Below are 65133 nucleotides of genomic sequence, written 5' to 3'. Positions count from 1 at the left end.
TCCCTCCTTGTATATTGCATGTTTCCTAGGTCAGAGAGGGTCCCAGAAAACAATTGGACAAGGCTCGCAACAAAGTGTAGTAGGAAGCTGGCAGCCTCTTATCAAAAACGGTTATGCCAACCTTGTTTGGATCAGATCCTGGCAGAAGAATCCCCTAACCATCCCACTAGCATAAGGGGTATACTGCGTACAGAGGTTAAGAGCTCCCTTCAATCCCTCAGAAAGAATCATGATCGTCCTAGCACCTCGTCCGGCAAGACACGGCAAGTCCTAGGCATTTCTAATTCTTTTAGTGAAGAGGAAAGGTTTGAGGAGGAAGGGGTACTAGGCTCCTCTGAGTTTTTCTCTGACGAGGATGGGGGAGGGAAGAACTTATTCCCAGCAAATGACGTGGACCAACTCCTTAAAGCAGTCTGGGCCACTATGAATATCGATGACCCCAAGGAACCCCGGTCTGTTCAGGACATTATGTTTGAGGGCCTGGGTCCTAGGAAACAGAGGACTTTTCCTGTTCACGGGATTATATCCAGCCTCATTAAGAGGGAATGGAAGCACCCTGACAGGAAATTAGGCATTCCCAAGATTTTAAAGAGAAAATATCCCTTTGAGGAGGGATTAAGTAAAGACTGGGATAGTTTTCCCAGACTGGATGCCCCGGTAGCGAAGATATCCAGAAAAAATGCCTTGCCATTTGAGGATCTTGGTTCTCTCCCCGATCCTATGGATAGGAAGGTAGACTATTACCTAAAAAGAACCTGGGAAGCCTCTGCGGGGGCCTTTAAGCCGGGTATTGCAGCTACATGTGTAGCCAGGTCTCTCTCAAAATCTGGATAGCTCAGTTAGAGCTTCATCTCAGGGACAAGACTCCTAGAGAACAGATACTGGCTTCCCTCTCGGTTTTGTCTAAGGCCACAGATTTTTGGGCTGATGCCTCAGTGGGCTCGGGCCGTCTGGCAGCCGGATCCACCGCCTTATACAACTCATTCAGAAGAGAAATACGGCTGAAACCATGGAAGGGAGATGCAGGCTCCAAAGGGAAACTTTGTTCTAACCCTTGTTCAGGAGATTTTTTGTTTGCCCGCCCCCCCCCCCCCCCCCCCCCAGGATGATCTCCAGGTAAAAGCATCCGATAGGAGGAAGGGGTTTCCTACCCAGGGCAAACCAGACTCCTTTCGTCCCAGGAAATTTAATATAAAACCCATTTGCAAAGGACAGGATTTTTGATCCTCTAAATTCCTAAAAGGAACAAGGGTTTCTTGTTTAGGCCTCAGAGCGATCCCAAGAGTAAAGATCACCAGCAATGACGCCAGAGGGAGTGGGGTAGGGGGTCGCTTATCCCTTTTCTTTCGAGAATGGGAAAGGATGTACTTCAACAAATGGGTTCTAGACTACATAAAAACTGGGTACAAGCTAGAATTCATGTCACCTCCTCCAGACAGATTCCTCCACACAAAGAGGCAAAAGGATTCAGAGAAACAATGGGCTCTAGAGTCAGAGGTTATTTGTTCTGGTACCAGTCCGGAGACCAGAGAAAGGGAAGGGCTACTATTCTCCCCTTTTTCTGGTAAAGAAACAGGAGGGCCGATTCCGGGTCATAATAAATTTAAAGCAGCTAAACTCCTTCCTGATTTACAAAAAAATTTGGATGGAGAGTATCCCCTCTACAGTAAATCGTCTATTCAGGGATTGTATGATGGCATCAATAGATCTGGAGGATGCTTATTACCATGTCCCCGTTTGCATCACTCATCAGAAGTATCTGAGGGTGGCACTAGTTTTGAACGACTCCCTAATCCACCTCCAATACAGGGCGCTCCCGTTTGGCATCTCTCAGGCACCGAGAGTCTTTACCAAACTTATATCAGAAATTACATCATTTATACGAACAAAGGACATTCTGATCATTCCCTACCTAGGCGACTTTCTGATAGTGGCAGACACCGCCCAGACTTTGACACTCCATCTATGGTCAGTACAATCGACTTTGATAGATCTGGGTTGGAATATAAACATAAACAAATCAAACTTAACCCCATCCAAAAGATGCATTTTTTTGGGGATCCTTCTAGACTCCTCCAGACAGATGTCCTTTCTCCCTCAGGGAAAAATCCAGCCTTTGATAGAAAGAGTCTCAGTCCTCTTTTTGGATCATTTAACTTCTTTCAGAAGGGCTATGTCGGTCCTAGGCCTTTTGACCTCCTGTATCCCGGCCATAATGTGGGCTCAGTTCAGGTCCAGACCTCCGCAGAGGGACATATTAGAAAAGTGGGACAAAAGCAAGCGCTCACTAGATCACTCCCTGCTCCTTTCCTCAGTAGCCAGACTCTCGCTCAGGTGGTGGATGAAAGTAGAGAACCTCAGGAAGGGTGTTTCATGGGAAATGTCCCCAACCCTGAACATTACAACAGATGCCAGTCCTTGGGGGAGGGGAGCCCATGGCGACTCCTTCTGCCTTCAGGGTCAGTGGGATCCTCAAACCTCTATAAGATCTTCCAATTACAGGGAGCTGGAGGCAGTACTTCAGACAATAAAAAGCACAATTCCTATACTTTGGGGAAGAAGGGTTAAGGTTCTTTCAGACAACACGACTACAGTAGCATACATAAACCATCAAGGAGGTACACGATCAGGCCTTCTGATGACGTTCGCTACAGAGATCTTTTCCCTAGCCGAGCTACATCTATCGTCCCTTTCAGCTGTCCATCTAAGGGGAAGGGACAATCGGGTAGCAGACTTCATGAGCAGAAGACAGTTGCTGCAGTCGGAGTGGTCCCTGAATCAGGACGTCTTCTAAATTATTGTGGCCAGGTGGGGGAATTCTTCCATAGAGCTGTACGCTACCATTGAGAGCAAGAAAGCGCCCAGATTCTTTTCCCTAGATCCCCGAGAAGATACAGTAGCAGTACATGCTCCCTCTCAGAGTTGGAGCCTGGAACAGGGTTATGCCTCTTCCCCCCCCCCCCCCCCCCTCTGTCTACTTCTGAGAGTTTTTAAAAAGATCAGAGAAGACAGAGCCTCGGTAATCCTGATTGCTCCATTTTGGCCAAAGAGGCCGTGGTTCACCTGGCTGAGGAGGTTGACCGTAACCCAACCATGGATCCTTCCAGACAGACTAGATCTCCTGTCCCAGGGCCCAGTAGTTCATCCAGAGATCTCCAGGCTGCATCTTACAGCATGGAGACTGAGAGGGTAATCCTCAGGAAAAGAGGTATCTCTGAGACGGTCATCTCTACTTTACTGTCAAGTAGGAAACGGGTTACCTCTAAAATATATTTATGGGTCTGGAAAGCTTTTCTTACCTTTACAGGAATTGATATAGATCCATTAGCAGATCCAGATATTCCCCTGATTTTAGACTTTCTCCAGGCAGGGCTAAACTAAAACCTCAAGCCCGGTACATTAAAGGTACAGATTTTTGCCCTAAGCTCCTTCTATGATTCCAGGTTAGCAGAACACTCCTTGATTAGAAGGTTCCTGATAGCGGCCTCGGGGATAAGACCCCAAATAAGGTCTTCAGTCCCACCTTCGGACTTAAACTTAGTCCTTACTGCTTTGATGGGTTCATCCTTTGGACTCCCTGTCCATTACGTTTCTCACTCTAAAGATTACGTTTTTACTAGCGGTTACCACTGCCCGTAGAGTAAGTGAAATTCAGGCCCTCTCTGCTTTTCCTCCTTACACTTTAGTATTGGACGATAAAGTAATTATGAAGACCTTACCAGGTTTTTTTGCCAAAGGTAATTTCCCCTTTTCATCCGGACCAAGAGATTATTCTTCCCTCCTTTTGTGACTCCCCAAAAAATCCAAGGGAACAGGAATTTAATTGTTTAGACGTAAGGAGATGCTTAGTACACGTCGTTAATCGACACATACAGAGATGAAAAAAAAATGGCAGCCCCCATAGAGAAAAGTAAGAAAAAAATAAAAAGTACTACACAAGAACAGAAATAAATAAAATTTATTTTAATACCATACTAAAAGCAATATTATATTAAAAAATAATATTTTGTGACACCTTCCCTTTAACCCCTTAAAGGGAATGTGTTGCCAGAAAAACATGTTGTTTTTTTTTTTAATTAAACATTTAGTGTGTGGGTGATTAAACATTGTTCAAATTTTTTTTTTTTTCCACGAGTCAGGAAATATTATAAATTAATTCTAATTTATAATATTTCCCATTTCTGGTCACTAGATGGAGCTATTCCCAAAATTGCAGCATTGCAAAATTGGGTAAAAAGCCCTCGCTCTAGTGAGCTCTCAGCATCCCCCCCTCCTTTATCCTGGCTAGTGCCGGGATAAACGAGGGGTTTGAACGGTGTAACCTCCTACACTGTGTGTCGCCATTTTTTGAGCTAACACACAGTGTAGTAGGTTTACATACAGTAGTAAACACACACAAACACGAACATACATTGAAATCTCTTACCTGCTCCTGCCGCCGCGGCTCCCTCCGGCCCGTCCGCTCCGTCTGCTGCCGCTGGTCCAAGTGCACAAGTCCGGAAGCCGCGACCGGAAGTAGTAATATTACTGTCCGGCCTCGACTTCCGGTCCACAGGAAAATGGCGCCGGACGGCGCCAATTTCAAATTGGACTGTGTGGGAGCGGCGCATGCGCAGTTCCCACACAGACGCCGTACACACAAGTGAATGGGACGGGAGCCGTTCGCAGTCCCTATGGGACTGTGGCTGCCGTATTCCATGTCTGTATGTGTCGTTAATCGACACATACAGAAATGGAACAAAAAATGGCAGCCCCCATAGGGAAGAAAAAGTGTAAAAATAAGAAAAAGTAAAACACAAACACACAAATAAATATAAACGTTTTTAATAAAGCACTAACATCTTTAACATATAAAAAAATAATTTGTGATGACACTGTTCCTTTAAGGACGCAGCCTTGTTTTGGCCTTAAGGCTCAGAGCCCATTTTTCAAATCTGACATATTTCACTTTATGTGGTAATAACGTGGGAATGCTTAAACCTACCCAAGGGATTCTGAGATTGTTTTCTCGTGACACATTGGGCTTCATGTTCGTGGTAAAATTTGGTCGATATATTCAGTGTTTATTGGTGAAAAATTGCAAAATTTAGAGAAAATTTTGAAAAAATTGCATTTTTCAGAATTTAAATGCATCTGCTTGTAAAACAGACGGTTATACCACCCACACTAGTCACTAGTTCACATTTCCCATATAGACAAAAGAGAAACAGAGTCTTTAGCCAGTATTATCAGAAGTATCAATACAAAACTTTATTTAAATGTACAAAATGACAAACATTTAAAAGAATATATCAATTAGAAAAAACTCCAATAAAATGACATAGAGACAGAGCATCCCCTTCTTTTTACTTTTTCCTTTTTCTAATTCTTTCCCTTTGTTAGATGAGCAATGTGTTTCTTGATTTCCACTTTTGTCAGGTACTAATTATAACTGCCTTTTTAAAATGTAATATAATGTATCAGATGCAAAACACCTGTATTCCCTGGTTGGTTTGATTACACTGAACCGCGAGAATCATAGATCTTGCAATACTGAATGGGTCGTGGTATTCTTCAATTCACTTACTTTATTGCGTTCTGCTCCGCCCAATCGGGTGCGCGCTCCTGACGTCCGCGGCCGGGACTGGGTGAGGCCACGCCCGTACCTCCAATAGTGCGGTGCGCATGTCCGGATCTTCTGGTACGCGACCAGAGACCGGATATGCGCCGCAGCGCTGGAGGACGGAAGTGGGGCACGCCACACTTCCGGTTTCGCCGTCGGATGCGCGCCATACACTTTTGAGTGGAATAGAAGGTAATGGAACACACCTGGATAGACAGGGTATATAGGGTGCCTTCTGGTCAGACACACTACACCCCCTTGAGGAAGCGGACATTCGCGAAACGCGCGTCGGGGCGCACACAGTGACGATCGGGACTTAGCCTAGAACACTTATGGGTAAGATCATCAGAGTTATTTTTTTATATTAGGGCCTGGTTTAGACCCGTTATTCACATCTCCTAATGCTTGTCTTTAGGAATACTTATTCCTTTCTAACAGTGTTAAAGTAGGAGATGAGTTATTATCATGTTATGAGACACTAGTGATGGTCTTGCCATAAAACCTATACTTTATAGAGGCTTTCCACATCCATCTTGGCTTTCCTGCTCTGTCTCTATGTCATTTTATTGGAGTTTTTTCTAATTGATATATTCTTTTAAATGTTTGTCATTTTGTACATTTAAATAAAGTTTTGTATTGATACTTCTGATAATACTGGCTAAAGACTCTGTTTCTCTTTTGTCTATATGTATATTATAGAGTTGCCTTATTAATATATGTGGGAGGATGTTCTCTGGAACATAACCTAGCCCAATAACACTGTTTGCTCTTGGAGACCATTAGTTATAACACATTTCCCATATGTCTACTTTAGATTGGCATCGTTTTTTGAACATTCTTTTATTTTTCTTGGACGTTACAAGGCTTAGAACATAAACAGCAATTTCTCATATTTTTAAGAAAATGTCAAATGCCTTTTATTTAAGGTACCTGTTCAGTTCTGAAGTGGCTTTGAGCGGCCTATGTATTAGAAAACCCTGATAAAACACCCCATTTTAAAAACTAGACCCCTCAAAGTATTCAAAACAGCATTTAGAAAGTTTTTTAACCCTTCAGGCATTTCACAGGAATTAAAGCAAAGTGGAGGTGAACTTTGCAAATTTCTTTTTTCTTGCGGAATTTCAATTTTATTCATTTTTTTTTCTGTAACACAGAAGGTTTTACCAGAGAAACACTACTAAATATGTATTGTCCAGATTCTGCAGTTTTTAGAAATGTCCCACATGTGGCCCTACTGCGCTCGTGGACTAAAACACAAGCCCTAGAAGCAAAGAAGCACCTATTGCATTTTGAGTCCTCTTTTTTATTAGAATATATTTTAGGCAGCATGCCAGGTTTGAAGAGGTGTTGAGGTGCCAAAACAGTAGGAATCCCCCAATAGTGACCTCATTTTGGAAACTACACCCCTCAAGGAATTCATTTATGGTTGTTGTTACCATTTTGACCGCACAGTTTTTTCACAGCACGCATTTGAATTGGGCTGTGAAATGAAAAAAATGTCATTTTTCCCAATAAAATGTCATTTGTGATCAAAATTTCTTATTTTCACAGGGAACAAAATACCCCATTTGGTTGCCCAATTTGTCCTTAGTGTGGCAATACCCCATTTGTGGTGATAAACTGCCGTTTGGGCCCATGGGAGGGCTCAGAAGGAAAGGAGCGCTATATGTTTGTTGGAGTCCAGATTTTGCTGGATTGGTTTTCGGGTGCCATGTCGCATTTGCAGAGCCTCAGGGGTATCAAAGCAATGGAAACCCACCAAAAGTGACCCCATTTTGGAAACTACACCCCTCAAGGAATTCATTCATGGTTGTTGTTAGCATTTTGAGCACACAGTTTTTTCACAGCGCCTATTTCAATTGGGCTGTGACATTAAAAAAATGACATTTTTTCCAATAAGATGTAATTTTTTATCAAAATTTCTTATTTTCACAGGGAACAAAATGCTCAATTTTGTTGCCCAATTTCTCCTGAGTGCAGCAATACCCCATTTGTGCCAATAAACTGCCGTTTGGGCCCATGGGAGGCCTCAGAAGGGAAGGAGCGCTGTGTGTTCTTTGGAGTCCAGATTTTGCTGGATTGGTTTTCGGCTGCCATGTCGCATTTGCAGAGCCCCAGAGGTATCAAAGCAATGGAAACCCACCAGAAGTGACCCCATTTTGGAAACTACACCCCTCAAGGAATTCATTTATGGGTAATGTGACCATTTAGACCCCATAGTTTCTTCACAGAACTAATTTGAATTGGGCTGGGAATTTAAAAAAATATATTTTTTTTCCAATAATATGTCATTTTAGCTCAAAAATTCTTATTTTCACAAGAAATAAAATACTCCATTTTGTTGCCCAATTTGTCCTGAGTGCGGCAATACCCCATTTGTGGTGATAAACTGCCATTTGGGCCCATGTGAGGGCTCAGAAGGAAAGGAGCGCTGTGTGTTCTTTGGAGCCCAGATTTTGCTGGATTGGTTTTCGGGTGCCATGTCGCATTTGCAGAGCCCCAGAGCTATCAAAGCAATAGAAACCAATCACAAATGACCCCATTTTGGAAACTACACCCCTCAAGGAATTCATTTATGGGTGTTGTGACTATTTTGACCCCATAGTTTTTTCACAGAACTAATTTGAATTGGGCTGGGAATGAAAACAAAATTATTTTTTTCAAATAATATGTAGTTTTGGCTGAAAATTTCTTATTTTCACAAGAAACAAAATACCCCATTCTGTTGCGCAATTTGTTCTGAGGGCCGCAATACCCCATTTGTTGTGATAAACTGCCGTTTGGGCCCATGGGAGGACTCAGAAGGAAAGGACCACCATTTGGCCTACTGGGGATTTTCTAGTGCGAAGTCATGTATGCAGAAGCATCTGAGGTACCAGTACAGTTGAAACCCGCAAGAAGTGACCCCGTTTTAAAAACTACACCCTTAAGGCATTCATCTAGAGGTGTAGTGAGCATTTTGACCGGAGACCTACACCCCATAAACTGTAATGTTGGTTCTCCCGGGTATGGCAATACCCTACATGTGGCTGTTATCAGCTGCCTGGGCACACAGCAGGGCTCAGAGGGGAAAGACGAGGGGGGATAAGCTGTGCGGAGTGCATCAGGGTAAGTAAAATTGGAGTAAATTATAAACCAAGGGATGTATGATCAATTTTAAAACACTCTTTCATACAGAGCTCTGGTTATTCGGGACACGTGTCACATTGATATATTGTGTCATCCCTTATCGCCCTCTTATAGCAGACTTTGCACCTCTTTTGACTTTTTCCCTTCTTGCCAGTTTGGCGAACTTCCCCTGGAAAGTGTTGCCGCCCTGGTACGATGCGTGTGGCCCCGCTTCCAGAAGTACTGGGTGCCCCCCCTTCTTGGTCCCTAAAGATTAGGTTATTGATAATCACCTCTTGAAATTCCAGGAAAGTTCCCGTCTGGCCTGCACATCGACGTAGCACGTACGCATTGTACAAAGCCATCTGTATGATGTGCATGGCCAGCTTCTTATACCACACCGCATGGCGCTGTAGGGCTTCAGGACTTGATCTTACAAGTCCATCCCTCCCATGTACCTATTGTAGTCCAGGATGCAGTCTGGTTTGGGGGTGGCCTTTCCTTCATACATCCTAAACCTGTAGGTATACCCTGATGCACTCTCGCAGCTTATACATCTTCACGCCATACCTTGCCCTCTTACCCGGCAGGTACTCGCGGAATTGAAGCCTCCCTTTAAAATGTACCAGGGACTCATCAATAGAAATACACTTCTCGGGGTGTATGCTGGGGAAAACCGGGCACTGGAACGGTCTAATAGGGGTCTCCGTTTATACAAACGGTCAAAACTGGGGTCATCTCGGGGTGGGCACGGCTCATTATCAGTATAATGTAAGAAGCGAAGTATTGCCTCATTTATTTATTTTTTTAGGTTCCAGTTCAGTTCTGAAGTTGCTTTGAGGGGCCCATATATTAGAAACCCCTATCAAATACCCCATTTTAGAAACTAGACCCCTCAAAGTATTCACAACAGCATTTAGAAAGTTTTTGAACCCTTTAGGTGTTTCACAAAAATTTAGAGCAAAGTAGAGGTGAAATTTAAAAAAAAATTTTTGTCAGAAAATCCTCTTTATACCATTTTTTTTATAACACAAAAGGATTTATCAGTGAAACGCAAATTAATACGTATTGCCCAGATTCTGCCGTTTTTAGAAATATCCCACATGTGGCCCTAGTGCGGTAATGGACTGAAGCACCGGCCTCCGAAGCAAAGGAGCACCTAGTGGATTTTGAGGCCTCTTTTTTATTAGGCACCATGTCCGGTTTGAAGAGGTCTTGTGGTGCCAAAACATTGGGAACCCCCCAAAAGTGACCCCAATTTGGAAACTAGACCCCTTGAGGAATCCATTGTAGTTTTCTTGGGGTGCATGCGGCTTTTTGATCAGTTTTTATTCTATTTTTAGGTGGCGTGGTGACTAAAAAACAGCAATTCTACTATTGTTTTTTTATTCATTTTTTTTTACAGCGTTCACCGTGCGCTATAAATAAAATATTCACTTTATTCTGCGGGGCGATACGATTACGGCGATACCAGATGTTTATAGTTTTTTTTTAATGTCTTATGGCGTTTGCACAATAAAATACGTTTTGTAAACAATCATTCACTTTTTGTGTTACCTTATTCTAAGAGCCATAACGTTTTTATTTTTCAATCAATCAAGCCGTGCGAGGACTTATTTTTTGCGTAACGAACTGTAGTTTCGATCAGTACCATTTTTAGGTTCATGCGACTTTTTGATCTCTTTTTATTCCATTTTTTGAGAGGTGAAGTGACCAAAGAATTGTGATTGTGGTACGGTTTATTATTATTTTCTTTTACGGCGTTCATCGTGCGGGATAAATAATGAAATAGTTTTGTAGTTCAGGCCGTTATGGACGCGGCGATACCAATTATGTATAGTTTATTTGTTTGTTTATATATTTTTATTAATAATAAAGAACTGATAAGGGAAAAGGGGGGATTTTTACTTTTATTACTTTTAAATCTTTTATTTTCTTATTTTTACACATCTTTTTTTAACTTTTTTTTTACTGTATTACTTTGTCCCACTAGGGGACTTGAGGGCAGGAGGCCCTGATCGCGATTCTAATACACTGCACTACATGCGTAGTGCAGTGTATTAGAACTGTCAGCTACTCACTGACAGCAAGCATAGTGGGTCCTGACGTTGTCAGGACCCACTAGGCTTCCGTCTATGGCATAGCCGGACGCCATTGTTTGGTGTCCGGTTGCCATAGTCACCATCGCCGGCCGCTATCGCGTAGCAGGCCGGCGATGGCAGCTTAACCCCTAAAAAGCAGCGATCTCTATAGAACGCGGCTTTTAAGGGGTTAATCAGCGGGGACACAGCGATCTGTCCCCGCTGTAGGAGCTGTGACAGCTGCTGAACAAGACAGCAGCTGTCACATCTCGTGTATGTGTCAGGAGGACGGCCGAAACGGCCGTTACTCCCGTGACGTACTATTACGTCATGGAGCGCGAACGATACAGCTGCCATGACGTAATAGTACGTCAAGGAGCGGGAAGGGGTTAAAGAGACTCTGTCACCACATTATAAGTGCCCTATCTCCTACATAAGGAGATTGGCGCTATAATGTAGGTGACAGCAGTGCTTTTTATTTTTAAAAAAACAATCTATTTTTACCACTTTATTAGCGATTTTAGATTTATGCTAAGGAGTTGCTTAATGCCCAAGTGGGCGTATTTTTACTTTGGTCAACGTCATACACTCCCCTGTACAACGCCCACTTGGTCCAATCAGCGTCATGCACTCCTCTCCATTCATTTACTCAGCGCATAGGGATTCTGCTAGATCCTCATGTGCTGTCTTATACTAACACATTAACAATACTGAAGTGTTTAGACAGTGAATAGACATTCCACGGGATGTCTATTCACAATCCCTGCACTTCGTTACTGTTTCTATGATAGTTACAGCAGAGGAAGCGTGATCTCGTTGTAACCAGTCATTTACAGCGAGATCACGCTTCCTCTGCTGTAACTACCACAGACAGAGTAACGAAGTGCAGAGATTGTGAATAGACCTCCCGTGATCAAAACGTTGCATGTACACCAAAATGGTATTATTAAAAACTACAGCTTATCCCGCAAAAAAAATAAGCCCTCATACCACTTAATCGATGGAAAAATAATAAAGTTATGGCTCTCTGAATTTGGCGACACAAAATAAATTTTCTTTTTTACACTTAAGTTTTTACTTGTAAGGGTATGTTCACACGGCCTATTTACGGACGTAATTCGGGCGTTTTTGCCCCGAATTACGTCTGAAAATAGCGCCTCAATAGCGCTGACAAACATCTGCCCATTGAAAGCAATGGGCAGACGTTTGTCTGTTCACACGAGGCGTATATTTACGCGCCGCTGTCAAATGACGGCGCGTAAATAGACGCCCGCGTCAAAGAAGTGACCTGTCACTTCTTTGGCCGTAATTGGAGCCGCTATTCATTGACTCCAATGAATAGCAGCGCTAATTACGGCCGTAATTGACGCGGCGTTCAAGCGCCTGCACATGCCGGTACGGCTGAAATTACGGGGATGTTTTCAGGCTGAAACATCCCCGTAATTTCAGCCGTTACGGACCCCCGCCGTGTGAACATACCCAAAAAGTAGTAAAATATAGAAAAAATTATATTTATTTGGTATCGCCATAATCGTATTGACCCACAGAATAAAGTTAACATGTTGTTTTAATTGCACAGTGAATTCCGTAAAAACGGCGTGCAAAAAATCATGGAGGAATCTCTGTTTATCTCATTTTCTATCCCAGAAATATTTTTTTTCCCGTTTCCTAGTACATTATATGGCAAAATAAATGGTGCTACGAAAAACTACAACTCGTCCCGCAAAAATCAAGCCCTCATAGGACTATATCGACGGAATAATAAAGAAGTTATGGCTTTTGGAAGGTGAGGAAAAAACAAAAATGAAAATCTGAAAAAGGGCTGTGGCGGGAAGGGGTTAAAACTGGATGTTGGGAATTAATCTGATTGTCTGGGGTAGCGCATTCCAGAGGACTGGTGCAACCAGTGCAGTGACTGCACAGGGTAGAGGTTGGTCAGAAAGATGAGCCTGGCTGCTGCATTCAGGATAGATCGGAGAGGGGAGAATCTAGTGTGGGGATAACCGATAAGTAATGAATTACTGTGGTCAAAACTAGAGTGAATCAGAACGACAATGAGATTTTTGGCTGTTTCCACAGTAAGTAAAGGGCGGATTCTGGAAGAGTCTGCAAATGGTTCAGTGATTTATGAAAGTGACATTTGCGCTGAACCGTGGGATGAGATGGTTTAACTCCCGACCGCCCACTATCTTTTGACGTCTACAGAGACGTCTTTTGGCGTCGCTGCTGATGAGCGCTCATCCTCTAAAACATTCGGACCCCAGCTGTTTAACCCTTTGATTGCCGCGGTCCGTGACCGCAGCATGATCAAAGGGAATTCCCCTTGGGATTCCCCGTGGGATTCCGGTGATGCGATCAATCACCAGGGAATCCCTCTGAAGTCAGCCCTGGGGACCTACAAAGGACCCCAGGGCTGTCTGTTCCGTTTGCCTGCTGTTCAGGCGCACTATGTGCTTCACGATCAGCAGCCTGTGTCATAGTGACTCAGTGTAATGTATTAGCATACAAAGTATGCTAATACATTACAAGTAAAAAATAAAGTTATCCCTTGATGGGATTAAAAAAAAAAAGTAACAAAAAAATAAATAAATTAAAAAAAGTCCCAAAAAAAAGTCATTATTTTTCATAAAATACATTTTATTGCCCCAAAACGAAATAAAAACAAAAAACCTTCAAAAAATACGGTATGTTAATTTTTATACATATGCTAATTTGGCTCTAACAGCCAAATAGGAGGTTACGTGTTTTTTATTTCAGTCTGGGCGGTGTAAAGACAACTGTATGTACAATGCTGTCAAATCAACGTCTACAGGTCTCCTCTTCACAGCCCATAATGATCTCCGCTTCAATCGCAGGTCCTTCACCACAGTGATTCAGCGGGACTCCAAGAAGATGGTCCCTACATTGCTTCCAGCCATGATGAACAACTCTCATCCACAGCAGTAAGCTGCATTCATTTTCAGACATCCTGATATTTAGTTTGAAACTAGGAGCAGGTTGCAGACTTCTCGTGTAGTCGTCCCTCCCAGTAATACATGCTGGGATGTGACTTATGTGAATTTAGGATGCTGCTGCCTTCAATAGCTCTCTTGTACTAGCACAGGTTTTTACCATGGGCACCTGATCCGTCACTGTTGAAATCAACGGTGATGGAAAAGGAATCCCCTGGTTTCCGTTTGTCTGTTCAGGGCCCCGTTCTGACGGAAAGCTCAGACGAAACGTCAGAACGGGATCCCAATGCAGATGTGAACGAAGCCTCTGTGATCCGTCTTTCCTAAAGACTCAGTGGGTGCTTTCCTCGCTCTATGTTTTGATACAGCTTGCTCCGCTGTCTACAACCTCGCCCCCACCCGTGGCTCCCGTGTTCAACTCAAAAAACTTCTGCAAATCTGTGTGTGTGATCCTAGCTAAAGGCTGAATCACACACAGTTTTTTGATGCAGTATTTCACTCAGTTTTTTTGAGCCGAACACAGAAGTGGACACAAAAAATTAAGATACATCAGTCTTTTATTTATATTTTTTCTTCCTTTTGGATCCACTTCTGACTTTGGCTCAAAAAACTGAGCCACAAACTGCATCAAAATTTTATGTGTATTCCTGGCCTAAAAAGTTTTTTGTTTAGATATCTGGTTACATCGTAAAAAAATATTGATTACTTACCGGTAATCTGTTTTTCAAGAACCTATGACCGCACCCCTGGAGAGACGTCCCATCCGCTGGACAGGAAACCTGAGGATATAAAAAGGGACACACCTCTCCACACACCCAGTCTTTAGAAAGAACTCAGGATGAGAAATAGTTTAGTTTATATTGTTGTGGGTTTTTTTTAACCACTAGTGAAATTCCCTCACACCTTTTATATATACAATATTTACAAAATAAATCCATTAATTTAGGTTAGCGATCTACCTTATGAGGGCTCATTTGCCACAAACCATAGGGAGGGTAACAGCGGGGTGCGGTCATAGGTTCTTGAAAAACCGATTACCAGTAGTAATCAATCTTTTACACTTTCACCTATGACAACACCCCTGGAGATGTAAAATAGAAATCAGTTTTTTTTTAGGGTAGGACCACAGCTTGTAGCACCTTTCTACCAAAGGCCAAGTCAGAGGCTGTATACAGTTGTAATCGGTAGTGCTTGAAAAAGGTGTGAGGAGAACTCCATGTGGCAGCCTTACATATCTGGTCTAGAGATGCTCCTGCTCTCTCTGCACACGAAGTGGACACAGCCCTGGTGGAGTGAGCACTGAAAACCTCTGGGGGCTTGAGCTTCTGATTTATGTAGGCTAATTGTATGGCCTGCTTAATCCACCTCGCTATAGTGGCTTTACTGGCTAACGAACCCTTGTTATGACCCTGAAACTGCACAGTCACATTTTCTGAGGATCTTAGATCCTGGGTAATCTTTAGGTACTGGACTAGGCATCTACTTCCGTCTAGGCAGTTAAACTGTTGTTCCCTACTGAGTGCACAACATTGGAAGCCGCATTTATAGAGGATCCCACCCCGATAAACCAGCAGTCTTGGCTACAGAAAGGCAGGGAATATGTCCATCTCCTCCATGAAAAAACTAAACGTCGCATATTCTTTTCCAATCAAATACTTTGAGCTAGGGGCGTGGCTTAGCGGCATATGTGAAAGGACGCAGGAACCGGAGCTCCCGCTGCCGATATCCTGAAAACCATCCTGGGACTCCATTATCCTACCGGAGACATACCTGTGGTGAGAGGGGAGAAGGAGGGGATCCTGCAGGCACGATTCTGGATCCATCGGAGGCTGTGATGACCCGGTCCAGGAAATCCAAGGCGGCAGAGGACGGTGAGCTGGGGCCGCAAGATGGCGCCGACATGTGCTCGTATGCAGAGAGCAGGGATGTGAGAGGGGCGCCGGCATCCAGGTTGGAGCGCTTTGCCAGGAAGGCACCTATGAAAGCTGATGCGGGTGGAGGGAAGGAGCAGGCTGGCCGCTCAGGGTCGAGATATGAGCCGTTGCGAGCACAGATGGAGTCAGAGGAGGAGGAAAATGGAGAAGACGCTTCAGGCGGTTCAGGAGGATCGGATAGAGGCACGCAGAGCCTGGACAAACCTGGCCCCACGCTGGCAGATGTCTTCTCGGCGGTAAGCCTGAGTAATACCACGCTTGCTAAGCTTACCTGCCAGGTGGGGGGGATTAAGGAGGATCTATCTATCATACGCCATGATTTGCAGAAGGTGTCAGAGCGCACAACAGCGGTGGAGGGTCGAGTCAGCGACTTAGAGGATAGAATGCTGCCCATGAGAAGGGATGTAAATGCGGTGGCGGTGGATGTTACGTATCTTCTATCTAAAACTGACGACCTGGAGAATCGTTTAAGACGAAATAATGTGGGGATGGTGGGAATACCTGAAAAAGTGGAAGGGTCCAATCCGGACTCCTTCTTTGAAAAGTGGCTATTGGAGGTGTTTGGCAAAGAGTCGCTGACCCCACTGTTTGCGGTGGAAAGAGCTCATAGAGTGCCCACGCGTCCTGGCCCACCTGGACGGCCACCGCGGCCTGTTCTGGTAAAGCTGCTTCATTATAAAGATAGAGTTCTAATTCTTCGACAGGCCTGGGAACGGCAAGACATACGGGTGAACGGTGTGAAAGTGTCATTTTATCCGGATTTCTCTGCAGAAGTTCAGAAACGGAGGATGCAATTTCTGGACATTAAAAGGCGGCTGAGGAACCATCGGGTTCAGTACTCCATGCTGTATCCTGCTAAGTTTCGGGTGGCGGCGTTGGGATCCGTGCAATTCTTTGAGAATCCGAAAGATGCACTAAGATGGCTGGACAGTCATGAAGATCGCTTACGGCAGGATCGAGAGGAAGCGGCGGCGTGATCAACAGGTGGATGGCTGAAGTGGGGACTCTGCTATGGAAGGAGGAAGATGAGTCGCACAAGGGAATAAGGCATTGTTTTCTGCATTTATATGTTGGTCTATAGTTGGGCTGAAGTCTCTATGTCATTGATGGCGGGAGGAGAGGAAAGTGCTGTCAGTTCAAGGGCAGAATTGGATATAGGAGTCATAAAAATGCTACTTGTTTATTGAGGAGGAGGTGGCGGGAGGTTCTTGGTTCTTAAGGTTAAATTGTGGAAAAAGGATGTGTTTCTACAAAGTGAATGGGAAGCTGTATGGTCATAGTGGTGAAGTTTTCTTCGCCAGCCCGGGCCCTCTTGGGAGGGTACATTTATGGAAAGTTGGGTGGGATAGGGTGGTGGGAGGGGGAGGGGAGATGTTTTGGAGGGAAAGGGAGTTTGAAACGCAGTACGCTCTGATTGCCACTGGGTGTAACGAAAATAGCCACTGTCAAATGCAAGAAATGTCCAGATGGGGGGTAGGGTAAATCTTTTGTCCTGGAACGTGAGAGGTATGGGGGAGGTAGCTAAAAGGCGAGCTATATTTGACTACCTGAAAGGGCAGGCTGCTGGGGTGATGGGCTTGCAGGAAACTCATCTTACTACTGATACTTTGCAACAGGCGCATAGGGTTTGGATCCGGCACAGCTTCCATTCCTTTCATTCTACATACTCGAGGGGGGTTAGCCTCCTGGTTCATAGGGATGTACCGTTTCGCTGTTTAGATTCCTTTAAAGATAGGGAAGGTAGATATGTCGGGGTGCATTGTAAATTTTTAACTGGGAATGTATAATTGTGGTGCTGTATGTGCCTCCCCCGTACTCTGTGGTTCCGATAAGGGAGGTGTTGGAGAAACTGGCTGGATGGCCTATGATACCGACTATATTGATGGGAGACTTCAACAACATAATGGATAAAGGGTGGGATAAATTTCCAAAAGGGGGGGGGTGGGAGATGTCTGTCTGACGAGGTTTGGTAAATACATGACGGAAGTTGGGCTCACGGATATTTGGCGGGCAAAGTGGCCATCTACTACGCAATACTCGTGTGTATCATCTACGTATGGATCATTGTCCCGAATAGACCTAATATTTAATAATGGAATGGGGATGGAATGTGTGGAAGGGGTGGAATATCTACCACGATCGCTGTCTGATCACTCCCCGATGTTATTAATGAGTTCGCAGATGGGGGGGGGGGGTTGAGAATGCACTGGAGGCTAAACCCGTTCTGGATACGCTTGGTGGGAGAGGAGACAATAAATACGAGCCTGCGGGAATACTTCGAGTTTAATAAGGGCACAGTCCCTACAGATATTCTATGGGATGCTATGAAGGCGAATATAAGGGGGGTGTATATATGGGAGATCACGCTCATAAAAACTAAGACACGACAAGTGGGTCAACATCTGACAGACAGGGTGACAACAACAGAGGAGAGTCACATTACTAATAACACTGCGGAAACGTTAGCCCAATGGAAGGTTGCTCAAAAATTGCTTCGGGAACATCAGCTGGAACAAGCAGCTAATAAAAGATTGTTTTTGCAACAAAAATACTATGAGGAGGGTGAAATGACGGGCAGACTGTTAGCAAATATCGCACGGCCGATGCGGGAGAGTGTGTTCATTCACCAGTTGCAGGCAGCAAATGGCACTTTGGTTGGAGAAACAGGGGATATATTAGGTGTGTTGACATCATTTTATACGGAACTATATCGCACTAAGGTGGACTATCCGGAGCATCTTCTGTCAGAATATCTGAAAACACCGAAAAAGGCCATACTTACAAATGGACACAGCCAGGTCAGAAACGCTGATGAAGGCGAGTGAGCAGGTGCTTTAAATAATAATAGCCACTCCCACTAGTCTTGAGGGGAGTGGTATGTGGTGCATGGGATGTGTAGTAAGAAATAATAAATGAATAGTGTATGTGCAAGTGTAATAATGTAAGTGAAATATAGGGGGCAGTAATGAGTAAAGTGCCTAAAAAATAAATGAATAATGGGATGCAAGTGTGAAACATGGAGGGATAGTGTGTAAGTCATGAGGCGCAACGTGACTAGCCAGGTAGAAGCCTATTTGTGACGCCTTGATAATTCATAGAGCGGGCTACCCTGCTTGCTAGGCCAAACAACAACACACCATGCTCTCCCAGCATCAAAGACCTGGCTGTGTCCAAAAGAAGCGAATATAAGTAATAATGAAAAATACCTGGGGTATTAGTGATCATTTTGGCTAAAAGGACGCAAGCGTTTCTGACCTGGCTGTGTCCATTTGTAAGTATGGCCTTTTTCGGTGTTTTTGCATAAATGTCCTTGTTTTTATCTGTTTTGTCTGTCAGAATATCTGGCAGAAATGACATGGGTTACTTTCGGGGAGGAAGAGAGGGAGGGGTTGGAGGAGTCAATTACTTTAGAGGAAATACAGGAAGCGGTGAGTTCTATGGCGAATGAAAAGGCCCCAGGGATGGATGGTATACCCACTGAATTGTATAAAACATATGGAGAGACGGTTCTGCCAGAGTTACTGGAGGTGTTCCAGGATAGTTTCGCCAGAGGGCGCTTACCGCAGACTATGTACGAAGCCGTTATAGTCGTAATTCCCAAAGATGGGAAGGACCGGAAGCAACCTGATTCTTACAGACCGATATCTCTGTTGACCGCGGACATTAAAATTTTTGCAAAAGTACTGGCTAATAGGTTGTCGCGAGTGGTGACTAAAGTTGTGGGGATGGATCAGTCGGGATTCATGCCATCGCGCTCTACAGCAGTTAACTTACGTAGACTTTTCTTGAATTTGCAGACAGATGCTCCGGATGCACGGTGTAGAGCAGTGCTGTCTTTGGACGCCGCCAAGGCGTTTGATAGTGTGGAATGGGGTTACTTGTGGGCTATATTGGAGCGGATCGGCTTTGGAAGGAACTTTATAAAATGGGTACAATTACTATATAAGGAACCGGTAGCTAGGATCAGAGCTAATGGAAGGATGTCGGACTCTTTTAGGCTGGAGAGGGGGACGCGACAGGAATGCCCACTTTCCCCGCTACTATTTGCGCTGGCAGTTGAACCCCTAGCGAATATGGTAAGACAACATCCGGGGTTAGAAGGGTTTCGTTGTGGGGAGCTGGAGGAGCGCATAGCACTATATGCGGATGATAGCTTGTTCTTCCTGGGGGAGATAGATTATTCATTGCCAGTGATAATGAAGGTATTGGAACGGTTTGGCAGATTTTCAGGGTTAAAAATTAATTGGAACAAGTCGGTGTTGCTGCCACTCCAGCCAGTAGATACGCCATTGATGATTGGAGGAATTGAGGTACCGTGTGTACGGAAGTTTAAGTATCTGGGAATTACGGTATCGGCAAGGGTGCAGAACTTTATTGAGTTGAATGTGATACCATTATTGAATAAATTAACAGATAAGACCAAAGTATGGCTTGGGCTACCACTGTCAGCGCTGGGACGAGCAAATCTCATCAAAATGATTCTGATGCCCCAGGTTCTTTATGTTGTGCATAATGCCCCAGTGTGGTTGCCTAAATATTGGTTCAGGAGAATACATAATTTGTTTAGGGACTTAGTGTGGAAAAGGGGGATCCCCAGGATTAAAATGGAAAAGCTACAACTAACAGCGGAACAGGGAGGGTTAGCTATTCCAAATGCATGGATATATTATCTAGCGGCTCAAATACAACACTTTAAAGGCTGGAAGAATAGGGAGGAGTGGAATTCTAGTGGGAAACTGGTGTACTATTTGGGCCAGAGAACGGATGTACTAGAGGCCATGGAGTCTCATAAATTAAGGAGGGAGGCGAGAGGGAAACCGACTTTGCTATTACTACATAGAGTTTGGTGGGAAAGTAAGAAAATATTGGGGGTTACAGGATGCTCCAATTATATGCCCTTATGGGATAATCCATATCTATGGGAATTTAATATTTTGGAAGGATTTCAGGATTGGGAACAAGCAGGGATCAGATATGTGCACCAGTTGTATGAAGAAGGTACTCTTAAGCTCTTTGCACAATAACTGGAGGAGTTTGGACTCCCACATCGGCTGTTCTACCAATATCTTCAGTTAAGGCATGCGGCGCAGGCTCAAGAGAGGCTGGTGGACTTGAGTTGTTCCACTATGGGAGGGATGGAACAGGTGTTGGGGGCAAAAGACACTAAAGGGATTATTTCGGTGCTATATAGTACGCTACTCTCCAAATTCCTAGGAGATCCGCTGGTGGAGATCAGACGTAAATGCGAAGAGGATGTAGGGACTATAGCAGATGAAGAATGGGAGGAAATACTTGGATCGTCCAAAATACTCTCTATTAGTGTAGCGCACAGGAGGTCACAACTCTTTCTATTACATAGGGTGTATAGGACGCCTAAGGTGCTATGGCAAATGTGAATTAGATCAACAAAGGAGTGTCCCAGGTGTTTGTTTGATGGGGCGGACATAAAACATATGTTTTGGAGCTGTCAGCTGCTAAATGTCTATTGGAAAGAAGTTAAAGGAATGGTATCTAGAGTATATGGTAGAGATTTCCCACTGGAACCTAAGATCTTTTTATTGGGCTGTATGGGGGAGGAAGGAGGGGATGGAGTGGAATTACTGGCTATTAAAAAGGTCCTGTATCACGCTAGGAAACTAATTGCAAAATATTGGCTGCAGGCGGATCCCCCGGAGGTGTCTGAGCTGCTTGGATATGTGAGCCACACAGTATCACTGGAACATCGAATATATCTGAAAAGAGGGGCAATTCATAAGCATGAGAAGCAATGGGGTAAATGGGTGAACACCTATGGTAATGCGGTACACTAGATGAGATTTGGAGGTGGGCTGACACACTTAAATTGTCAAGGTATGGTGGGATCTCTGTTTGATATGCAGAAAGGATGGAGGAGGTGGAGTGGCTTGACGAATCAGGAGACAGAGGAGGTACTGCGAGGGGGGGGGGGGAAGTTAGGTTGACAGGGGTAGGGACGGGGACGCATGTGAAGATACAACCAAAGATGATGGATACATATTATAATGTAACTGCAGGGATTTTGCATTAATCACGAGATGTTATGTTGTTAGTTTTTTTTTTTTCCTGTTATTTATTGTCGGAAATGCAAAAGCTGTATAACGAATGTTGTATTCTCAATAAAAACTTGTTTGATTTTAAAAAAAAAATACTTTGAGCTAGGCAACCAATCCAGTAGTCTGTTAGCGCATCTTGTCCATAGTAATTCCGCCTCGCCAGCCATATTACGCATTCACTCTGTAACAGGTGACGTAGTACACGACAATGAGCAAATTCTGGCACGTTTTTCTGAATTCTACAAAGAACTCTACGACTCTAAATTACAGGTGTCTCCACAGAATATCAAGGATTACTTGTTGGGACTGGACATTCCGCAGCTAACGGAGTCTCAGAGTTTATGATGCTCCTATTGCTCTGCCTGAATTAACAGACGCTCTGTCCTCTATGGCAAGGGCAAATCTTCTGGCCCTGATGGAATTCCCCAAATATCAGGACCAACTCCTACCACAGTTGCTCAAAGTTTTGAATGCATCTTTTGAAAAAAGGATACTGCCGGCTTCGTTCTACGATGCTACTCTAATTGTACTCCTGAAACCAGATAAATCACCATTGGATTGTGGGTCCTATAGGCCCATCTCTCTACTCAACACAGATTACAAATTGCTGACTAAAGTACTGGCGCTCAGATTGAACTCAGTCATTTCTGATATTATTCACCCTAATCAATCCGGATTCATTCATGGGAGGAGTACGTCTGATAATTTGCGGAGAGTCCAGACGGTGGCGCAGATAGGCGAACGTAACAATAATGACTGGGCCTTGGCCTCATTGGATGCCGCTAAGGCCTTCGACTCTATAGAATGGCCTTACTTGGCTAGTGTTCTTTCCAGCTTTGGCTTTGGCCCTGCATTTGTGTCATGGATACAGATCATATACAAACATCTAAAAGCTAACTGCGCTGAACGGCCTAACATCTACTTCCTTTGATCTTGGACTGGGAACGAGACAAGGTTGCCCCCTGTCACCCCTGCTCTTTGCTATGGCAATGGAACCACTGGCAATACTCATCAGATCGGACTCTGAGGTGCAGGGGGTCTCGCATACGACGGGTGAGGACCGTATTGCTCTGTATGCAGATGACATTATGCTATTTCTTTCGCAGATACAGTCCTCCCTCACGAGAATGATGCATCTTATTAACACTTTTGGAGATTACTCAGGACTTCGCATAAATTGGTCAAAGTCGACCATCTTGTTTTTACAGCCTTGGGATTCACAACCTGTGGGCTCCACGAGCGAAGGTCTTGCTGTAGTTGACCATTTTAAGTACTTGGGAATACATATCAGGCTGGCTTCACACGACCTATTTTCAGACGTAAACTAGGCATATTTTGCCTCGTTTTACGTCTGAAAATAGGGCTACAATACGTCGGCAAACATCTGTCCATTCATTTGAATGGGTTTGCCGACGTACTGTGCAGACGACCTGTAATTTACGCGTCGTCGTTTGACAGCTGTCAAACGACGACGCGTAAATTGACTGCCTCAGCAAAGAAGTGCAGGGCACTTCTTTGCAACGTAATTTGAGCCGTTCTTCATTGAACTCAATGAAGAGCAGCTCAAGATTAACGAGCGTCACAGACTCCTCGCAAAATACGAGGAGGAGCTTTTACGGCTGAAACGAGGCAGCTGTTTTCTCCTGAAAACAGTCTGTCATTTCAGCCGTAAAAGCCTCTCATCGTGTGCACATACCCTCACCAGAAAGGCGGCACTTTCTCTACAACTCAATGTTTATCCTCTATTGACCGTCTTCAGAGAAAAGTTTAAGATATGGGCAGCCCTTCCATTGTCGGTCATGGGACGAAGACCGAAGGAGATGACTGGTATTGCTCTCCCAGACATTTATCTCTACTATTTGGCTGGCCAACTCAAATATCTTGGTGCCTGACCTCAAGCCAGTCGCCCACCGGGCCTTGAGGGCATGTTACTGGACTATTCTGTGCATTGCTCCTTGTGGCTGGTGTTGTTTCATCAGGGAGTGCCTGGGACTTCTTTACTGCCTGTCTGTCGAGTGGCAAGGGGAGTTTGGAAAGTGGCTATGGCTATTTCAAGTTCCTCTGACATTCCCGCGGAAACTCCTCTGTGGCATAATATCGTCTTGGACACCTTAGTTACATACCCGGATGCCACATACTGGATTAATGTGGGCATAACAGTGCTTGGGGACGTGTATGAAAATAATATCTTCTTGTCTTTTGAACAAATGCATGAAAAATTTCAACTTCCACGACAGCACTTCTTCAGATACCTACAGTTGCGTCATCTCCTTGCTACACAGTTTCCGGGACTCCGTCAGCCCATCTCCTCCTATCCTCTCATTGGGGTAGTCCGGTCAGAGGGCCCCAGTGGTCTGATCTATGCTCACCTACTTGAACAGAAGGCTAATGCGGCTCCGCTGCCAATTGTTTCCAGGTGGTCTCAGCTAATTCCATCTCTGACAGAAGAAACTATTGAAGACTTATTGCAATCTCACTTGCATGTATCTCCTGCAGCCAATAATAAGCTCACCCAGTTGTATTATATCCACCAGGCGTATCTGACACCTCAGCGTTTATTTAAAATGAACTACATATCTGAACCCGCCTGTCCGAAATGTTCTCATGCTCCAGCTGATTTCTGGCATATGGTGTGGAGGTGTCCCCACATTCAGTCCTATTGGTCAGAGATCATCGGATTCCTCAACTTAAAGGCATGGTGTTGCCCTAAAAACATGTTTTTTTTTTAAAAATTAAACATTTAGTGTGTGGGTGATTAAACATTGTTCAAATTTTTTTTTTTTTTTTGCACGAGTCCAGGAAATATTATAAATTATTTCTAATTTATAATACTACCCATTTTTGGTCACTAGATGGAGCTGTTCCCAATGTTGCAGCATTGCAACATTGGGTTAAAAGCCCTCGCTCTAGTGAGCTCTCAGCATCCCCCCCTCCTTTATCCTGGCTAGTGCCGGGATAAACGAGGGGTTTGAAAGGTTTAACCTCCTACACTGTGTGTCGCCATTTTTTGAGGTAACCCACAGTGTAGTAGGTTTACATACAGTAGTAAACACACACAAACACTAACATACATTGAAATGTCTTACCTGCTCCTGCCGCCGCGGCTCCCTCCGGCCCGTCCGCTCCCTTTGCTGCCGCTGTTCCATGTGCACAAGTCCGGAAGCCGCGACCGGAAGTAGTAATATTACAGTCCGGCCGCGACTTCCGGTCCACAGGAAAATGGCGCCGGACAGCGCCAATTTCGAATAGGACTGTGTGGGAGCGGCGCATGCGCAGTTCCCACACAGACGCCGTACACGGACGTGAATGGGACGGGAGCCGTTCACAGTCCCTATGGGACTGTGGCTGCCGTACTCCATGTCTGTGTGTGTCGTTAATCGACACACACAGAAATGGAACAAAAAATGGCAGCCCCCATAGGGAAGAAAAAGTGTAAAAATAAGAAACAGTAAAACACAAACACACAAATGAATATAAACGTTTTTATTACAGCACTAACATCTTTAACATATAAAAAAATTATTTGCCATGACACTGTTCCTTTAATGCTGCCCTTTCCTGTTACGGGGTCCCCAGAGCTGTGTTTATTTGGAATACTGAATGAAGATACATGGTCCTGTCATACTAGAATCTTTCTGCAGGAGACCCTATTTTTGGCTCATAAAGGCATATCTATGAGATGGATGGATCGGCGACCTCCTAAGGTTGCAATTTGGAAACAGATGGTTAATTCTACTATATCGTATGAACGTATCATTTTCAAGCACAGAGATCGGACTGATAAATTCCATAAGATCTGGGACCTGTGGTGCAGCTGTTCAGATACAACGTACTCCTCTGGAGAGCTGAACATGGCAGTGCACGCGGCGGGGGGAGGGAGGGTAAGGTAGATGGGGAATTTTTTGTTTCATTAAGTGGTGGCTCTCCCGGACCTCTTGCATATGAATATATTTGTATGTGCCTTTATGATGTATATGATCTATTTGATGACATTCTTTTCCTCATTATTTTAAGCCTCAGTTGGGTAACGGTGTTACTACAGTGTGGTAACCTTGTTGAGATTTGTACAGCACCTGCGAGTGCTCTGTTGCACTGATTGGGATACTGTTGTCCTTTTACCTTTTATACCTCATACTGTGATGAAACAAACTTACTTTTCAATAAAATGAGTTTAAAAAACAAACTGTTGTTCCCTCAGATTTTTTGAGGAATCCCAAAAGGAGGGAAGAACAATATCTTGGTCTAAATGAAAGGGAGAGACCACTTTAGGAAGAAATCCTGGTAAGGTTTTTAAGATGACTCCATCATCTAACAGTAGGGTATGTGGAGGGAAGGCAGAGAGGGCCTGAATCTCACTCACTGGGCTGATGTAACGGCTAACAAGAATGTCATTTTGAGTGTTTTCAAGGAGATAAAGTCTATTGGTTCAAATGGTGGCTTTATAAGAGCCTGGAGAACGAGATTTAAGTCCCAGGGAGGAACTGGGGATCTTATCTGGGGTTTGAGTCTGCAGACAGCGGTTAGGAATCCCTAAGGTTTTTAATTAATCCTGCCTGGAGGAAATCCAATATTAAGGGGATATCTGGTTTGGTTAACTGGTTGCCGACACAGGACAAGAATGCTTGTCCTGAGCGGCGAGTACTTCGCCCATTAGGACGAACATTCTCGTCCTGTGTGACAGCCGTCTGTGCGCGCGATCGAGAGCGGGGTAACGGCTGTAATACACAGCCACGGCCCCGCTCTGACAGCGGAGAGGAGAGAAACATCTTCTCTCTGCCGTTAACCCTTTGAGTGCCGCGATAAAAGCTGATTGCAGCATTCAAGGAGGGGGGACTGCACTTTGATCGCGTCACAGAAGATAACTGATGCGATCAAAGCCCATAACTCATATGGCCAGACAGCCCAGGGTCCATTGAACATATTTCCTGTTAGGGCATACTGAGGTATTCCCAAACAACTGCCTGTGTACAATCAGTAACGGGCTAATGTACTGGCATATAGATCTATGCCAGTACATTACAGTTACAAAATCAAAATGATAAATCTCTTTATGGGATTAAAAAAAAAAAAAAGTTAAATGAATGTCAATTTTTCTTATGACAAATAAATAAAAAGTAAAAAAAATACACAAACACATTTTTTTTTATAATACACAAACTTTTTAAAATATAAGTCCCAAAACAGGAAATAAGACATATTTGGTATCGCCATGACCGTAACAACCTGTACAGCAAACGTATAACATTATTTATGATGATCGGTGTATGGTGTAAAAAAAACAATACAATATTAAAACTGCAGCGGAACTGCTTTTTTTTTCTGCATTTTCGCCAAAATAAAAATTTATAGAAATTAAACGATAATGTATTTGTACCAAAAAATGGTACCTACATAAAGTACAACTCGTCCCGCAAAAAACAAAGTCTCATACAACTACGTCGTAAGAAAAAATAAGAGTTATGAGCGTCGGGATGCAAAGAGGGAAATCTAAAAAAAATTGCTCTGTACTCAAGGCCAAAATTGGCCGTGTCCTTAAGGGCTTAAAGGATTAATATTGTTGCCTGCAAAATTCAAGAATGCCTTCCAGGACCTCAGATATATTTTTGAGATAACTGGTTTCCTACTGGCCAGTAGGGTGGAAATGACGGATTCTGAGAATCCTCTTTGCCCAAGGATTATCCTTTCAGTTTCCAGGCTGTCAGATGGAGTTTCTGAATGTCGGGGTGTATTACTGGGCCCTGATATAGGAGATCTGACATCTTCGGGAGAACCCATGGTTGGTCTGAAGACATTTTCCTCAACCACGTGAACCATGGTCTCTTTGACCAGAAGGGGGCTATTAATATCACACTGGCCTTGTCTTCTGACCTTTCTTATCACTCTTGGGAGGAGGTTCAGGGGTGGAAGGCGTAACCCCTCTCTTGGAGAATGCGTCTATTACTGTTGGGTGGTCTAAAGGCTTTAGGGAGAAGAATCTTTGGGTCTTTCTGTTTTCCTTGGACGCGATCTATTGATGGGGTCCCCCATTTGAGGATAATTTTCTGAAATACAGTTGTATTCAGGCACCATTGTGATTGGTGAAGCCTTTCTCGGCTTAGGAAGTCTGCCACCTGGTTGTCTTTTCCCTTCAGATGGACAGCTGATAGGGTCAATATTTGGTGTTCTGCCAGGAAAAAAATCTGTGAGGATAAGTCCATCAGCGAGGCCGATCTTGTACCCCCCTGCCGATTTATATAAGACACTGTGGTCGTGTTGTTGGAATAGATCTTTAAAGGAACAGTGTCACCAAAAATATTTTTTTCATGTCAGTTTTATGTTAGTGTTTTATTAAAAACGTTTTTATTTATTTGTGTGTTTGTGTGTTACTTTTTTCTATTTTTTCACTTTTTCTTCCCTATGGGGGCTGCCATTTTTTTTTCCATTTCTGTATGTGTCGATTAACGACACATACAGACATGGAATACGGCAGCCACAGTCCCATAGGGACTGCGAACGGGGCCCGTCCCATCCACTTCTGTGTACGCCGTCTGTGTGGGAACGGCGCATGCGCCGCTCCCACACAGTCCAATTTGAAATGCGCGCCGTCCGGCGCCATTTTCCTGTGGACCGGAAGTCGCGGCCGGACAGTAAGATTACTACTTCCGGTCGCGGCTTCCGGACTTGTGCACTTGGACCAGCGGCAGCAGACGGAGCGGACGGGCCGGAGGGAGCCGCGGCGGCAGGAGCAGGTAAGAGATTTCTATGTATGTTCGTGTTTACTACTGTATGTAAACCTACTACACTGTGTGTTAGCTCAAAAAATGGCGACACACAGTGTAGGAGGTTAGACCGTTCAATCCCCTCGTTTATCCCGGCACTAGCCAGGATAAAGGAGGGGGGGATTCTCAGAGCTCACTAGAGCGAGTGCTTTTTTTCCAATTTTGCAGCAAAAAGCAATGTGGTTGCTTTACCACATGCAATGCTGCAATTTTGGGAATAGCTCCATCTAGTGACCAGCACTGGGAAATATTATAAATTAGAATCTAATTTATAATATTTCCTGACTTGTGAAAAAAATAAAAAAAATTTGAACAATGTTTAATCACCTACACACTAAATGTTTAACTAAAAAAAACAAAACATGTTTTGCTGGCAACACATTCCCTTTAAGTGTCGACCTGAAATTGCTGGTATGGATCTCTTCAAGGCCTGAAGAAGTGCCGCCAGTTCCCTGAAGTTGGAGGATCTCTGAGCGGTCTGCTGATCCCACTGACCCTGAAGAAAAGAGGAGTCGTAATGAGCTCCCCACCCCCAAGGACTCGCATCTGTGGTAATGTTGATAGTAGGGGTTAACTTCCATGGAATACCCCGCATGAGGTGCTCCCTGTTCAACCACCATCTGAGGGACAGCCTTGCTGCCGATGAGGTGTAGGGGCTGGTCTAGGGAGAGACTGCTCCTGTCCCACTGATTTAAAATGTCCCACTGTAGGGGCCTGGATCTGAATTGAGCCCATAGTACAGCTGGGATGCATGATCTCATGAGGCCCAGGACAGACAAAGCTTTCCTGAAAGAGGTCATGTGGCCTAGATAGATTTCTGATATCCTGTCTATCAGGGGACTGATTTTGTCTTCTGGGAGGAAGGACATCTGCTTGGAGGAGTCCAGCAGAGTTCCTAGGAATACACATCTTTTTGATGGGTTTAAATTTGATTTTTTAAAATTTATGTTCCATCCTAATTTTGCTAGTATAGCGCAAACTATTTGTATTTGTAGGGTCAAGGTTTGAGATGTTTCTGCAACCAACAAAAAAATCGTCCAGGTATGGGATCAGGAGGATGTCGTTCGTCCTGATGTAAGAGGTCATTTCTGCTATTAGTTTTGAAAATATTTTTAATTAAGGAAAAGAGGGATAAGTTATTGGTGGCTAGCAGGCTCGTGTATGCCGATAGTATGACTCAGAGAGCGCTGTCAGTCAATTGGACCGGCAGCGTCTGTTGAGACACTAACACCGCTCACCCTGCTGGGAGCGGCTTCGCGTAAGAATAGTTGCGGACATGATAAATTGTATTGCGGACATGATTGATTGTGTTTTGAATTGCAGACAGCAATTGATAGAGACGAGACCGAATACATTGGATAAGGCTAAACACCCGACGCGCGTTTCGCCTGCATTCCGGCTTCCTCTTGGGGAAGTTGGATAGTTAATAATTCACAAGGCAAATTGTGCCCTTTATGGTGTAGGATAGGGGTCATCTGCACTGCATTTCAATTTTGACCTACATTGGACAATTGTAAGAATTCTTATACAATTTTTAAAAATGTGTTAATAAAGTTTTATTATTTTCCCAAAGGAACCACAATCCTTATCCCTCTTTTCCTTTTCCCCAATTAAAATTTGCACAATATTGATGGTATACACCCTTGTGGTTCTTACTACTCACTCTATATAATATAAAAGAGAGGGTATTTGCAAAATCCCCTATTTAGTTTTGAAAATACCCTTGGGGTTTGTGAGATGCCAAAGGGGAGGGCTCTGTATTGTAGGTGAATTAAGGACTCATTGAGTGTCACTGCTACCCTCAGATATCTTTGATGATGAAGACATATGGGTACGTGGTAGTAAGCGTCCTCCAGGTCTATTGAGGCCATCACGCAATCCCTGGAGAGGAGATTTATAGTTGACGCAATGCTCTCCATGCAGAATTTTTTGTAGGTCAGATAAAGATTTCATCTTTTTAGGTTTATAATGACCCTGTGTTTTCCTCCTGGTTTGCTCATGAGGAAGAGAGGGGAATAAAAGCCTTGACCTGTCTCCAGGCTTGGAACCTGAATTAGGACTCCTTTTTTTGAGTGACAGGTCTTCTAATTCTAGGATTTTTTGCTGCTCAGGGTCCCTTAGAACCCTTGTGGGAAAAAAAATCTGTCTGGGGGAATAGACCTGAACTCTAGCACGTACCCCGTTTTTATGATTCCAAGGATTCGCTGATATCTTCTGCCAATCCTTGAAATACAGGGAAAGACGACCCCCCCCCCCACCATGGACTCTATGGCGTCATTGTTGGTCCCTATTTTTAGGGTCCTTCTGGGGCCTGAAGAGAAAGGACTTATTCTTCCTTGTAAATCTTGAGGATCTAAAGTCCTGTCTCCTAGGGTTAGGTGTTTTGTTATTAGGCCCTTTGGGACAAGAGGAATCTTTTGTTAGCCTTGCTTGTGCAGGGAACCCCTTCTTGCTATCTGACGCTTTTTCCAGAAGGTCGTCAAGCGGGGGCCCAAAGACAATCTCCCGAGCAGTGAATAGCGCACAGCTTCCCTTTGGATTCGGTGTCCCCTTTCCAGGTTTTCAGCCAGACAGCTTGTCTAGCAGAATTTGACAGGGCTGCTGATCTGGCGGAAAGGCGTACAGAGACTACTGAGGCGTCTGCCAAGAAATCTGCGGCCTTGGAAAGTGTTGGGAGGATAGGATTTGATCCCCAGGGGTCTTGTCTTTTAGATGCAGCTCCAATTGTGCGAGCCAAATTTTCAGAGATCTGGCCACACAAGTGGCTGCAATGCCTGGTTTAAAGGCCCCCGTAGAAGCTTCCCAGGTCTTTTTTAGATAGAAGTCGGCCTTCCTATCCATAGGGTCAGACAAGGAGCCTAGATCTTCAAAGGGAAGGTAGTGTTTCTTTGAAATCTTAGCTACTGGAGCATCGAGTCTGGGGGTGTTATCCCAGTCCTTACATATCTCGTCCTCAAAGGGATACTTCCTTTTGAGGAATTTGGGAATACCTGCTTTCCTATCAGGATTTTTCCATTCTCTTTTAATGAGGTTAGTTATGTTCCTATGGATGGGAAAGGTTCAATTCTTCTTAGGTCCTAGGCCTTGAAACATTATGTCCTGGACGGACCAAGGTTCCTTAGGATCATCTACGTTCATAGTAGCCCTTACCGGTTTAAGGAGTAGGTCTATGTCCTGTTGGGAACAAATTCCTTTTCATCCTCACCTGAGGAATCTAAGGAGCTGTACTCCTTCTGCTAGTTGAGGATCCTCCTCAGCTGAGGAATCGGAATCTATCCGGCTAGAAGAGGCAGATCTTTTTTCCTTTTAAGGGACTTTAGGGAGTTTCTAACTTCTGCCCTCACAATATCCTTGATACGTGTGGCTAAGTTTGTAGACTCTTCTGAGATAATGCTGTCTAAACATTTCTGACAGAGCCTTTTATTATAGGATGATGCTAGTTTCTTTTTACATATAGCACATTCCTTGTTGTGGGCCTTATCCTGTTTTTTTCTAGGACAATCTCTGGCCTAAACATATGTACAAAATAAAGGGGAACAGTATTTAGTAAGGAAGAGGTTTTTTTTTATCTTACCCCATATTCCTGGCGTCCTCAAGTACCGAACTGGAAGATTTGGCATCCGAGCGGTCAGTGCATCCTGGTGCTTCTCCTGGCGTTTCCATAATGGAGGAAGAAGACTGGAGACCGAAGCTCCTGCTGTTTCAGGCCCAAATAGGCCATGGATTAGCTGGGAGGCCCTCCGCTCCGGACGCTGGAGCGCCTCCTCCCCGCATGGGTCACCAGAACCACCGCCTCCTGGAGTGTTGGACGGGTCACCCCGCCGGACGGGACGTGTCACGTCGACCGGATGTGTTTGTGAATGCGCCGGAAGCCGCCAACGCTGGGCATAGTCTAGCCGAGCCGAGCATGACCCCGGGAAACAGCTCCCCGCCAGAGGAAGGACCATGGTGTGGACCTTAAACCACCTCCATTTTGACAGGGCTGCAGGAGGGAGGCGATGGAGTACCTGTACCAGGCTCAAGGTTGCTCCCTCCAAAGGAGACTTATACCTTCCAGGGCACCCCTAGTGGAATAAGGTAAGACCTTGCTAGGGGGTCTGCAACCCCGGGAGAAGTGTTTTCCTCAGGACAATCCTTCCATCCGGAGGACAGGAAACCTGACTGGGTTTGTGGAGAGGTGTGTCTTTTTATATCCTCAGGTTTTCTGTCCAGTGGATGGGACGTCTCTCCAGGGATGCGGTCATAGGTGAAAGGGTAAAATAAAGAATTCATTAACTTCTATGTATCATATATGACGACAGGTGTATCCGCAAACCCACATCCATGTCAAGGACGTGCAGAATGATGCTAGAACCACTGACCGATGTGGTCAAGTGAAATTTCCCATGACTGCTGAACAAGTCAGTATGGACGACTGTTGTACTGCTGACACATGCACGTGCAGCTGCAGAATCAACTCACAGCAGAAATGGACGTCTGAGAAAGTGGTTTATTTCATAATGAAATACATAAAAAATGTCCTGATCCTGGAAAGCCTCTTAAATTTTACAAAATGTTACTGTATGTGTATATAATATAAATATCAGTATGTGCAAAAAACAACGAAAAAAAACAAAAACTTAAGCCCTTTGAGTAAAGTTCTAGAATTTCTGTTTTGTAACAGTCATTTTCTTCTCATCTCATGTTCCCTTTTCTCATATTCTTTTGATCTTTTCGGCCCATTATCTCCTTGTTTGTTTTCCGGTAACTTATGTCTTTGTTTTGTAGGTCTCTCCGATCCACTATGATGAGCTCTGGCCTTGTCATAATGTGGCTTGTTAGAAATACTTCCTGAACCAGTCTCTGTCGGGGAAGCGTTCTGATGATCTCTGGAACTCAATTGTTTAGTATTGTACGTTTCATACCCGGGATCATCACGTTCTTGTTTAATTGCCTTAATGGCTTTTCCGCTGCTTTTTTCATTTGACTGGTCCGTCCTTTCCTTTTTTCTATTTTTCTTTTTTTCTGCAAAGGAATAAATCGTGTTTTATATGGTTCAAAGTTAACATTTTTTTTTTTGCCTTATGGCAAAATATTTAAAGTTCTAAGTTACGAATAGATAAATGACTATTGTATATTTATGGACAGAAGCAGCAGTTTTCAGTCCTGCACTGTGACAGATAATCCAGTAGTCACATAGGTTTAAAATCTATTTATTTTATGATTAGAATTATGTGCTTATATTTTATTCCACTAAATTATTGCGCTTTGTATTTACAGCTCCCGATACCTTTTTTTGGCTTTTGCAATTCTTCTTTATCTTCCTCTGATGAAGATGGGGACGGAGTCCTTGCGCCACAGCCTCTCTCCCTCAGCGCTCGTGTCACTTCATCAAGATCTTCACCGTCTTTAGGTGGTCGATAGTTGGATACATGATCCACACGAATTGTACGCCCTTTCAGCTACCAGAGAAGAACAAAGGGTAAAATTCCATGTATATAGACTATATCCAATAAAGTCGCTATATGTCACTCACTAACCTTGATGCCATTAAAATTATCAACAGCTAGAACTGTACTTCTCTGATCTTCATAACACAGGAAGCAGAATCCACGAGAGCGTCCCGTCACTTTATCACGAACCAGATTAATATTTACTATTTCCCCGTATCTATTTAAAAAAAAAAAAAAAGTAGGTATAACAATAGAAAGACAGAACAATAACATAAAAAAACAACATATTAAACTAATGATAGAAGGAATATAAGCTTTTTTTTTTCCACCTCCAAAAATAAAAGTAGGTACTTTGTATTAGTACAGACATGGCAGAACAAATCTGTAAAATCTGCATGTCATGCATGTGCATTTTGACACAAAGATTGCAATCTGCTGCAATTCCACAGGATAATAGTAGTAGGCATGCTGCGAGTTTGAAAATTTGCAGCATACCCTGAAATGTACGCAAATTTTACCACCAGGTGTAAATGGGGTTTTGAAAATTGTTCAAATGTATTGTGACAAATCTGCCATGTCTGAACGTGGCCTTAGGAAACGACAAAAAAAGAAAGAAAAAAAAGATTCAGGCCCCATGTGCACACTACCATAAAAATGCCTGCAATTACGGGCACATAGACTTCTATTGGCCACGGGTACCTTCCCGTTTGCGAACGGGAAGGTGCCCGGGCCGTTGAACATGTCCGATTTAAGGCCGCAATTATGGCACGGGCAGGCCCATAGAGGTCTATGGGGCTCCCGTAATTACGGGTGGCCGAGTGTGTGCACCCGTAATTACGGGAGCGGTGCTAGGCAACGTCAGGGGATTTCAATTTTTGAATAAAGAGAAGCAGAGAAAATGGCGTTTGAGCGATCATGCGACCCTTTTAAGGGGTTTGGACATGATTGTGACATGATTTCCAGCCCCCCCTTTTTTACGGGTCCGTAAATACGGGTTAAAAACGTGTGACAGGACCCGTATTTACGGGAGGAAAAAAATACGGTTGTGTGCATGGGGCCTCACTGGGAAAATTTAGCATTACTTAGAGCTCATTCATACATGGAATATGGTTGTCTTGATTGGACAATTTAACCATTTCAGGACCAGACATTTTTGCTTTTATGCTCCTTGTTTTTTTCTCCCCGCCTTCAAAAAGTCATAACTTTTTATATATTTTTTTTGTTGACACAGCCTCATGAGGGCTTAATTTTTACGGGACACATTGTACTTTCTAATGGCACTATTTAATATTATGTGTTATGTGTACTGGGAAGCTGGAAAAAGAATGAAGTGGAATTGGAAAAAAAAATAAAAAATTGTGCCATTTTCTTATGGATTTCGTTGTTACGGTGTTCACTGTACGGTGAAAATTACACATTATTCTGCGGGTCAGTACGATCACGGTGATACTAAATTTATAGAATTTTTATTATGTTTTAGTACTTTTAAAAAAGATTTTTTTTAGCATCGCCATATTGTGACCTTCGGAACTATTTTATAGTTCTGTGTACAGAGCTGTGGAAGGCGTCTTTTTGAATGAGGAAATATGTTGTTTTTTTAGTTATACCATTTTGGGGAATGTCTGGCATTTCGATCACTTTTTATTCAATTTTTTTGGGGGTTTGAAGTGGCAAAAAACCTGTGATTCCGCCATTTTGATATTTTTTCCCGCTACAGCGTTCACCGTATTCGATAAATATTTTTATAATTTGGGCACTGTCGGACGCGGGAATACCTAATGTGTTTACGTTTATTTTTCTTTATTTGTGATGTAGGGAAAGGGGAGGGTGATTTGAATTTTTATATATGTTTTATTCCTTTTTTTTACATTTTTGTATTACTTTTTTTTAGCCCCCAAGGGGGCCTGAACCTGCGATTTGTTGGATTGCTTATGCCACATGCAATATTACAGTATAGCATTCTATGGCAAAATCAGTACATTGCTATTGAGACCTGCCACTGGCAGGTCCCAATAGCAATATTCCTATAACAGGGCTGGGAGCGTTCACAAGACTCCCAGCTGCTAGAGGAATACACCGGCTCCTGCAATCTCGCCGTGCAGTGAAAGGGCCAGTGAAAACCCCTCACATGCCGGTGGTCACATCTGACCACGGCATCCGAGTGGTTAAATGCTTGAAATCAGATGTTTCTGATGTCCCCCCCGAGCAACGCTGTAATAATCTATTAAAATCTCATAATCAGCGCGACAGGGGATGAGACAGCTCGTTGATTGGCGCTCATTTGCTCATTTCACAAGTAGCTTTGTATGGGGACAAGCGCTCGTTACTACGATCACTCGTCCCCATACATTTCTATCATGTCGGCAGCGCGTCTCCATGTTTACGCAGGGAGATGTGGTGTCGACAATAATGTTTTAGACTGGCGAAACAATCAGCCGATGAACGAGCGTTTGCTTGTTCATCGGCTGATCGTTGCCCTGTTTACACAGGGTAATGATCAGGAACGTGCGTTATGTGAATGCTTGTTTGCCTGATAACTGGCCTGTGTAAAAGGGCCCTTAGGGCATCAGTAAAATGTGCCTTATATGTAGGTGTCGGGCCTTTCTTGTCTGATTGTTTATCAGTCAATTTTGTACAAACAAAAAAAAATCTGACTTTGCTACTCCAGCTGTTTGATGAAATCGCTTTCTAGATTTTGACCGCCCATATGATTCTTCAGATATCTCGCTGCAGGTCAAAGATGTCTAAAACAAATCCAACTTTGTAAATTCCTGAATTTATTGTAAACAAATGGATTGATTGACTTGACATAATTTTTTAATTCGAACACCCCTATAAAACACAGTTGCTTTGACACTTCTATTCAGTATTACGTGGAGAAGGGAGTTCCAAGTAGGACAAGAATAAACTCACTGTGAGAAGACACAGATAATGTCACCCTCTGTCAACTCATACGGCAGGCCACCTGCCAACAAAAGAAATCAGAACCGTTACCTTAAGTAGTTTAAATGGAATATGAAGAGTATATTGTTCAGATCAAACTAATTTAGCAGGTTTTTTATGTCATGTCTAATAGAAGAACGTGGATCCCCGACCTCAATGCCTCAAGACAAGGCGGAGGCCGAAATGAGAGGTGACCACGAATGTACTCACTCTCCATTAAAGGAACAGTGTCACGAAAAAATTTTTTTTACATCAGTTTGATTTTAGTGTTTTATATTTGTGTGTTTGTGTTTTACTTTTTTTTATTTTTTCACTTTTTCTTCCCTATGGGGGCTGCCATTTTTTTTTCCATTTCTGTATGTGTCGATTAACGACACATACAGACATGGAATACAGCAGCTACCGTCCCATAGTGAATGCGAACGGGGCCCGTTCCATCCACTATGCTGTACGCCGTCTGTGTGGGAACGGCGCATGCGCCGCTCCCACACAGTCCAAGTTGAACTGTGCGACGTCCGGCGCCATTTTCCTGTAGACCGGAAGTCCCGGCCGGACAGTAAGATTACTACTTCCGGTCGCGGCTTCCGGACTTGTGCACTTGGAGCGGCGGTAGCAGACAGAGCGGACGGACCGGTGGCGACTGGAGCAGGTAAGTTATTTCTGTGTATGTAAGTGTTTTACTGTGTGTTTACTACTGTATGTTAACCTACTACACTGTGTGTTAGCTCAAAAAATGGCGACACACAGTGTAGGAGGTTTGACCGTTCAATCCCGTCGTTTCTCCCGGCACTAGCTAGGATAAAGGAGGGGGGATTCTGTGAGCTCACTAGAGCGAGTGAGTTTTCTCAAATTTTGCAGCATAAAGCAATGTGGTTGCTTTACCACATGCCAATGCTGCAATTCTGGGAATTGCTCCATCTAGTGACCAGCACTGGGAAATATTATAAATTAGAATCTAATTTATAATATTTCCTGACTCGTGAAAAAAATTAAAAAAATTAGAACAATGTTTAATCACCTATACACTAATTGTCACATTCCCTTTAAACTCTATAAGAGTTTCGTAAACAGCGAGCAAGCATGAGAAGGAAAGGAGGCCGCCCGCCCTAGTGATCAGCTGACCGCAGTGGGTCTGGCTTCAGAAGATGCAGCTGCACACATTTAGCCTTCAGCGGATGAAACATTGAAAATGTATTTTATTTTTTTTGTAGACCACTTTAAGATTACATTTGTGCTGTCTCTAGACTAAGGCTAAGTAAGCATATCAGCGTTTTCCATTTCCGTTGCTCTACTCCATCATAGGGGCAGAACAACGAAACTTACGCCGGTGACAGATCCTTTGCATAATTGACACCCGCGCACCTGCAGAGGTTGTATAACCACCTTTACAGGAGTCTGACGCCTGAAGAGGCTCCTGACCTCTGTGAAATCATCCTCATGCGTTCACTTCAGGCAGGAGGACAGAGCTGGCGCTTCATTATGAGAGGTAAAATAAGTACATAAGAAGCGATTCTCGGGACCTCTTATGTAATTCTTTACACTCTCGCACTGTTGACATTGTGGGACCGCCGGACGGTTCCTACTGGGTTCTGTTAGCCTCTATGTGTGCGCCGTCATTAGGAGCCGGCCGGCAATCTCGCACTGGTTCTGGCAGGGGGCAGTGCTCTCATTGCTGCTGGGAGAACTGACAAAAGAGTGGAGCAGAAGTCGGGGCGGGCGGATGATGAAAATTAACAATGCTGCCGGTGAGCACTGGACACCCTTGAGTAAAGGGTGCGGACAAGGGTCCCTGAAAGGGTAGAAACTGGTCTCTAGTAGGATTGAATGGAAACTGTGTGTGGCCCCTGATGTGCTCCTAGTATGATCGCATAGAACCCAATGGCTTCTGTCGGGTTTCCGTCATGGAGTCTGTTATTTTCCTGGTCAAAATGGCGGATATTGGGGTATCTACTTGTATGCGTAATATTTTACATAGACTATGGAGCGTGACCGTGCATGCCGTGCCACTTCTTGCTGTTTAACTAACCCATAAAAATCCAAGCGCTGTCTTTGTAGTCTTGATGCCAAGACACAGACTCCTTCACACCAAGTTTTGCCTCACGTTGATTGAGCTCATTAATCAACTTCACTTTTGTTAAAGGACTGCAAAAAAGTAGAGACAGAACAACCGTTATCTCTTCACAAAGTATATAAAAATCTGAACACAAATGTTCCTAAGCCAATAACTCACATAATATGCCATTGTATGGTTTTATTACTAACTGACATACAACAAGCACATACATATTTATTTTTTGTTGTGTTAGGCTCATGCTACATGGTAAAAGATTTTTAGTCTCCGTGGGGCTCTCGCAAAATTTTGAACCATGTTGGATCACACGGTCATGACAGTCCCATGCAAGTTATATCCCAATGCGGAACATTAGACTAGACACTGATTTTACCACGTAGTCAAAACCGTGTATAGCTCTGCAATTAGGGGCGAAGCTATAGGGGATGCCGAGGGCCCATCAGCCACATAAGAAGCCACCAGTATTATAAATGCCACATGAAACGTAGGGGCTTGGTTATAGATTTTTGGGCACAGTTTCTTAAAGTTACACCTCAGTCTGCAACCGAATATAGAAAAGGGGAGAAAAAAAAAAAGAAATGTTGTTGATGGCACAGCACGCGGCCATATTCCATACCTCCCAACTTTCAAGTATCGGAAAGAGGGACAACCACTTCAGCCCACACAGTATCATGCTCCCATAGTCCCTCCCACACGTATAATGCCAAATAGCTGCCCCCATGCAGCATAACGCCCCATAGCTGCCCCCATGCAGCATAATGTCCCCATAGCTGCTCTTATATAGTATATTGTCCCCATAGCTGACCCATACAGCATAATGCCCCTATAGCTGCTCTTATGCAGTATAATGCCCCATAGCTGCCTCCATACAGTAGAACGCACCCATGGCTGCCCCATACAGTATAATGCTCCCACAGCTGCCCCATACAGTATAATGCCCCATAAATTCCCCTATAAAGCATAGTGCCCCCATAGCTACCACCATACACTACAGTGCCCCCATAGCTACCCCATACAGTATAATGCCCCTCTAGCTGCCACCATACAGTATCATGCCCCCTTATCTGCCCCTAGAGCCAGTGCCCACATAGTGATACACACAGTGCCCATGTAAATAGCACCAGTGTCCCATGTTGATAGTGCCCCCACCCTGTAGCCATTGGGACTCCCTCTAGGGGCGGAATCCCCAGCCAGAGCGTCGGCAACACCGTGGCCGGGGACTTCGCTCCAGGAGCCGCAAAACGTCACTGTGTATATATGGACAGTGACGTCACGGCTTTCCTCTAGAGGCGGAATCCCCGGCAACGCTCTGGCAGGGGATTCCACCACAGGAGGAGCCAACGTCACTGTCCCTATATGAACAGAGACGTCAAGGGCTACCCCAGGCTCAGTGCTTAAAGTAGTGGTGTGCCCGGAGAGTCCGCTGTACTAGTGCTGAAGCAGGGAGCGGACTGTTCCCGAGGACGCAGATACAGTTGATACCAGGAATCCGGGACATACCACCGGCCGGTTGGGACAGCGGTACACCGCTCGAAAACCGGGACTGTCCCACTGAATTTGGGACGGTTGTGAGGTATGATATGCTCAGCTGACGGACTGTGCCGCCTTTGAAGCGGAGAATACAAATTTTACATTTGCCGACAGTTTTTAATACAAACAAATTGTGCAATTTGTATGTGGCACGTGCCAAAGTCACAGAAACGTTCTATTGCCCCTTAGAAACCTCCCTGTATAGTACACAGCTAGTCCGCGCCCAATACATTTTTAGGCCATTGGATACGTCAGTCCATTTGCTGTGGCCACCGGCCCCGGCTTCTCGGGTGGATATTAGTCGGTAGTAGAGCCCCCAGAGCAAGTGCCTATAAACCGGACCTGCCTGAAAGGACAGGGAATAGAAGATCCCCTACAGCCCTGCCAGTTATTGTTGGGAAACGCTATGGAGGAATTTCCAATGATAATAATTACATTATGGAATTGTCAAGTGCAATTTGCGAATAGATGAATATGTAACATGATGCTGCTTCTATTTCATAATTCTTACAGATACAGAAAGGGATGCAGTGACAATAATTCAGTCTTCTATGTATGTAAAGACGCAATACTAAGACTACGAACTACAACATATCGTGTATAAACTAACCCCTCCCCCCGTATAGAACAAGGACTTCACAAATAAACTTACTTCATTTCAGCTCTTATCCGTCGCACACATATGACGCAAAAGTTTACGCTGAGTCACAAAATGTAGTCGTAGGTGGGAGGAGCAAATTAGTTAAACGCACCAAAACGGCGCCTGTCACGTGACCATGACGGTAGCGGACCACGTTATCGCGCGCAGACGGCGCCAGATTGGAAGCGTAATGAATCAGGAGGAAGCGAGGGGGCGATAGAGTGATTGCAGCTCGTTGATGTTTAGCCATAGTGTGATTGGGATGGAAAGCGAGCGTCCCATGTAGTCCCCACTAAACATGGCGGTGCGGTGGTTGCCAACTAGCAGGTTTTTTTTTTTCCTGAGGACATGCAGCACAGGGGACAAATTGTATTTATCACCCGTTAAAATGAACCTTTTCATGGGCAGTTATAACCAAAGTGTAGCTCCGTGCGCTGTCCAAACACGTGATTAACCCAACAATGCACGTGATTCACCCTTTACATGCACCGCTATGTCTAGTATTCCTATGGGATTACGTGAACACTAAATTTCACAATATGAGATTCCCCCCCCCCCCCCAAAAAAAAAGGTATTTTGGAGTGCGGTATTTCGGTTTTGTGTCTTCTGAAAGGCTTATCCCTAAATCGCATGTAAAAGCTCATGCAATTTTCTGCAATGTGATTTTGCTTTGTAAACTCCTGACTGGCGCTTTGACTCGGAGGTCTGCGGGTTCTCGTAGCTTTGTTTCTAAAATAGAGCGTTTTGGGATAATGGTATATGAGGCGATTTCTAGAAGTAATTCCCCTATAACTGGTGCCACGTGTAGTTTGCAGCGGAATGTCACATATAATGTATTCCTATATTAGTCCTCATGCACACGACCGTCATTTTTATCTGCAAATACTGATAAAAAAAATTTGCATTAATTTCTATCGGCTACGGAAGCCTTCAAGTGTATATATATATATATACACGTGTGTGTGTGTGTGTGTGTGTCCGGGCTATAGAAATGACCCGCAAAAAATAGGATATGTCCTGTTTTTTTGCATTTACGGACCGCGGTCCTATACTTTTTACTGTGAGCGCGGTCCGCCACGGTGAATCTTTTTTCACTGTGACACTCCGCAGCCCTTTTGTGCGCTATTTACTCTTTCAAAACAGCCGCGTAAAAAAACGGCCCGTCGGAACATCCGTTTACGGCCCAAAAAACGGAAAATAAGGATAAGCTAAGCATAAGCTTTTTATTTTTTATTTTCAGCCACTGTTTTCCGCAGCGAACATTCGGCCCAAAAAACTGCACCACTAGTTGGTGTGGCTTTCGGCCAGAATTCCCTGTGGGTTCGAGCGTGGACACGTGTACTTTTACGCAGCGTATCTGCCCAGTGTGAACATGGCCTAATGGGGTAATTCTGCCCCTGTGTACTAGTAGGACAGATGGAATTTTTAATTTAATCAAATTAAACAATAATTGACCTCCGCCTCATGACCCTCTAAAATGACATCTAGCCCTTCTCACCTTTATGGTTTATTCTGTTCTGTGTGGACTTGGATAGATGGTTTGCTCTGCTTGTTTTAGTTTGCATTATGTCTTAATTTATTAGGGTATGTTCACACGGCTTGTTTTCAGGCCGTAAACGACCCCGAAAAATGGCTAAAAATGCGGGGGCTGAACGCCTCCAAACATCTGCCCATTGATTTTAATGGGAAAAACGGCGTTCCGTTCCCACGAGGCGTTTCTTACACGGTCGTGTTTAAAGACGGCCGCGTAAAAAAAGGCCTCGTAAAAAGAAGTGCATACAGCTCCAAAAACGGCTGTAAAAAACAGCTGAAAATCAGGGGTTATTTTCCCTTGAAAACAGCTCGGTATTTTCAGGCGTTTTTTGTTAAGCGTGTGAACATAGCCTTATGCTGGGCTTGTACTGGGAGGTTTGCAAGAGTGTTTCTTAACCCTATACAATCTGTAAAGCAGCTGCTTGCAGTCTGCTATTGAATGGTTTAGCCCGGTGTTGCACTAATACACGTTAACCTTTTCCTCCCTCTAGGCAGTCCGAGTTAACGTCCTTTAAGACTTTCACATGTTGGGGTGGAGGCGCCGTGAGTTTTCAACGTGTTTCAGTTAAGATTATTCCTGAGAAAATTAATATATGTATGGAGAGGTAGCCTCTTCTTTATGCATCCTATTATTTAAAATATTTTCTGTTTGGGGGAGGCTCCCAACGCCCCCAGTCAATGTGTCATTCTAATGGAGAATTCTCCGTGGAAGGTGAGGAAAAAGTTGGAGAACGTTATTTATCGTGGAAAGAACCCAGAAGTCCATCCAGTCAAATGACCAAGATGTTGACCAGGGGGAAGCTCAAGCCTCTACCTCTAGTGGAAAATCCCCCAAAAAGACACCATTTTAGAAACTACACTCCCCAAGGAATTCATCTAAGGGTATAGTGACCATTTTAACCCCAGTTTTTTTCTGAATTTCTTGGAATTAGGTTGTGAAAATGAAAAATGTTATCACACAAAGTTTTAGCTACGATTTTTTTTAACTTTCACAAGGAATAAAGGAAAGAAGCTCCCCAACTCTTGTAAAGCACGGCAATACCCCAGATGTGGGCATAAACTGCTGTTTGGACACACCACAGGGCTCAGAAGGGAAGGAGAGTCATTTGGCTTTTGGAGTTCAAATTTTGCTAAAATGGTTTTCAGGTGCTATGTCGCATTTGCAAATCTCTGAGAGACCCAAACAGTGGGGCACCATGTTGAATTTGCAAAGCCCCTGAGATACCAGAGTACAGTGGAAGCCCCGAGAAGTGACCCCATATTGGAAAAAAGGAGTGAAAGGGCACCATGTGGATTTGAGGTCTATTTTGGTGATTTTTCACAGCATTGGCCCACAATTGCAGGGCTCTGATGTCAAATCATAAAACAAACCCCAAGAAGTGACCCCATTTTGGAAACTACACCCCTCAAGAAATTTATTAAGGAGTGCAGTGAGTATTTTGGCCAAAATGGTGCAAAAATTGCAGATTTCCACTGATATGCCATTTTAATGCGTAAATTCCAGCTTGTACCACAATAGACAAATACCTCAAACTGTTAAGCAGGTTCTCCTGGGTCTGAGAATGTCATGTGTGGATGTAAACTGCCGTTTGGGCACACTGTAAGGCTCCGCGAGTATCCTCGTTTTTTTTTCTTCCTTAAAGAGGCTCTGTCACCACATTATAAGTGCCCTATATTGTACATGATGTGATCGGCGCTGTAATGTAGATTACAGCAGTGTTTTTATTTAGAAAAACTATCATTTTTGACGGAGTTATGACCTATATTAGCTTTATGCTAATGACTTTCTTAATGGACAACTGGACGTGTTTTACTATATGACCAAGTGGGCGTTGTACAGAGGAGTGTATGACGCTGACCAATCAGTGACCAATCAGCATCATACACTTCTCTCCATTCATTTACTCTGCAGATAGCGATATAGCTATATCGCTATGTGCAGCCACATACACACTAACGTTACTCGTGTCCGGACAGTGAATATACATTACCTCCAGCCGGGATTTACAGCACAGCGAGATCTCGCTGTGAATGAGTTTACAGCGTAATCTTACGAGACTACGCCTGCTGTGCTGTAAATCACAGAGATGTGCAGAGAAGTGGTCAGGATTCTGAATACACGTCTTGTCCCGGCTGGAGGTAATGTATATTCATTGTCCGGACACTGCAGTAATGTTAGTGTTTGTGTATGAGGCTGCACATAGCGATATAGCTATATCGCTATGTGCAGTGTAAATGAATGGAGAGGAGTGCATGATGCTGATTGGTCAGCGTCATAAACTCCTCCGTACAACGCCCACTTGGTCATATAGTAAAACACGCCCAGTTGTCCATTAAGAAACTCATTAGCATAAAGCTAATATAGGTCATAACTCCGTCAAAAATGATCATTTTTGTAAATAAAAAACACTGCTGTAATCTACATTACAGCGCCGATCACATCATGTACAAGATAGGCCACTTATAATGTGGGGACAGAGCCTATTTAACCCGCATGTGGAAACGCAGTAAAAAAAAAATAGAAATTCAAAACTCCCAAATCGCTGTTTTTTGGTCACCTAATCTCCAACAAAAACTGGAATAAAAAGTTGTATCTAGCACACAATGGGGTGTACAAACTAAAACTATTGCTCCCCCCGCAAAAAACAAGCCCTCACACCGATAAAAATATGGCTCTCAAAATATGACACACAACAAACTTTATTTTAACAAATAATCTTTTGGCGTTACATATAAGATCCTATATAAGTTTGGTATCGCCATAATCCTATTGACCCGCACGTAAACGCCGTAAAAACTAAACCCAAAAAACGAGGAATCAGTGTTTTTATTTCCCATTCCATCGCACAAATAATTTTTTTCCACTTTCCCAGTACATTATAAGGTACAATAACCGGTGCCATGAAAAATGGCAACTCGTCCCATAAAAGACGAACCCTCATACGCCTTTATTGACTGAAAAAGAAAAAAAGTTACAGCTTTTGGAGGACAAAATTAAAATGTAAAAAAATGGCCGTTACAGAGAAGGGGTTGAATAATAACGAGACGTAAAGATTCTGATAATTGCTACAAGTGCTTATTATCCCTCACACCAGGTCTGAACAGGCCCCGACACAGACCGACGTCCTCATACAACAGACTTGTTTATCTCGGTCACGGTGAACCCGCTGCTGATTCCGCCTGCAGCCGGCAACGACACAACTTCTCCTTCCCCCCCGTCACGTGACCACAACAGCGCTTATCTCAGGCTTTTCTACCAAGGACTCTGTTGTCACATGACCCTTTCCAAGAACGATCATGTGACCTAGGCTAAACCATTCCGAATACCGGAGGGAGAGTAGCTATTATTCTGTATTCTGAATGCAAGCGTTGTCAGATTGTAACAACCTGAGGGGGTCGCCTGATTGTGTGGTGTGATATGCAGGTTTCTATGGGCGGGTGTGCAGAAACAAGCAATGTCTGTCGGTTCACACAGACCATTCAGCCTCGGGACACCCCGAGGTAAACATTGTGCGGGTCTTGCAGATTTATTATCGCTATTGCCCCTTCTCTCCTGAGTCAGCCTATTCTGTGCAGATAAATAGGTTAGAGTGCAGTGAGGAAGAGGGGCCGGGAAGTAACGCCCGAGAGCAAGATACAAAGGCGCAAAGGTTTCACAAGAAGCGCAAGGAGAGGGAGAAGATCAACATGACGCTGAAGTTCGAACGTTCAGAAATCAGCCGGTGTGACAGCTCGAGTATGAGGTCCGCACTGTCCGATCTCTACCTCGAGACCCTTCTACAAAACCGGGCTGCGACCCAGGTAAGGGAAGAGCTGCGATGCTCTGCCGCTCATCTGTGCGATGCTCTGCCGCTTATCTGTGCGATGCTCTGCAGAGTGATCTTTGCCCTGCCTTATCTCTGGATTAAAAATAACGATTCAGGGGGTTTAAAGGGCACATTTTGTGTGAGGGTGGCATTTTAATTTACAGGTCACTCATCTGGGGGTGATTAACCCTTGATTGGTGGTTGAGATGCTTTTACATATAACGATTTTGCTTTCAGCCCAACCAAGAATGGCAGATCATAGACAATAGATGTGTGTAAATGGACTGGGTGAGGAGCTCGGTGGGGTTGGCTCTCATCCTAGCAAAACATCTTTAGCTGGCCATAGACTAAAGCCGTAATTCAGCGGGATCCACCTTTAAGCACTCTAAGGCTAAGTTCACATGTCGCAGATTTTGTTGGAGGATCTGAAGCACATCCTACCCATTTACATTGCGAACCGTAAAATCTACAATTAAAGTTCTCCACGTGGGAACTCCCACTAATGTGTCTAGAAAATTGAGGATCGGACATGTTGGATTTCAAGGGTTCTGATCCTTTGTTCTGCCAGGAGATAAGCTGCTGTCACAAGTGTCAGGCGGCAGCTTGTTTCCCTCTCCCCTTAGCCAGACGGGCACATTTATGGGGAACTATACTAGTCGTCTAAACAATCATTTGGACGCCAGCTATCTTATGCGTCTGGACGGCTTTATAGATTCCTTCCCCCAACTGATATTTTAAATAATTGCGATCAGGGCTCCTACCTGAATAGGGGCATACACTAATAGAAAGCTCCCTCCATATCAACTGCTTTTCCATTGTAAAATAATTTGTGTTCATCCCTCAGGACCCATCAATGTCCGTTTTATTGTTAAAAAATAACGGTGGATTTCTGAAAGCCCTTGTATTTTCCTGATAAAATTCTTTCTTATTCGTTACATTGCAGGACACAGATCGTGGGTATATGCTGTTGCCACCAGGAGGCTTGACGTGAAGAAATATATATATATATATAGTGACTACAGGATAAACTCTGCCCACAGACACTGAGTTGTTCAGTCTTAGCTCAGTGTCCGTAGGAGGCAGAGTCTCTATTATTATTATTATTATTATTATTATTATTATATATATATATATATTTTTTTTTCTTTAATCAAGCAAGAAGATGGGACACAGGTCTAACACCTGTGTTCTCTCCTTGGTGCGCGCACTGTGTCATATTTCCGTTTAACCGATGTCCAACCTGCCTGTGAAGACAAGTGGCACCAGAGCGTCAACTAGTCGGTCACCCACCAGCACCTCTAGGGGTATGTTCATACGGAGGAAATTTTGTCGCGGATTCCACCGCCAAATTCTGCCTCATCTTTTCAATATGAGTCGGAGGTCTCTTTTTCACGCTATCTGATTTTTCTTTAGCTAGCGGGGAAAAAACAGTCCCCCCCCTCCCCCCCCTCCCCCCTCCTCTCCCAGGCCACTGCTTGTTTGTAGTATAGATCTTCAGTCGTATGTAGTTTGGGGCTCGTTTGCTAATTTTGCCTGTCATCATTTATATCGACATGGTCGGCACCATTTTCAGCTCCGCTGTCCAAGCAGGGGGACGGACCCATCTTCCTTCCAATCGCACTCCAGTGTGATCTTTTGCTATCCCCTCATGGGGACTCCGTCGTCTTCTCTGATTGGCTGGTCTCATCACATGACATACAAGTGGCCAATTACGGCGCTCCAAAGGCGGAGCATATGTGTCCTTTTACCCTCTGCAGTGCTCTCCTCCATTTGGGCGGACGTTGTTGGGGACATAGAACCTCCTGACCAGTGCTGCTGCATTTTTGCCTCAAGAGGGACATCAAGCACTCCGAAAACCGGGTAGAACCAGCCCTTAGCCTCTTTCTATTTCCCCTTCAGGTGCCTTCTCCTCCGTCACTGAGCTCCCTCCCTGTAGGAGTGTGTGCTTATCCTAGCAGAACTAGGTGAAGGCAGCCATTACTCCCTAAATTGGAGTATCTATTGCTATGCAGTCCTGAGTGGTTCTATTGGTTTCTTCACTCACTAGTACATTGTGTGGTTTAGTAACCCCCTCTACTGCCATGTCTGACCCTGAGGGAGAACCCTCACACTAGACCACCTTCACAATTTATTATGCCTGTTCCAAGTGCAATACTAAATATCCTTGTGGTGAGTTTACTTCAGAGTTTCACAACCTTTTCAAACTCAAGGCACCCTGGAAAAAAAAAAATTTCCTCAGCGCAACCGAGACATCAAGCGCTCCGTCCAGGAGCGGAGACCCCGGCCACGGGGATTTCGCTCCTTCAGGGAGCTACTGTGGCACTATCTACAGAACCACTGGTCTACTTTTTTATGTAATGGATACCGACCTGGCCAAACACCTGCGGCCCCTGCCTCCCCCAGTATTGCTCACACTGGCATTGTGGATTTTGAATGAGTCCATTCCTTTTTCAGAACGGTTGATAACCTAGCAAACATCACTCAGTCTTTGGTGGGATGTCTACCTGCTTTCCCCTGGACTCCTGTTCTGCCCATCCTCATTTGAACTCTCCGTCCATGTCTTCCTCAGACCCCACAAGCGAACCAGGTCCATACGCCCGCCTTTGCTTTCACTGTCCTTTTCTGTTTCACCTCCCTCGCCAGAGGTGAGGTCCGGTGCTTCCTCTCCTCCCAGAGAAGTTTTATCTGAGGGCAAACTGTCCGATTTCGACTCTGCTTTAGCTGGTAAGGATTCTACCCACCTATGTGGAGGTACTTATTAGAGCTGTCAGTGACACCATTCAGATCACTTATTCTGCATCTTCCCCTTCAACTGACTTAATTTCCTTTATTCAGTTTCAACCTTCCCTAGCGGTCTTTCCAGACCGTTTGGAACTTGAAGGGGTTATCTTTAAGGAATGGAAACACCCGGACAAGAAGTTTTCTCACTCTAGCCATATGGATGTTTTCTACTTTTTTCAAGTAGGGAATTCTTTCAAATGGGTTAGGTCTCCGGTGGTGGATCCTCCTGTTTGTAGTTTAGCCAAGGCTACTACTTTGCCTATGACACGGACTCCACTTTCTTCAAAGATCCTCTGGATCACCGTGCGGACTCAGTCATGGCCTGCTCTTGAGCCCTCTGCAGGAGGACCTGGTAAATCTGTCTCACCTTACCTCTAAAGCATCCAATATGTGGGTGAGGCCGCCCTTGCCGCTGTCAGTCTCTAGTGGCTCGGGCCTCGGCCGTTGCTATCTGCAGGACTATCTGGCTTAAAACTTGGTCTTCCAATACAGCTTCTAAACGGTCCCTGACTGCCCTTACTTTTGCAGGTTCCTGTCTCTATGGTCCTAGACCACCACTTTGTGGTACCATTTTATCATTACCAATTCCATTCGACCTGGCCACTCTCCCGAGAGTCTTTACAAAGGTTCTCCATTGTGATGGCACTATTTTAAATCGGGGTTGTTGGTCACCCCATAACTGGATGACCTCCTGATTAAGTTCCCCTCCAGGGAGGACAATGAGATGTCTCTTCAGATTACTCTAGACATTGAGTCAATTAGGTTAGATTGTCAACTGCCCCAACTATTGCCTGTCTCCGTCCCAGCAGATTGTGTTCTCAGGGTTGCCTTTGACACTTGATCTGCGAAGGTTTTCCTTTCTCCAGAGCGTCTATCGATCCTTCAATACAGGATTTTTTCCTTGCAGACAGCCGTTTCGACTTCACTCCAACTCTGCACTGGGTTTCTCGGGACCATGGTGGCCTCAATCGAGACCATTTCCTTTGCGCAGTTCCACTAGTGCCCTCTTTAACGGGCGCTCCTCTGCCTGTGAAACCGATCCTTGGATTCTCGGGATCTGAAGTTCATCTTTCTCACAGTCCGTCGCTCTATTCAGTGGTGAATTACCTCCCCGGGGTCGTTCTTTCCTACCACTGAACTAACTGACCCTCTCCACGGATTCCTGTCTCAAGAGATGGGATGGCGCTTTTTGGAAGCTTATGGCACCGGGGCTGTGGTCTCCACAGGAATTCTTCCTTCCCATCAACCTTCTGGAATTGAGAGCCATTTTCCTGTGTCAGGACACCAGGGTCCGGGTTCAAATGGACAATGCCACGGCCGTGGCTTATCTAATTAATCAGGGTGGCACTCACAGCGTGACATAGCTGGCCGAGGCCGTGACGATTCTGGCCTGGGTGGAAGCTCACGATCTAGCTCTGACAGCACTACACATTCCCGGGGTCGACATTTAGGTCACAGACTTTCTCCGTCACAAAAAGGTGGATCCCGGGGAGTAATCGCTACACCAGGAGATATTCAACAAATCTGTCAGTCACGTGGACCTGTTAGCCTCCAGGTTCAATCGCCAGGTCCCCTGCTTCATCTCTTGAGCACAAGATCTGGAGGCCTGCACCGTAGTCTGACTTCAGTCTCCTGTATGTCTTTCCTCCTCCGACAGCTCAAAGCAGAACGGATTCTGCTGACACATCCCTAGGTCGCAAGGTCAGCCATCTTGTGTCCGACCTGTGTCCCATCTTCTTGCTTGATTTAAAAAAAAAAAAGTAAATATCACTGGAGAGACTCTGCTGCATCAGCAGAAGTGTCTGTCTCCCACGACACTAAACGAAGACTGAAGAGCTCGGTGTCTGGGCAGGGTATACCCTGTAGGAGGAGCCACTCCTTTTTTTTTTTTTTTTTTTTTTTTTAGTGTCAAGCCTCCTAGTGGCAACAGCATGTACCAACAGTCAATGAACTGGATGAGAGAAGGATTTTACGGTAAGTACTCAAAAAATCCTGTGTTTAAATATTCATCCGGTTCAATATGCTTCAATGAACGTGGCGTAATGTCGCATTACCATGACAGTAACCTTCAAAGGACCGTGCTATGATTTGCTGTCATAGTTGTATGACATTACTGCCCAGTGGACAGCAGCGAGTGAAGCAGCGGGTCACAGCATTTGAAGTATGTTTTGAAGAATTTTACTTTCTTACATTCAGCACAGTAAGGCTATGTTCACACGGAGTATTTTGGGGGACGAATATCTGCCTCAAAATTCCGTTTGGAACTTTGAGGCAGATATTCCTCTCCCTGCACGCCGATTTTCGCGGCAATTATCGCGCCGTTTTTCGCCCGCGGCCATTGAGCGCCGCGGGCATAAAACAGCGAGAAATACGCTTTCTCCTGCCTCCCATTGAAGTCAATGGGAGGTCGGAGGCGGAAGCGCCCGAAGATAGGGCATGTCGCTTCTTTTTCCCGCGAGGCAGTTTTACTGCTCGCGGGAAAAAGACGCCGACGCCTCCCATTGAAATCAATGGGAGGCGTTCTCGGGCCGTTTCTGCCGAGTTTTGCGACGCGGTTTCCGCGTCAAAAAACTCGGCAAAATACCCCGTGTGAACATAGCCTAAAGGGGTTTTCCGACATACACCCTATTAATGATCTTAAATTCGTTCAGCTCCTTAACCATGTCCACAACCAACTTTAGTATGTAAATGGTCATTTCAGACAATTGGACTCATCGGGAAATGGTCTTATTATGGCTAACTTTAATGACCATTAATGGTGGGAAAATGACTTAATTTTTTTATATATTTTTTTTTTTAAATAGGGATTTGCCTCTCCACCTAATGTTTTAACAGAAGAATTTTACACCAATGGATCTGCAGCCGGATGTCCCGAGGAAAAGAAAAAGGTTCGACAAGTGCAATTTGAAAGAGAGACCGAGGAGCCTATGGTGAGTGGGGCACACTAAGAAATGGAAAGGAAACCTGAAAATGGAGAAGTAAAATATAAAAGCTATATAGTTATATATTCTAGTCTCTCTAGGGCCCTGTTCACACGGAGTCTTTTGCAGGCAGAAAAATCTGCCTCAAAATTCCTTCAGGAATTGACCTGCCTGCACGCGGTCTGCCGTGTTTTTCACATTGTGAAAACCACTTTCTATGCCTCCCATTGATGTCAATGGGAGGTCCGAGACGGAAACGCCCGAAGATAGAGCATGTCGCTGCTTTCTCCCACGAGCGGTTTTTGCAACTTTAAACCAGCAGTAGAACATGATTGATTGTATAGTTGAAGGGATCGTCTTATGAAGACAACCACTTCTTAAAGCGAAGCCAGGCCAACATATGCACATACAGTTTTCCACCATCTACTAACCCACCTAAACCTGATGTCTGCATGTCAGTGTGCGGTACAACCATAAATCCCAGTCAGCACACCTGCTGAATTATTTTTGATTTAGATCTTTCCTTAACTCACATTCAATCACTCACACGCTCCTGTCACCTTCACATCAAACACCTCTCCAGAATCCGCCCTTTTCTTACTTTGGAAACCGTCACAACTCTCATTGTCGCTCTCATTCTCTCTCTCGTCATGACTACTGCAACTCATTACTAATCTGTCTTACCCTCACTAAACTCTCCCCTCTCCAATCTATCCTTAATCAGCCAGGCTCATTTTTGTGACCAAGCTCTACACCAATGCCTCTACCCTGTGCCAGTCAATGCACTAGTTGCCCATACCATACAGAATAAAATTGAAACTTCTTACACTCGCCCACAATGCTCTCCACAGTGCTGCACCTCCTTACATCTCTTTACTCTTGTCGGCCTACCTCCCTACCCGTGCAATACATTCTCCCAACGAGCTTAAATTAACGTCCTCCATAATCCGAAGCTCCCACTTCCATCTCCAATGTTTTTCTCGTACTGCACAAGTCCTCTGGAATGCTCTATCCCAAACAATAAGATAAGTTTCCAACGTTCACCGTTTTAAACATGCCTTGAAAACACATCTTTTTTTAGACAGGCCTTTACCATTGCCTAATCTGACTCCTTTCCTTGGCCCCCCTTTTAGTCATCAGAACTGGCTGGTGAGCGGCTTTAGGTGTACTACCCTATGTGAATAAAAGGTCTGGACCATTGTACTGAACAAGCACTTTTTAAACTGTGTCTCCCCTATTTCCTCATAGATTGTAAGCTCTTGTGAGCAGAGTCCTCACTCCTCTTGTTTCAATTGTTAATTAGTTTGGTCACAAAATAAAATAACACGAAAATGGTTGATCAGCACATCCTAGCAAAATGAAAAATGTGCAAGTACACTATGACTGCAGACAATACATGTAAAGAAAACAACATTGCAACAGCACTCTGCAAATGCTAAGACTACCTAATAAACTATATATAAATAAATTAGCATTACTGCTACGTTTACTTACAATAGTGAGGTTCTTCGTGCACATTTTGATCAAATTGTGTAAGCCCACCTGCCATGACAAGGCGACCACTTTTATGTGGGTCCCTAACTTAAAAATACACCTCTGTTCTGTGTCTAAGCCTGCAGAATATACTCGGGTAGGTATGAACCATATTTACTCTAATTAAATGTACCCTTGGGCAGAGTGGTAGGAGCGCACAACCAAAAACTGAGGCAGTCACCACCCCCATATATACAAAATGAAACAAAAAAAAAAAAGGGTTGGTCAGCACATCCTAGCAAAATGAAAAATGTTGCAATGTTTTTTCTTAATTAGTTTTGTCACGATGTGATGTACATGCTGCCTCTAAATTGTAAAGTGCTGCGGAATATGTTGGCGCTATATAAAGATTATTAATAATAAAATATTGTAGATGCAGACTATCATTGCTGAAGTGCATTATATGTTATTCTTTGTATGCTCATAAGATGTAAGTGTGGCATTAGAATGTCAGCTGTTAGAGCAGGGGTCTCAAGCACGCGGGCCGCATGCGGCCCCTGGGGCTGTCATCTGCAGCCCGCGGGACAGAGCCGCTAGTATCGGCTCTGCTCCGAGACTCTGGAATTCCCTGACATCGCTGTCCACATATGAACAGCGATGTCTGGGGCTTCCCCAGAGCCGGAGTCCCGAGCAGAGCGCTGGTGTCGGCTCTGCTTCGGGACTCTGTGGAATTCCCTGACATCGCTGCCCATATATGGGCAGTGTGTCAGGGTCTTCCCCAGAGCGGAGTCTTGGGCAGAGCGCTATTATCGGCTCTGCTCCGGGACTCTGGGGAAGCCTCTGACATCGCTGTCCATACATCGAAAATGATGTCAGGGGCTTCCCCAGAGCAGGAGTCCCAGTGATGTCAGGAGCACAGCTAGAGTCCCAAGAAGAGCCTACTAGCGCTCTGCCTGGGACTCAAGCTCTGGGCAAGCCCCTGACATCACTGGGGCAGCCTCTACAGAGGGCACTGGGGCAGCCTCTACAGAGGGAACTGGGGCAGCCTCTACAGAGGGCACTTTGGCAGCATCTACAAGTGGGTGTGTGGCCTTATCTAGGGGTGTGTTGCATTATCCACAGAGGGCACTGCGGCAGCATCCACAGAGGGCACTGCGGCAGCATCCACAGAGGGCACTGCGGCACAAAGTGGCTGCCCAATCTTGACATGTGTGCTAACTGAGCCGCCGGACTGTATTTAGCGACACTTAAACTGGAAAGCTGGATTGTTGAAATAAGCACGTGGAGAAATATCTAAAATTTTAAACCTAGCGCTATTATTATAGTAATGTAGTATTATTATTCTAGTAATATAGTGTTATAGTAGTTCAAATAACTAATTGATTAACAATAATTTTGTATTGTATCAAATTTGAAAGTAATGCGGCCCGACCACTTCCCATTTTTTCTATATGCGGCCCACTTACCCGGCCGAGTTTGAGACCCCTGTGTTAGAGGATTGTGTTTCATACAGATTATTATATGGCACGCAGCAGTCTAGAATGTTTAAATACATTTTATGTTGAATATTTACCTATTGCAGGGTATCACCCTTAAGCTAAATCCACAGCAGAAGTGCGTTGTTGCACGCATTTTACATGGCGGACTTATCCATAGACAAGGTAATTATTCTACAATCGCTGCCTATTGTTTTCTGTGTGTTCTTTTTTTTGTTAAGTATAAAAAGACATTACTTGGTTTTACTAAAGTCTAGAAGTATTTGCAAATCCTCACACATCTAAAAAGGTTAATCCTTATTTTAGGATAGTTGGCAGAAACCTGTGACTTAACTTTTTTTTTTTAACCTCAGACACTCGACACTCAGTGGTCCTGACAATTAACAAAAAATAGCCCAATAGAGCCATGCTTTTAAATAGAATTCAGTTTTTACGTTGTCCCAACCCCAAAATCTTACCTTGGGTCTTGTTTGTTTTTTTTTCCTTTCTACAGTTTGATACCATCATCAGTTTCTGCTCTTGCCCATGAGTACGTGTCTGGTACCGCAGCTCCGTCAGTCACTTGAATACGCCTGAGCTGCACTACCAGACACGCTGCAGTGACATGGACGATGCTTTGTCAGTTGCTGCAGTGAAAGGCCTGTAGCTTTCTTTCTTTTTTTTTTTCTTTCCCTTTCTGATGTCGGACCCATATCGGTCGCACACTGATGGTCTATGCTAAGGATAGGCGATCACGTTATATCGTGGGACAAACAATTAATTCTCTAGGATATTACTTTGGCATATTTTGTGTGTGAACAACGACATGTTTTGTTTGTGTCATTTTGAAGAATTTTGTTTTTCTTTGACTTCAGGTTCCCTTCATGTTGGTGATGAAATTCTTGAAATCAATGGGACAGGTGTCCAAAACCAAAGTGTGGACCATCTGCAGAGTGTTTTGGTGAGGAACTAAGGAATCGTAGTATTTAGTGAGGTTTCTAGTGGGAAGGATAATATGTGAAATATGTCACGCCTGCTGGACGTTTCAGATTTATCTCTACAGTCAGTAAATGCTCACTTCGTATTGGGCTTTACAATTATAGCACTATTTGTTCATTGCGTTGTTGCCTTTTAACCAGCATAATACCTGTAGAAGAAATATGAATGTTCTCTGCTTCCTACTCTAGAAAGAAAGCAAAGGAACTGTCACTCTGAAGGTGTCACCAACGCAAAGCAACCGCAAGCCGCCACTTCAGGTGAATATATTTTGCCACCTATTAAGGTCACCACATAATGGCGTAAACTTTGGCCGTGGGATACTCGTTGGTGTGTGCAGCAAGCAGAAGCACAAACACTGCACTTGTGAATTGTTCCGGACCAGCAGCGGTTAAAAATGAAAGAGTGGACCAAAAGACTGAACACCAGACCTGTTGTTGTAAATGACTATTGGATGCTATAGCTGAGCTTGGGGTTGTTAGACCGCCTGGGCAAGTTTATCTTCTCTGCTGAGTGTCTGCCTTTATGACTAGTTTTGCATTCCACGTATTATTCCTGGTCATAAACTGTCACATTTCCCCGGGTGCATTTACTTTTATAACCTAAAGAGGTTCACTCGAAAAGATGACTCATTTTATAAGGCAGCCCAGCGATCAGCAGATCACTGCGGGTCCAGCTTCTACAACCCCCAGCTGACAGCTGGTATCGCCAATGGAAGCTGCGTCTGGCAGTTGCTGGGAAAATGTAGTATTACATACCAGTCATTAAAATGATTGCTGACCATATGATGTATGGATGGCAAGTGTCAACCATAGTGAGAGCCACTCTTTGCTCTGGCTGATGGAAAGAGGTCACACGCAGGAGTAGACTTGGTGGTTGTAAGACATATGTCACCAGATCTTGTCATTGTGCACTGTAACGGTATCTGTATGTGTGACCGTAGTTTTCTTATTTTTTTTCTAGATGTTTGTGCGAGCGCTCTTTGATTATGACCCTCTTTCTGACCCACTCATTCCATGCCGAGAGGCAGGCTTTCGCTTCCGCACTGGAGATGTTCTGCAAATCATAAACAAGGATGACTCCAACTGGTGGCAGGGGAAGAAACAAGGTGAAGAAAAAGCTGGTCTTATACCTTCTCCTGAACTGCAAGAGTGGTAAGGCTTGTTCAGAAAGAAGTTTTTGATGCAGTTTTTAAGCTGAGTAGCTTATTAATACATTGATTTACCCATCTTGTTCTGGTCCTGAGTTCTGGACGATATTCTAGCTCAAGGCCTTATTCACAAGTCTGTTGGTTGTTCTACTAAACAGCCATCAATCTTGTCACACACATTTCTAGCGGCTTAGCTGAACTTCTATAATACAGTGCTCTTTACTGGCCTCCGTTCTGAAAGCGCTACATTTTCAAGAATGCAAGTTGTAAAGAGAGTGCAATATTTTGGCAAAAAATATTTCTGAATTCTTTTCACTCTGCATCCTTTTAGGCGTGTAGCAAGCACCAATACAAAGAACCAGATGCCTCAAAGCTGTAGCCCATTCAGCAAAAAGAAAAAATGCAAGGATAAATACTTGGCAAAACATAGCTCTAGTGAGTATACATTGTAATATATGACGTCTGTGATGTGTCCGTGTAATGTGCCCATTGAAGATTTTAAACTTCCTTTCCTTTACAGTTTTTGATCAGCTGGATGTGGTGTCCTATGAAGAGGTTGTGTCTCTTCCTGCGTTCACAAGGAAAACTCTTGTGCTCATTGGTCAGTAATAAATTAAAAACCAATCCCAGCTAAGACACGGGCTATATTCACACAGGGGACTGCTTACAAGGGACTCATAACTTTGGGATAATCATAGAGTGGACCTGTCTCTATACTATGCTCCAGCGTAGTATGATGACCGATCCACTTCACATTACGTCAGATCAATGGATCGGGAGTATTTCCCAACATGTGCCACTGTATATGTAATTCAGTGGCATACATCACCCATTGGCCACACTGTGAAAAAAAAACCATATACTGCGCAGTATAAATTTTTTGCATTGGCTCACAGTATGGGAAAGCGAAGTCTGCTGCGCTTTCCTATACAGTACAAGTGAAGGTATTCTAATGCAAACCACCCCGACAGAGGCCAATGGGACACTCTTTGGCCTCTATTAGGGTTGTGGCTATGTTTGGCGTAAGCACGGAGAGTTTTTGTTGCGCATATCCTGACCGTATTCACATAACGTGATGGGATCAGAGACATCGCAAGGGCAAGTTGTCCTCTACCCGTTGCAGTGCAGGTAAAAATATGACTTTGGGTTGGTGTGGCATGATTCAGCATATATTTTTTTGTCCAAGTCCAGTTACTAGTTTGTAAAATGTTCTATGTAGTACGTCTGTCTTTGTGTAACCTTTTGCTTCTCTTTCACAGGTGTCAGTGGAGTTGGGCGTAGTCACATAAAAAATGTTTTGCTTACCAAATATCCTGAGAGATTCAGCTATCCTTTGCCACGTGAGTGCCAGATACCTTCACATTCAGAACTAACCGCAAATGCAGTGGATTGTAAAAAGTGTGCCCTCTTCTGATGATTATTAAAAGGGCTACTTTTTTTCACAAATACATACCATAATATATGGCCACCGCCTGGGTAATCCATTTATACCACAGCCATACAAAGATTATGCCAACTACAGATATTTCGATATTCCAACACGACGACACTTGCCTCATCACAGGCAACACCTTTCACATCATTCCGGCTCCTAAGGCCCCTGGCAGACAGCTGATTTTGTCAGAGGAAGATTCAGCAGACAGACTAGCAGTGGCTGCTGAAGGGGAAATGTAGTGTTACATGGCTGGCGTCCCTTCATATCTCCGCTCTGGCTCCATGGAAGCTAGTCAGGCTCACACCAGACACGCTCATAAATGTTATCTGGTGAATCCACAGGACGGGACTGGGGAATTTGGTTGGCTTCCAGTTTAAGAGAAAGGGTCTTAAAGGTACGAAAATGCATTTTGACTGCAAAGAGTTGACCCAGCCTAAAGCTTAATGCCATGTTAAACCAAGACACCAAATGCCATGTTGACTTAATGCCATTTTGACCAAGAAACTAATTTGTAGAATTTCACCCCATGTTCATATAGACCCTAGTCCTCATGTAAAGTTGTTGCTGACCAGAATCTATGGAATCTATATACAGTATATAGAATATCTATATCAATGACTAGTAGACATTAATATATGCTTTGTTTTGTGTTTCTCCCTTTAAGACACATCTCGTCCCGCCAAACGTGGAGAAGAAAATGGAGCTTCATATCATTTTGTGTCTGTGGAAGAAATGAGCCAAGGAATTTCCGCAAATCAGTTTTTGGAGTTCGGTAGCTTTAGTGGATATATGTTTGGGACAAAGATCCAGACTATAAAGGATATCCATAATGAAGGAAAGGTGGCCGTACTTGACATAGAGCCACAGGTGAGAATTTGATCTTTATATTATGAGGGACGCTGGGGAGGCTCAGTAGAGCAGTAAAGCTAGTTTCCTGATGTAATTGAGTTAAAGTGGAAGACGTCTGTGATACATGTGAATATAAAGGCCCTTTTTACACTGGGCAATTATGGGGCAGACCAGTGTCCATAGAACGCTCGTTGCCAATAATTGCCCTGTGTAAACAGGGCAGCGATCAGCACAGGCAAACGCTCGTTCATCTGCTGATCGTATGGTTTTAAAAAAGTGAAATCTTATCGTTGTTGGCAGCACATCTCCCTGTGTAAACAGTGAGACGCGCTGCCGACATGATAGCGTATGGGGACAAGCGATTGGAGTAACGACCGCTCGTCCCCATACATAGCTCCGTGTGACCGGAGCAAACGAGCGCCGATCAACGAGCTGTCTCATTGATCGGTGCTTGTTGCATCGGCCAAAATTGGCCAGTGTAAAAGGACATTTTAATTCATGGATATTGTCATTTTGTATTCGTTTTAGTAAAAACCGTATTCAGAAGTAAAGTTTATGGAGAGCAACATAAAATAATCACGTAATGGTAATGTCTTATTTCCTAGACCTTGAAGATGGTTCGTACAGCAGAGCTGGCACCATTTATTGTGTTTATATCACCCACTGATACGGACAAGGTAAAAAAAAATTATTTTATTTTTCTGGGTGGAGCATAAAATATTACTGCAAGCTATACAAACAGGCTGCATAAGACTCTTCACAGCTGCGTTATGTTGTTCCATTCTCCTCAGTCAGAGGAGCAGAACAAGGAATGTCGGACGCAACGGTTCTGTTGCAACACGGACACCACTGACAGCCGACTGGACCCATTGACTTTGATGGGTTCCATTGGCTTTTCGTCAGGATGTTTGTGGTTTTACCGGAAACAATAGCGTAGCATGCTGCGCTATAGTTTCCGGTCATTTCTGCCGGGGTGAATAAACACACCACTTTTTTTTCACCAATTTCCTTGGAGTTCTGCCTCTTCATTAATTTTTTGGGGATTACATTAACAAGGGTTCCTAGCCTCAACCTAGGAGGCCTGCACCCGCTGCTGCCGCTGTGCTGCTTTATTCTTCTTATTATTATGTACGTACGTACGTACGTACGTACGTACGTACGTACGTACGTACACACACACACACCTCCCTCCCCCATATATATTTACACACTTATTTTTTTTAATGTAGGAAATATGTGCTAGCAAGCATATAAAAACTATCCTAGCATCTATCTGTTTGCATATACACTTAGGTGTTTTTTTGCAGCATCTTACGCGCCAAAAAACATTGCAGTGCATACGATGCGTTTTTATTATGCACGCGTTTAAAAAAAAAAAAAAACAGCATCCGGTCAATTCTTGATTTGTAAAACGTGCCAAAAATACACCTAATTCCCATAGTCAATGGGAGTCTTAATTAGGCGCCCAAAAACGCGTCAAAACGCCTGTACTTTAAAAAATGCTTTGCAAAAATCGTTTTTTTTTTTTGTTTTTTTTTTGAGCGCCGTGTGAACAAGGCCTTAAAATGCACTGAAGTATAATGCTTCAAACTGGTGATGTGCGGAGTTATCTAGCAACCTATCTAGAATATTGGATGTATGTCAAATCCACACATGAGCCTGTCCCTCTCAACCACCTGGCTATCAGGTTTTTGTCTATGCCGATTTAAGACAAATTCCCTGTGTTTGCATTAATTCAATTATTTTGTAGATGGGACACTGTTGGAGTTTTATACTCCTTTCTCATCAGTTACATTGCAGAACACAGACAGTGGGAATATGCTGCTGCCACTAGGAGGCTTTGACACTAAGGAATAAAAAAGTGAACCCCTCCTACAGGATATACCCCGCCACAGACACTGAGCTATTCTGCCTTAGCTTAGTGTCCATTGGTGGCAGACACTTCTGCTGATGGCACCAGAGTCTCTACCAAAAATGTTTTGATTTCATTTTATTGATCAAGCAAGAAGATGGGACACAGGTTTGACCCCCTGCGTCAACTTCCTTATGCAATAAATGCCAGCCTCCTGGCCAAATGCCTGCAGCTTCTGCATTCCTGCCACCCACAGTATTGTTCACCCCTGGTATGATGGGTGTGGATCCAAAATGGGCCCATTCCCTTTTCAGAAAGTTTGATAACCCAGCGAACATCACTCAGTCTATCTTGGGTGGAATGTCTACCCACCCTCCCCTGGAGTCCTGTTCTTCCCGTCCTCATCTGGACTCTGTCAATGTCTTCTTCGCGTGGCAGACCCCGAAAGCGAACCAGGTTCACTCGCCTGCCTTTCCTTTCACTGTCCTCTTCTGTTTAACACCCCCCCCCCCCCCCCAAGAGGTGATATCCGGTGCTTCCTCTACCCCTAAAGAGGTGTTTTCTGAGGGTGCACTCTCTGATTCTGACTGATTCAGTTAGTAAGTGTTCTACTCCCCTCTCCACCTCGGTGGAGGTACTTACTACGGCTGTCCGTAACACCTTTCTGCACCTTTCCCTTCAACCGACTCAATTTACTTTAAGCCTCAACGTTCCCAAGTGGTCTCTCCAGCCCATTCGGTACTGGAAGGTATTGTGTTTAAGGAATGTAAACACCGGGACAAGAAGTCTTCTCACTCTAGCCGTCTGGATGCTTTCAATCCTTTTTAAGAAGGGAAATCTACCAAATGGGTCTCCTGCGGTGAATCCTCCCTGGTTTTTAGTTTAGCCAAGTCTACTACTTTGCCTATGACTGACTCTACTTCCTTCAAAGATCTTCTACGTCGCTGTGTGGACTCTTGCTAAAACCACTTTTGAGGCTTCTGGCTATGCCTTTCGTCCGAATTTTGCTTCTGTGTGGGTTAGCAGAGCGATCACTGAATGGGCGTACAACCTCCATCGTGGCCTGCTCTCGGGCCCTCCAGAGGAAGTGGTGAATCTTACGTAGTTATATGGTTAGTACAGAGAAAAAAAAAAAAAGACGTATGTCCATCAAGCTCAATCAAGGGATGGGGGAAGTTATAGAACTTTGTTTTACCCCTATTAATCCAGAGGAAGGTTTTAAAAAAATAAAATATAAATATTACAATTTCCCGAAAGGCATTAACAAAACTTCTTTAAAAATGAAAAATTCTCTCCAGATTCCAAGTGGGAATCCGACTGGATCAACATTCAAGTAAGAATTTTATACATTGACATAGGAGCGGATATTTTTTTCATTCTAGAAAATTATCTAAGCCTTTTTTAAAGCAATCTAACTGTTCCTGCAGTGACAGCTCCTACATGGAACAGGTTTTCACCATATTTTTTGTATGTGCCATTCATATATTTATATAAGTTAATCTCCCCCCTTAGTCGTCTTTTCTCAAGGCTAAATAGGTTTAATTCTTGTAATCTTTCCTCATAACTTAGATTCTCCATGCCCCTTATTAGCTTCGTTGGTCTTCTTTGTATTTTTTCCAATTCCAGGGCATCCTTTCTATGAACTGGAGCCCAGAACTGAACTGCATATTCTAGATGAGGCCGCCCAGGAAGGGTTTGGAGTCCTTGAAGATCACAATTGCTCGCTGGATTTGAATCATTGTTCAAGGCTTATCGGGTTCCAGGAAAGTTTACCCCTTTTCAGGTCTTGGTCCATTCTACCAGAGCGGTTGGGGCTTCCTGGACTGTGTGCCATCAGGCCTCTGCCCTTTAGTTGTGCAAGGCGGCCACGTGGTCTTCTCTGTCAAGTTCTAACAGGTGCACTCCTTTGCTTCTGCATCCGCTTCTCTATGTTGCAAGGTCTTGCAGTCATCTTTGAAATAGATGACTATGTCCTGTGTTCCGTTCTCACCTCTGGGGACTGCTCTAGGACGTCCCACGGTCTGTGTTCCCCCATATAATGAACAAAAAATAAGTTGTTTTTTTTTTTGTTTTTTTTTTAAATACTCACCATGAAATCCTTTTTCTCTTTTAGTTTATTGAGGGACACATCTCCCACCCATTTGTATTTAAGGATCTATTTTGTTCATAGTGGTCAGTTTGGGGGATCCTCCTCTAGTGTTTGACATACCTCTCTTACCTTGTATCTACTTTTCCTACTGCTTGCGGACAGACTGAATAGCTTAATGTCTGTGGGCAGGGTATATCCTGTAGGAGGGGCCAAATTTTTATTTGATAGTGTCAACAGTATATAACCCGTGTCCCCTAATTAACTGGACAATAAAAGGATTTTACGCTGAGTATTTTAACTTGTTTTTTTTTATCATTGACCATTTATTTTTATTTTTTTACATTTTATATATGCATTTTTTTTGTCTTTGCAGTCCGATGCACTCCAAAAGCTTTGTGCAGATTCAGAGGTTGTCCGTGCTCGATATGCACAATACTTCGACCTGACCCTGGTTAACAATGACGTGGAACAAACCGTTCAAGATCTACTAGCGGCTCTTGATGCAGCATGTGCCTCCTCCCAGTGGGTTCCGGTGACCTGGGTATACTGACAAGATTACTATACATTATAAGCCAACATCCACTCCATTATCGGGTATTTACTGCCCAACATACATCAAATTATCGATTTCCTCCTTAGCTAAATTCCAAGCAGCCCTTCAAGATCTATAAAGTAACTCTATTCAGGAAACCATTTTCTGCTATGGTTGCACACGTCTAATAATCAAAATAATCCATCAACAGACTAGACCCGTCCCAGATATGTAAAATGACTTTAGTATTGTCCGTTTTATAACAAAGTCATGCAGAAGTAAAGATCATGTGTTTATTTCTATGCTGGGAAGTTAGGATGGATATTTAAATTCCTATAAAAATGAATGTCTTGGACTGATTGTTGTATTAAACTCCTTCTGTCCTTTTTGCACACAGTAAAAATAGTCTGGTGAATGAGTAGAGTGTGGGTCAGTACTTGTGCTTTCCATGGATACTTCTCATTTGGTGAATATACTCTCAAGAACATAGGTCAGCCTACAAACTTATCATAAATGTCTATAATGTTATCGTGCTTACCTCATAATATCATGAACATATGTTTGCTGGATAGTAGAAGACCATTACCTCCCACGTCGACTCGGTAAAGTTTTGTGAATCACTGTCTGCAATTTTTCCCAAAATGCTAGACCAGGTGGTTTTACAAGTATATGTGTTTTGAAGGTGCCAACAACCTCAACCAGAACCTCCCCAGTAGTTAACTATATTTGTACTGCTATTAAAGATCAGAATCATGTTCATCGATGCAGGAAAAGCATCAATTTAATCTCCTAGGAAGATCTTAAGAGGTTATTGTATTGACTTGGATGTAAACCAATAAAGTATATTGAATAAATCTGTTTCCTTTTTGTTTTGACAATTTCACCTTTCCACGTGAGGTGGCAGGGGTTCTTATTTTATTTTTTTATTCTGAAATGAAGTTTTTTCACTCTATTGAATGGTCTAATTTTAGAAAGATATTTGTGATCACTAATAAACCATCTTTTATTCAAAAGGATTCCACAACAGAGTTTTAAGACTTGGACTCCTCACATTTGTATAGGAGGCAGCGCTAATTTCTCCTGTCAAAATGACAGATGCCTCGGCTGAACCCGACAGACC

The 65133-nt window shown here is 43.9% G+C and overlaps 2 protein-coding genes across 4 annotated transcripts; one reads left to right on the top strand and one right to left on the bottom strand.

The window, feature by feature from the left end:
- Nucleotides 1–32980: 32980 nt before the first annotated feature.
- Nucleotides 32981–45888, bottom strand: RBMX2 (RNA binding motif protein X-linked 2). Of its 3 annotated transcripts, none has more exons than XM_075835557.1 (6): nucleotides 45745–45888; nucleotides 38907–39022; nucleotides 36851–36902; nucleotides 34025–34154; nucleotides 33775–33946; nucleotides 32981–33509 (listed from the first exon to the last, which is right to left on the bottom strand). In XM_075835557.1, exons 1-6 carry the CDS (start codon nucleotides 45783–45785, stop codon nucleotides 33169–33171), a joined length of 852 nt encoding a protein of 283 aa, XP_075691672.1. In that variant the 5' UTR covers nucleotides 45786–45888; the 3' UTR covers nucleotides 32981–33168. The 3 variants fall into 3 exon arrangements, with proteins under 3 accessions (XP_075691672.1, XP_075691674.1, XP_075691673.1); XM_075835559.1 differs by having other exon boundaries at nucleotides 45774–45841; XM_075835558.1 differs by lacking the exon at nucleotides 45745–45888 and adding an exon at nucleotides 41134–41380.
- A 65-nt stretch (nucleotides 45889–45953) lies between these two features.
- On the top strand, nucleotides 45954–64867 carry MPP1 (MAGUK p55 scaffold protein 1). Its single transcript, XM_075835556.1, has 13 exons — nucleotides 45954–46155; nucleotides 46231–46455; nucleotides 52046–52171; nucleotides 55218–55296; nucleotides 55986–56071; nucleotides 56298–56366; nucleotides 57070–57260; nucleotides 57588–57691; nucleotides 57777–57857; nucleotides 58516–58596; nucleotides 59356–59558; nucleotides 60146–60217; nucleotides 63855–64867. The coding sequence occupies exons 2-13, from the start codon at nucleotides 46342–46344 to the stop codon at nucleotides 64029–64031; spliced, it is 1383 nt and encodes a 460-aa protein (XP_075691671.1). The 5' UTR covers nucleotides 45954–46155; nucleotides 46231–46341; the 3' UTR covers nucleotides 64032–64867.
- Nucleotides 64868–65133: the final 266 nt, after the last annotated feature.

This window comes from Rhinoderma darwinii, chromosome 8, assembly GCF_050947455.1.
Source record: "Rhinoderma darwinii isolate aRhiDar2 chromosome 8, aRhiDar2.hap1, whole genome shotgun sequence".
Lineage (NCBI taxonomy): Eukaryota > Metazoa > Chordata > Amphibia > Anura > Rhinodermatidae > Rhinoderma > Rhinoderma darwinii.
The sequence above is the reverse complement of the archived record's forward strand: the minus strand, read 5'-3'. Positions and strand labels throughout refer to the sequence as shown.

Excerpts from the sequence above, each read along its gene's own strand:
- RBMX2 (XM_075835557.1), bottom strand. The coding sequence starts at position 45,785 with ATGAGGACGTCGGTCTGTGTCGGGGCCTGTTCAGACCTGGT. Across the intron at positions 34,155-36,850 it reads ATTATCTGTGTCTTCTCACA|ATACGGGGAAATAGTAAATA; the intron begins GTGAGTTTATTC and ends TTTTTTAAATAG. Across the intron at positions 33,510-33,774 it reads ATTGCAAAAGCCAAAAAAAG|AAAAAAAGAAAAATAGAAAA; the intron begins GTATCGGGAGCT and ends ATTCCTTTGCAG.
- MPP1 (XM_075835556.1), top strand. The coding sequence starts at position 46,342 with ATGACGCTGAAGTTCGAACGTTCAGAAATCAGCCGGTGTGACAGCTCG. Across the intron at positions 52,172-55,217 it reads GAGAGACCGAGGAGCCTATG|GGTATCACCCTTAAGCTAAA; the intron begins GTGAGTGGGGCA and ends TACCTATTGCAG. Across the intron at positions 55,297-55,985 it reads CGGACTTATCCATAGACAAG|GTTCCCTTCATGTTGGTGAT; the intron begins GTAATTATTCTA and ends CTTTGACTTCAG.